Consider the following 72,089-nt stretch of genomic DNA (forward strand, 5'->3'; position numbering starts at 1 on the left):
TATGGTGATACCTTTGTACCCCAAGGTTGGAGGAAATGGGCCCTCACACCATGAAGGAAAAGGATGGACACCACAATGCATTTGAGGCTTGGCCCCCATCCTTGAAGGACGTGACTTCACTGGACCTTACTCGAATGAGGATTCCGATCTGTCAACCGAAGAAGATGTGGCCCCAAGAAGGAGACATTTAGGCAAGGAGACTGACTCAAGAGGATGAGTTCTTTTTTGAAAGACTCAAGGGATGATGCCCCAACGCATATAGTAGAGGATAAAGGCTCATGAAGCCGAGATCCAAATGCTGAAACATGACATAGAGAGACATCAGGCACCAAGGAACACACCAATAATAGGAAAATCAAAAAATATTCATCCAATCATAGACCTGGAAGGTCTAACACCAATTCGGAGGGTCACCACTATAAGGGCCAGTCCAACTGACTTGATGCCCCCAGGAGATTTTGATGATCCAACACCCCCATTCTCAAAAGAGATTATGAACGCTCATATCTCAAGGAAGTTTAAGTTGCCCACCATCAAATCATATATGGTACAGGAGACCCAGCGAATCATGTGTGTACATTCTCCAACGCTATAGTTGCTACATCCCGTTAATGACGGTATCCAGTGTAGGGTGTTTTCCCAAACTTTGAGGGCATGGCACAAAGGTGGTACATCTGTCTACCTCCAAATTCGATTGGATACTTCGCAGATATCAGTCAAGTTTTCATCAAGCAATTCGTTAGTGGAAGAGTACATGAAAGAATTTCAGCTTCTCTCATGAGTCTCGAATAAGGAGTAAATGAGTGTCTGAAAGACTATCTGAGTCGATTCACAAAGGAGGCCTTGAAGGTCCCATATTTTGATGACAAAATAGCCATGATAGTCCTGTAGTAAGAAACAAAGAATGGGCACTTAAAGATTTCATTGGCCACGCGTGCAACCGGGAGCATGTTATAACTCCAATAGAGAAATGGAAAATATATCAAGGTTGTACAAAGTATAAAAAAGTTTATAACAAGCACTGAAAACTCATGAAATAAGAAGTGAAAAGCGGTGCAAGAGTATGATGCCAACGACAAGTATTCATGAACTGGAGAAAAATTCGATTCTTCTCCAACGAAGAATTAAGGAAGAAGGTTCACAGAATAAGCAAGGTTGAACACTTTAAGGAGCCAAATCTTGTTAGAGATTAAGAAGGATAAGGAATTCAGATGGCCGAAGCCACTAAAGGAAGACCCCGATAAGAGAGACATGGGCTAATACTGTAGGTTCCATAAAAATATTGGTCAAGATACCGACGACTACATTAACTCAGGGATGAGATTGAGTATCTAATCCGGAGAGGAAAGTATGGACGATTCACCACGGTTGAAGATGGCGGATGTTAGAAGAGAGAAAATGATCAAATGGGAAACAATCGAGATCTTAACCCACAGCCCCGAGGGCAACTGATCAACATGATCTCCGGGGGACCAAAACCGTTGGAATAAGAAAGAACTCTCGAAAGGCTTATATTAAAGAGGTGATAAGTGTATTTGGAGACGCACCTAAGCGTACTAAGACTAAGATGTCACTTGAATTCAGTGATCATGTCATCGAAGGTCTGAAAATCACTCATGATGATTTTCTAGTAATCACCCCCAATAATTGGAAATTGTCCAGTCAGGAGAGTCCTTGTAGACAGTGGAGGTTCTATTCATATTCTGTTTCACTGAAATGTTTTTAAGGATGGGGTATAATGACTCCCAACTAATCCCTTCAGACGCACCCATCTATGAGTTCAATGGAGTAGTGTGCAAAGTCGAAGGAGAAATACAACTTCCCATGACTATTGGGGAAGATCCAAGAAAGGCCACTAAGATGTTAAAATTTCAGGTTCTTTAGGAAGCCTCCAGCTACAACGCAATCCTTAGAAGCACATGAATTCAAACGTGTAAGGTTGTGCCTTCGACCTATCATATGCAACTTAGGCCTTGTTTATTGTAGGAAATTTTTCTACTTTTCTATCTTTCAGTTCTTAGAAATTTTTAAACTTTTCTTTTTCTTAGAAAACAAATGAAAATTATTAAAATATATTTCAAAGGGTATCTAGTGTTCAAGTTTGGAAAAATGAAAAATATGTTTCAAATTAACTAGTTTTCTTTACTATAAAAATATATGTTACTATATTAGGGCTTAATAATAAATATAGTTATATAAAACTTGTTGAGATATTATATGATTAAAGAACAGAGACTATATTTACATATTTTTTTGACAAAACTAATTTTATTGTATGGAACTATTTCTTTCTTTTTTGTTTTATTTTAGTTAACACAAAATAATAAAATTCAAATCAATAGTACAAAAAGATCATTAATGGACTATGCATATTTTTAAATCATGACATTATGATTGTATTTAAAATCATGTTTCATAAAATGATGTAGATTATCAGTGTACTACTAAAAGATATAAATGATTAATGTACAGTTACGTTAAAAAAAGATAACCACATACTAACACTTAGCTGCCTAGTCCTATAAATCATCCGTGTTTTTAATTTTTCTAAACATGAAAAATTGATAGTAAATTTGTACTGAGAATTAATAAAACTACTAAAGATAGTTTTAATTTTTTTCCAAATTTTAGCTATATTTTAGAAAAGAGCGGAAAATCGTGTTTTCCATTTTTTTAGAATTTAGTATTTTGAACATGTTTTGTGACGATTGACAAAGTTCTTACAAGAAAATACTGATGTGTTTTCTTGGATAACTGTTGATATGTCGGGAATTAACCCCAACCTCATAACTCATGATTGAACATCGACTCAACTCGGAAGGAGGTCAAGTATAAGAAGAGGACTTACACCCCTGATAGAATAGAAGCCATAAGTAGGAGGTTGAGAAGCTCTTAGAAACACGATTCATTGAGGTTTACTGAATGGTTAGCCAACCCTATGATGGTCAAGAGGCCAACAAAAAGTGGATGATGTGCATCAACTTCAGTGACTTGAACGATGCATGTCCTAAAGACTGCTACCCTACCAAGGATTGACACATAGATTGATGCCACTATAGGGTATGGGATGTTGAGATTCATTGATGGCTTCAGCGGTTACCATCAGATTAAGATGAAAAAAAATGACAACTCGCAAGATATCATTCATAACTGAATTTAGTGCCTTTTGCTATCTTGTTATGCCTTTTGGACTAAAGAATAAACGAACCACATATCAAAGGTTGGTGAATAAGATAATCACCCACCTAATTGGTAAAACCATAAAGGTATATGTTGACGACATGTTATTCATAATCCTAGCCAAGGATGACCATATTAATCACCTTCGAGAGGCATTTAAGGTGCTGATGCACCACAAGATGATGTTGAATCTAGCCAAGTGTGCCTTCAGTGTAGGATCTGAGAATTTTTTTTGGCTACGTGGTCTCAAAGTGAGGGATTGAGGCGAAACCCCGAAAAGATCAAAGCAATCCTAGATATGGAACCTCCACACTCCATAAAGGATATTTGAAAGTTGAATGGAAAAATTGCAACATTAGGATGGTTAATCTCCAAGTCATGACACAAATGCCTACAATTTTTCAAGACCTTGAAGAAGGTAAAAAAACTTTAAATGGACAGCTGAGAGCCAAGAGGCCATGAAAAGATGAAGAAATACATGATTTAGCCTTGTTGTTGGCTAAAAAAAGTCCGAAGGACACCTAGTACCTCTATCTCGCAGTTTTTGAGCACTCAGTGAGCGCCTTCCTTGTAAAGGAAGAATTGAAGGTTCAAAAGCCTATCTACTATGTAAGTAAGGTAGCCCAAGGAGCAGAACTGAACTAATGGACTACTTAAAAGTTTGTGCTTTTCCTGATAACAGCCTCGAGGAAGTTCCGACCCTGTTTCGAGTCACATAAAATCAAAGTGTTGATGGCCAACCATTGAGAAACATCCTTCATATCTAAAATGCCAGTGGAAGGCTCATAAAGTTTGCATCAAAGCTGGGTGAATTTGAAATCAAGTATAAGCCTCGAAAAGCCATCAAGGCTTAGGCATTAGTAGACTTCATAGTTGAATGTACCATTAATAACCCAGAAGTCAGGGGGAAGAGACAGTAACTCCGGAATGAGAAAAATAAGAGGGAAAGAATAAAGATGAATACTTGACTCTAAAAGATTATTTGATTATCTATTTTGATGAAGCATCCAAAAAAAATCTAGTGGTGCAGGTCTAGTCTTGCAAAGTCCTGATGGGTTCATGATCGAGTACTCTTTGGAGTTGGACTTTCCAACGAAAAATAACGAAGCAGAATATGAAGTTTGGATAGATGGCTTGGGCTTGGGTAAAGCCCTGTGGGCTAAGAATATTAAAGTTTATGAAGACTCAAGGCTAGTGGTTTCCCAAGTTAATGGAAAGTTTGAGGCCAAAGATGATGCAATGGCCTAGGTACCTAAGAGTTGTTAAAGGAATACTAAACCAGTTTGATGAATGGTATGCAAAGCATGTTCCGAGAGAAGAGAACACTATAGAGGATGCTCTATCCAAGTTTTCCTCATCTGATATTGAGAACTATCAGAGAAATATCTACTTTCAAGTCCTGAGGACCTCTACCATACATGTCATAAACTTGATAGAACCAATTGGTGTGGCAAGTTGTTGGATTTATTTCATAAAGGCTCACCTTAAAACAAGATGGTGACGATGCTCAAGAGGCACACAAGTTATCCGAGAGAGAGTTGAGATATTATTTAAATGAAATCCTTCTCTACAAATGGTCTTTCGTCATCCCCTACTTGAAGTCCTAAATAACCTTAAAAGTTAAGGTGGCACTTAAAGAAGCTCAATTTTTTTAATGGAAAATGTTTGAAATCAGAGCCCTCGCTCACAAGATAACCCGATTTGGGTTCTATTTGCCGAAAATGTTTGTTATTGCAAAGGCCTATGTGAAGTAGTGTGATAGTTTGCAAAGGCATGCCTCTATAGTCAAATAGTCCCAGTGAGGCTAACGACGATCAATTCACTTATCCTCTATGCAAAGTGGGGAATGGATATACTTGGCCCTTTTCTCGTGGCATCGGGATAAAGGAAATCAATCATGGTAGCGATTGATTACTACACGAAGTGGATTGAGGTTATGAAATTTACCAAGATAACCACTAAATAGATTGCATAATTATTCTAAGAGAATGTGATATGCATATTTAGATTCATACACTTCCTTATCACAGATAATGGGCAACAGTTAAACAATAAAGAGTTCAAGAAGTATTTTAATAACAAAAATGTAGAACTTTGCTTCACCTTATTTCTCATCCACAGGAAAACGGGGAAAGCAGAGGTTGCTAACCGAATTATCCTTGATGGACTAAAGAAAATGGTTGAACCCTTAAGGAACACTTGGGTGGATGAGTTACTGCCTATAATATGGGCAAATCATACCCCCTACAAAAGTTACGACTGAAGCTACCCCTTTTATGTTAGGTTATGAAGACGAAATAGTGGTGCCCTTGGAAATCACCCATGCGTCACCAAGAATCGAAGCCTACGAAACAAAGACCAATGAAAAAGTCATAGGGCTCTCTCTCGACATAATTAAAGAGGTCAAGGGTGAAGCCAATGCCCATAAAGTAGGAGCATCAATGAAGGGACTCCCTCTACAATAATAGAAGGGTTAAAGAAAGATTCTTTCAGCAAAGAGACTTGGTCTTGAGGAAGATTGATACATCGGAGTAGGAGAGAATGAAACGTTAACCCTAACTGTGAAGGATCTTACAAGGTCAAGAAGATGCTAGGGTAAAGATCATACAAGCTGGAAACCTTGAACAGTGACGAAGTGCCTCACACTTGGTACACTACAAACCTGAAGGTTTACTATATCTAGGACATATAAGACGTGTTCTTAGTATTTATTATTAGATGTATGAATAAGCTCGATAAAACCATTTTTCAGTCTATGTAAGGGTTGAACCCATTTTCTAAGATATTATCCATTTATGAAAGTTTGCTTTGTTTACCTTCTCAGCAATGTTGTTTATGTATGAACATCTAATGAATGCAAGTCTCGAAGGACCAAACACGAAGAAAAAATGATAAATGAATAATCGAAGCAACAATGCATAAATAGATAATCCTGAAGGATCAAGAATTAAGTTCGGAAGGACCATAAGTTTACAAGATGCAAATGTCTAAATTCATGATGGATTGCAAATAAAATCCATATTGGAAAAAGCCACATATGGTAAATAAAGCTATGCAAGGCCATAATGTCACTCTTATGAAGAATCCCCTTACTCATCCTCCTGATCGTCCCTTCAGTTGGAATTCTCTTTTCCTGACTCCTCGTCCTCCTCACCCTCATCTAACCCCCCCCCCCAAAAAAGTTCAAGAGCTATCATCTTGGTTCTTCTTCTTCTTAAATACGGGTTGACGAACTTTCCCTTAAAGGGGTCCCTTGGAACTAGGACCCTCAGAAGCAGAAGCTTTCCCCTTATAACCTGAGCCCCTATGGCTTGAGCTTGAGCCGGAATGACGAGAGACAACCCTAAGGCCAGAGCTGGATGTTTGGTTAAAAGTGGAAACCTCATATGTAGCCCTAGGGCTAAGAAGGTCTGCTTGGTCGAGTACTTCGTTCATTAAGAGGTAGCCTGATCCTCAACCACTGTGGCATGGGCTTCCCAATATTTGGCATCATGTTCAAACTTGTTCCATAATTTCTTTAAGAAACATTATAAACCCATAAGTCTTGTATTTGAATGGTCGAGGTAGCAAAGTAAGTGTTAGCCTGAAAAAGTGGACACATAATAGAAAGTTACTAATATATAATATAGGTTGGCTAACTAGAAAAGTCTGACTGGGATCCCGGTAAGGCCTTCAAGCCATTATAAAATTCTAATTAGACTCCTAAGAATCCCTTCATCCGACTAGAACGGGCCGACTATGCTCCCTACGAGCCCTCTGGCCGAGTAAGAATGGCCGTGTAAGCTCTTGGGAGAGCCCTCGATCGAGTAGAAAAATCTGACTTATTTAAAAAAATGCCTTATTCTTAGAAGAGATGCTCACCTAGTACAAGCCATGGGATCCCATCATCTAAGACTCGAATAGTTTATTATTAGTGGTGACATGAATAAGGTCAGGTGGAGTTATGGAGAACTTGAACCAATCCAAGGCGAGCTGTGGACTGCCAAAAATTGAGTATTGGGTACAAAAACTCCACGCCAGCTCAAACGGAGTCTTTAAACTCTCATCAAAGCCCTTGGCCCACTTCTTTCCAGACACAGACTCCACCAAGAATGCAAGGATCTTTGGAGAAAGGTGGTTTAGAACTCCTTCGTTTTCTTGGTCATCCTTCTCGTAAGGTTGATCTGTTAGGTCCGAAAGGTACACGCACAAATTTCTGGGTAAATATTCTTTTATTCAAAAGATAAAAACGCGGAGGTTTTGCTTACAACTCCAAATACCAAACATTTGAAGAAACAAATATAAAAAGAACCGATATATTAAGCTATCAATCTAGAGTTCCTCTTATACCTCAAACAACCTAGGGATCTTATCAAATAACCTATCAAAACATAGATATAAAGATTGTGAATGTAGTTGTGTAAGTCTTTATGGTGTGAGGGAAATTTGGTAGCATTTCTCCTTGTAAAAACCTTAATAGAATCAAACTATCTCTCACAAAATGAATTATGTAGATTTTCGTTACTGTTTACTGGAGAAGATTACTTGTTCATTTATTGATCTAATGGATTTATAGTGATGTGACTTGATTGAGAATGTAGGAAGAGGTGGCTCATTGTAGTCCATTCATTTGAACTTGATTTTCTACAAATCGACCAAAGAAAGCTTAGAAGTCGACCATGAAGCTTCAGACTTGCTAAAAATCGACCAATCAATCTTTCAGGGATTACTAGTCGACAATATATTCTTTTACAAGCTACAAATTGACTTCATTATTTCACTTAAGCTACAAATTGACCAAATGGAGCCACTTTATGCTACTATTCAACCTTGTCTTCTTGTAGCAAGTAGAAATCGACAATTCATCCTCTTCAAGATCCTAGAAATCGACTATTCTTGCTAGGGAATCTAAAAATCGAAAATACAACAAGAAAGGAGCGCAGAAATCGATCAAAGGTAGAGATGGAAAGCTTGATAGTGATTAGAAATGTCCTAGAATATTACAAATTATCATTGTAATTCTTAGAAGCTACTAATCAACCAATGCAAGCACCAAGGCTACAAATCGACCACCCTTGCTTGTAGTTTGATTTTATAAATCAATAATAAAATTCTAGGATCTTGTACTTAGATTATTTTTAAGCCTTTAAGCCATTTTTATTTGCATTGATCTTTATTTCTTTATATCATCAAATCTTCTGTCTTTAAAATTTTCCAATCTTCAGGTCTTCATAATTAATTCATTTAACATTAACCTTGATTATGAATACCAGTTAGCAGTATTTCTGAGAATAAGACTTAGTTTCCCTTCATGGATCACTGACGCCTAGTGCAATTGGTATGGTTCACAGACGACTAGTTCCGCTCTCAGGACTTCGTATTATAACTATACAAACCACTGTTAAGTCTTTTATAATATCCATTTAGCTTCACTGAAATCCTTTCAGTCTTCACACTGACCCTAATAGCTACTTCGAATGACTTTGACTTTATTCCTTCGTTGCCTGAACATATTAATAAACTTCATACTGACTTCTGTTGATGTCTTCTTCACTGCAGCTACCAAGTTCATCATGTATATACCAAATCATCACTCTGAATTGAATATAGATTATTTTCTAGTTCTTATTATATGTTATGTTATCCAAACCAGTAATGTTGAGTTAAATATTTTGCTTCATAATTACTCAACATTCTCTCCCTATTTGACTGTTACACGGCGGTCAAATAACAATGGAGAAGTAACAGCTTGAAGGATAACTCAACTAACTCCAAAAATATATCTTCAATCAACTTTCAACATTCTGCTGTGGACTTGAAAATAATACTATCTTATACCTTCTTGATCTTTCATAAACCTTCAGCTTCAGCAGAGAACTTATATTTCTCTCCCTTAGGTAAAGTTACAGATAGATACACATTACAATATTCCAAATTCTGTCTCCAATCTTCAGATCTTCCCATAGAGCACATAAAAACAATTTGGAACTCAGAACCCATAATCTTTCCCCCTAAGATGAAGAACATGCCCCTTAGTATAACAAAGGTGAAAACTCCCCTTCTTAGTATAATAAAGACTATTTTTCTATATAATCTCCCCTAGTTGAGTAATCCTTCAAAATATATCAAAGCAGAGGGATATGACCACACAACCAAGTGAAGAGATTATACACTACGCCATAAGTGGGCTATTGTAATGCCTAAATGGTGTTACAATAGACCCAAAAAATGTTACATTAGGTCTATTATAACACCAGGGGGCGTTACGTATACGAGTATTACAATAGACACCCTAATGTAACACTTCACTGATCTATTATAACAGAGAAGAAAATGTTACAATAGACAACTACTGTAACACTAAAAGGCCCGAATGTAACGCAAAATAAGTGATATAATAGCTTGATCAAGATTGCATAAGTGGGATCCATCTGTGGGCCCATATAATATATTGTAACAATATATTTTATCTATTTCAACACCAATTTTTTATAATTAAGCAATACTTGCATTTGTAATGTAATACTATTTTTAAACATACAATACAGTAGGATAGACAAATGCAAGGATTAATTTTAAATATTTTGACATACATGTTATTTTTAAACGACATTCCTAGCAGCAACGTAACATCAAAAAGTAATACATAACAATCTCATCTCCAAACCAAGTGTAAATGATAAATCTACTATATTACTACAAGTACATTGACAACCATAACTTTGAGCGATGTACCAATATTAAACAATATCCAATATCTAAGAAGTTGGTCTCCTTGAGGGACACGAGTGTTATTGACGTCTTGGGGTGCGTTTTTTGAGGTACCTACAAGATGGGATAAATGATTAAAACAAATATGTAAATCTCGCATCATTTAGACAAATGAATGTACAATAAACAAGTTGGTAATATCACACAGGTGCTAAGGAGCATTTAGACAAGTTCAATTTTAGAGAGCATTTGTTATTTGGACCGCGATATCAAGTTAAAGACACTTTAAAGAATCAAAAGATTACGTACCATCAACAAGGTTTCCTCCTGGGGCCAATAAAATGCATGGTATCATAGCCTCCCTCACAATTGAACATAACATAAGATTGTTGAACATAACGTTTATATTCTTCTCAGCGATAACTATTCAGAAGAAAGAAAAAAACATATTACAAATTATGTATACCACCTTGATACCAATATAAGAACTCCTAAATTAATGGTCCCTAATATGACCAATAGCCCGAAAGAATAATGTTGAAGGAATAGTTTAAGTTGTCAGTTATCCATCCCACGTTTCCATCTCTAGTCCTATATATTGTAACTATAGTTACAAAAAATGAGCTCAAATAGGAAACCAAGAGATGTGGCACAGAGCAAAAGCCCAGTGCTAGCAATGAATGAGGCACCTGATCACCGCAGCCCTAATAATGGGCCAACGCGACAATCGTTTAAAATGCAAAATCTGTATTATTAGAATTAAAAAAATTATAAAATTAATGTGTATTCTACGTCAAAATTCAAATTTATAATATTACAAGCTATAGAAGACATTCATTTTTTCACGGAGTTCATTCGTTACTTGTATTTAGCCATTTAAACACATTTGATTAGGAAATGCAAGATGAACATCACAAGAAATTGGGTATAACCTATTCTAGATAAACAAAATCTTTAATTTAGATAATTAAAAAAACTACAGCCAGAAGTCTAAATAATTAAATATTAGGTGACCCAGTGTTGCAAGATAAGACTAGCTAGTAAAGAGTTCTGACTTTTAATCACATTCAAGGCTCTTAAAGTAATCTTTAAATGCAAAGTTCAAAGCCTATAAGAAAATAATAAAATTGTCAATATCTTTTAAAATAAAAAAGTAACCCGTGGATTAAGATGTAATGAATGAAAAAGAAAAAAAAGGAAATGATTTACTAACATAAACGACGACAAACCTGAGTGGGGAAGTAACGAATGACATTGGCATTGTTTCCTCTCCGTAGAGACCCAAAGCCTTCTTCCTTGATTGTTCTACTAAAACGTTCACCAATACCTTTGTATGGTTCCGAAAGATGGCCAGTATTGAGCATCTCATCTTGGTTCTGAATAAGCAATTTAACACGCTCAATTGAAGCAACAACAGTCTTGGACACAACAACTGAGACACCACCCATGAGAAAATCAATGGCAAATCTTGCAAGGCCTTTCTCAGCAGGAGCTTGGACAAAAATAAGTGAAGCATTTACTGCAACCATATCCCTGGATACACATGTCTGTGTATATTGGAATCTAGCATTGCTGTAATTTCCATATACAAACTGGCCACGCTGTACAGGGGCTCCATAGCGGCTCCGAACATCTTGAGATAGGATAGAGCTAATATGGAACTGTCCATCCAACTTATGAGCAACAGTTGGGAGATGCTTCTGATCGCCCATCACTTAAAGCAAATAAATTTCTGCATATAGAAAGCATATTAGTCATAATACAACAAATATATTCAAATTTACAGTTTATAGCTTAAGACTATAACACGAAATGCTAATAAGTGAATAATTGTATACTAAACACTAATTACATTACCTTCAAGAATTTCAAAATGCTTTTAATAACATACGTAAATAGTCAAATATAACAGGAAACAACATAGAGAATATGATCCATCAAACATAACTTGTTACTCGAACTTGGACTCAAACACAATTCTAAATATTTACATAAGTAAACATTCAAATATAACAACAAACAACATAGAAAATATGACCCATCAAATGTAACATGTACCTCGAAATGAGATTCAAAATACATTTCTAAATATTTACATAAGTAAACAGTTAAATATAACTGGAAACAACGTAGAAAATCAGATCCATCAATCATAACTTGTTCCTTGAATGAGACTCAACCACAATTCTAAATATCTAACAGCATCAAACTCCATACATTCAATACACTTGTATTTTCTATACCACAAAAATATACCAGCAGAAACACGATGACTAATTTTGCAAAAAATTTAGAGTACCTAATCACCAGTATCATACAAAACTTGATCCAATAATACACAACTTCATTGGCATTTAGCAGAAAAGCTCGAGCATACATATTTCAATCACTTCAGATATTAATAACAAATTTTACCGATCGAAAAATTAAAAAGTCTATAACAGATCTAATTCTGAAACTAAACACAGTACTTGAATGGTTTAGCATAACATATACACAACACAAATCTATACAACAAGTTAAATTTCATTTATTATACAAATCTAAATTTCGATATAATATGTCAAAATAAATCACAAAACATAATAATATATCTCTACAAAATTACAGTAAAAAACCACAAATCAAACAATAAAACAATAGCTAAAACATAAAACAATTCAGATCAATGATAGAAAACACATGATTAACAACAAACAAACACATATCTACACTATAAATATCATTTTAATTGTATATCTACAGACAGATAGAGATAAAATTCAACAAAAAAGTATAAAAACAAGTACCAGTAAATTGAGATGAAAATGAAATGAAAGTAGAGATATAAAAAGAGTGTAAGTATATATACATCAGTGTGAACAATAATTTCATTGGTCTTGGTAACAACAGTAGCAGCAACAACAATCTCATCAATCATAGCCATAACCTGAATTTAACAGCCCATGTCACTTCAATTTTAATTTTAATTTTAATTACCCAACTGAATACAAAACCCTTACTAATTACTAATCGAAGCTTGGTGGGAGGGAAGATGCTATGAAGTTCAAAGCCCTAAATATTACCTGCAAAATTAAACCAAAAATTAAAAATTAGAAAGTCTATCGGAGAGAAGAAGATGTTAAAAAGTTCAATTATCGGGGAAATGATGCCGGGAAATTTGTGTTCGTCAAGAGAGAGATGATAAGGAGGAGAGAGGATTAGGGTGAGTTAGAGAGATGAGGGTGAGTGAGAAAGAGGAGGGTAAGGAGGAGAGAGACTTGAGAAAAAGGGGTAAATGTTTGGGAATTTTTTTTGCAGGGGAATCATTTGTATTAAAGTAGGAGAAATGCCGCCCAACATTTCACATACTAAACCCTGTATATTTTTTTTTAACTTTTTTATTTTAATTAAAAAATTATTATTTATTATATAAATAACTGTAAAAAAGTCTTTTGTATTTTTATATACAGTATATTTTATAATTTATTTAATATTCTATATTGCATTCTTCATTCATTTATTAACCAAAATATAATTTTAATACTAATTACGATAATAATTTCATTTAAATACTTTTAAAAATTAGAAAAAGTACCTAATGTAACACCAGGTGCTTGTGTTACATGTTGTGCAACACCACCATTTCAATGCAACACTAGCTTTATAGCTATTGTAACACTAGTTGAGAGGTGTTACAATAGGACAAAAATTTCTTAGCTAATGTAATGCTGCTTGTAACACTTGCATTACAGTAGCCCACTTATGGCATCGTGATAGTTGGTAACCATTTTATCACAGTGCAAGGGTGTGATTTCTGTTTAGTGATCTCACAATATGTTTCACTCCACTCTACACTCAAGTATTCGTCACTCAGTCCCACAGTGTGTTACTTACTCAAAACTCCAAACATCCAAGTGTTCCTGCAAGAAAATCTTTTTCATAGAAAAGTTGCCTTCCAACTTCAAGGATGGAAACTCTCAGTCAAGAGATTCATAAATTTTCCTTCTGAGAGGGGAAATTAGGATTCCTTTAAGTGGAATAATTCTTGATATTCCTTAACTTTCATGAAAAAGTATACCTTAAAAACTCGTCAAATAAAATCTGAGTCCTCATTTATAAGTTACAATTTTGACTAAAGTCAAAATTATTTCCAGATTTGAAATCTAGGAAGATAATCAATGATATGCAATTTAGGATTAAAGATTTCTTCTGACGTTTGTGAAGACTTATCAGAGATAATGATCCCGGAGCATGAACCCAGATTCAAAATCAGAAATAATGAACAGAGGAATGATCTAAGAATCTTACCTTTACCATTGATCATGAACCTAAAAGTAAATTAGAGGTTCAGAATCTTAATCAAATCCAAAGATCAAAGTGTAAGGCCTTGAAGTCCAGAATCTCAGGATTAACATCCAACTAATATTAGTGATCTTAATTTGGTGTAACAACAATTGCGTAGTCAATACCTTCCTTGTGTGTGAATCTCACATGTCCATAGGAAATATGTAGATCAAGGGGTAGTGACTCTCATTCAGAAGCATTAGATGACAGGCGAATTTCAATAGATTACATTCTGTTGAGAGAATGCACCTAGTAACAGTTTATATCTCTTTTCAACTCTATATTCTTTTGAGAGAATATAGATGGGCTTACAGCTGTCTCGAGATTTAGATACTCCACTACTTTGTGAGAAACAAAATTGTAAGGTTGACCAATCCTTTCTTATATGGTGCTGCTTGACACTATCTCCCTCATTCTCAGCACAACTCCAATACCAAGTGGTAATTTGTTTGACACCAAATTGATATCTCAAGAAAAAATTAGGTGTATCAAAGCAAAATATGGTGAATTTATCAGAGAAAGGTAAAGAATGTTATTTCAAAAGTGTTTGGTTCTATGATCTTGGTCAGAACCTTTGGGATTTAATAGGCATATAGTCAGTTCCTAAAACAACTGGGGGTTGATGATCACAAACTTCCAAAGTGCAATATCAGAAACTTTAGTGATCAGTATCAGAGTGATTCAGGAGCTTGTAATTATAGGATCAAAGAATTTTACCTTTACTTAACACCACACGGATTCATAAAGGACGTTTCAGATAATTACGCCTTCTAATTCTTTTCACAATTCTATCCATTCAAATCTTATTAGTTTAAAATAGTTCATGTTACTCAAATACTGAAAGAGGGTAAGAACTATCCTAAAGTAACAAGATTGACATAAAGTAATCAGACTTTAACATTATAAAATCAAATATTCATGCCAATAGTGAATTTAATAAGACTGTACCACAGTTGATTAGTCACAAATAGATTGGATCAAATCTACTCTACTCCTGACATAAAAATATCACAACTATCTCTCATTATGATGCATATTTACTCTAGCACAAGTACTAATAATAAAAAAATAAAAGTAACCCATGAGTCCATTGTCAGAATGACTTAGGGTCTAATACGCAAATACCACACATAATCTTAAATCAGAGCATGCGTGACATGTGTGTGCTAAAACAAATATCAATATCATTAGTGTTTGCATCAGAGAAAAGCATAAAACATGAAAGAATTCAAACAACTTATATATTGCTTCAATAACTCTAACTTACTTAACAACTAGCATAAAGCATATAAAGCATGGTAATCAATTAGCATCAAAAGTTTACGAACATGGAAAAATATAATGATAATAGATATGTACACTTACATTCCCCTCACAACATCATTATAGGGATTGTAAAGTTTACCCGTACCAAACTGCATTTGTTGATTTCCACTTAATTGGACAAATTCAACATACCAAGTTCACTAACCAACTTTTTGAAGGTAGCTTCATCAAGTGGCTTTGTGAAAATAACTATAATTTAATTCGTTGTGGGAATATAATGAAGTTCCACAATATCATTCATTATATGCTCTCTTATAATATGATACCTTATATCAATATGTTTGGTCTTGGAGTGCTAAACATAATTGTTTGAAATTTCCATGGTACTTGTGTAGTCGCAGTAGATAGGAATATTGTTACAACCGGTATATTCTTAGTTGAATTATGTGAATATATGTTTATATATATATCAAGAGCGAGTCAATTATGTGCTTGTATGAGTCGTAAGGATCATATTTTATGAGTTGTAAATTAAATATTTATTTGGAAATTTTTCTGAGAAAATAAATGCCTTTATTTGAGTAATTTGTGATATATTATTGATATTAGTTTATAGAAATTCTTTATATAAAACTTTTTTCCTTTAAATTTTTTAAAGTGATCTCAAAAAGTTTCTAAAATCCTAAACTATTTTATGGTACGACTTTTATGATCTATAGATTTATATTTTTATTTAGAATTTTTTTTCTTTAAAATGATATTTGATTGATTAGATAAATAATTTTCCATTTACCATGATAACCTTGCATGCAAAAACCACTCAATTGAAGGTAGGGGTATTATCGTCAAATCCAACCCCACTAACTTAACTTTAGCTAGTCAATTCCTAAGTTGCCCTTGTAAGAAAACCTTGTTAGTTTTTGAAGAGGGATAAAAAGGTAAGTTCTTATTCCACTATCATCAAAACCACCACCATATCATCATCTTGTGTCATTTTCACCACTTACACACACCATCTCACCCTCCTCCCTCCTCTTTTCTCTCTCTCGGCCGAAGCCAAGCCCCCCTTGTTCATTTGCTTTCATCTTTTCTTCAAATATTCTTGCAAGAAATCATCCTCTAAGCTTAGATCACTTGTTTAGTAAATTAAGTATTAAGTGCACTACTTGGTTTAAGCTTGCATGTTGAGCTTTGAGTGAGCCTAATGTTGAAAACCTTGATTCTTATGAGTTTAGAGTTCAAAACAAATGCAAAGCATCAAGAGTGGAAATGATTAATGGTTGAGGGACTTCCTTGCCATTTTGTATGATCATTTCACTCCTTTCCATTCGGCAATGACTCTTTAAGAGCCGAATGGAGTAGAGTTTGTGTTCTTTATTTATGATTAAATGCTATGTGAAGAAGTCTTGATTGCATGTTGCTATAAAGCTAAACTTTTGTTGTATCATGATCTTTAAAACCCTTGCATGTCATGAAATACTTGGGATATTGTATGTTAAATGATTGCATGTTAAATTTAAACTCAAAATATTAGAGTACTAGGAGTGCATGTTGAAAACTAGACTATACACTTGATTTTGGCTTTAAATTCGATTATATGCCTTAGATATAACTTGATTTGCTAAAAACTGAGTATACTTTTCTTGATAAGTGCTTTATTATGACAAAGTATAGTTTTTACAGTGGGTTAATGGGTATATTCAATTAGTATTGTGTTTGCATGATGTCATAGATATTCTCTTTGTGCATGAGTACTCGAAAATGTGATTTAAGTGTTAGTCTTGCTACTTTGTTTGTATAATTTGGTCATGGTGAATTAGGGTATGAATGATATCCACCTCATTTTAGTGGATTATATGAGAGTATTAGGTTAGTAATTATGCTTGGTTAAATATTGGGTTCATGGTTTATAAGTGGGAGATAAGGTGGAAGGGTTAGTATAAGGTTTGTCTTTTTCCAGAATTTTGCACTACTTTGTAGGAGAGTTTTGAGTTGGCATTTATTGGGAATTTGGAGGCCCAAGCCACCAGAAGTTAGGAATTGACCTATAGTTGATCCTAGAAGCTTTAAATGTAATAAATCAAATCATTTAGTTAGGTGCACAAGTCGAATCGTGACTTCTGGTCCGAACAGAGACAGTTTGAGTGATGAGCACCTTTAAGCTTAGAAAGTGGTGTCATTGGTAGGCCCTCATTAGGACTTTCTTAGAATTGATACTAGGGAGTTTGTGGGAGGTTTTTCAAGCCATAGTTCGAAGGTTCAGAGTTAAAACCAAGAGTATAAAGTGAGTTCAAATCAGGACAGTTTGAGTGTCACTAGGACAGGGGAGAGCCATCTTTGGGAATAGGCCCAAGGAGGCCTAAGTTGAGCCTTGGTGTCATTCCAAGTGCCAAAGTAATATTTAGGACCTGAGATTTCATTGTAGTAATTTGAGTGTCAAATCTTGAGTGAGAAGGGGTTCATTGTCACTTAGTACCATTCAGTGTCACCTAATAGTTGCACTTAGGAACACATTGTCCTTGCACTTAGATTTTGCATTCTTAGAGGTGAGGCCTAAGTTGACCATTGAGTCTAATTGTTATTAAGAGATCAGAAGAAGGGTAGGCCATAGGTATGGCTAAGTGAAATGGAGTTTAGCTAGTAAAGACACTTCAAAACTTGGAGAGCTAGTTGGGTTGCACTAGACTAGGTAGCACTTCGGGTCAATCGTGTTTTTTTGAGTGAGATCACTCAATACTCAATAGAGCACCATTATATCAATGTTGTATATTATGTTATTAAATGTGTTATGTGATCCTAAATGATTATTTGAGCATAATAAGTGATTAGTAAAGAGTCGAATGTGTAGTTAGACCTAAGTGCCAATATATTTTGAAATCTTTAACTATGATGGAGTTTTTGTGAGAGTATATCTTGATGAGGTCTAATATTTTATGTAGGATTAGGAAAAGATAGTAAACTTTCTGTCAAAAGTTGAGTAGTGCTCCCGGTTGCTTCCATGATCAAGACGAGAGTTAGGCCAGCCTTTTTAAGGCATGTATTCCCAAACTTTCTTGATATATTGCAAGTGTTCCTGGACTTCCTTGATATATTGCAAGTGTTTCCCCCTTGTCAATTCTATTTTTGTACAAGTATTTTTCCCTCATCATTCTAGTGATGTTTTCATTAAGATATATATATTGCAAGTGTATCGACCCACTCTTTTGAATCATGATAGCATGCTCGTATAATGATAGTTAATATTGTTATCACCATGATATATTGTTGGAAATATTCTGATTTTAGACTGAGATATTGCAAATGTTGTGTATACACTTATAAAAATCATAGCCTTATAAACTACAAAACCTCATATGCTATGATAATGTAATATCTCTTGATTAACCGCTATTCTTTTTACTCTTACACCTCCAAGTTACCAACTCTTTACATAAATCCTTACAATCATACCCAATTTATGTCACTACATATATCCTATATATAAACCTCAAATTTGAGACCTCTATCTTGTGGAACAATATTATGGCTCTTTTTCAATACTTTCTTTCTTGGTTATCAAACCATTGCTGACTATCCTTGAAAACCCCGCTAGTGAGAAATCACATCATTCTGATAAGAGTTTCTTAACTCGAACTCCTTGATTGATGATTTAAACCCCTTTTGTTTTGATATTTGTAAAGTCATACTTGGCATCAGTTTTATAAAAGTTAACTGCTCTTTAAATAAAATATTATTTTCTTGAGATTGGTGAATTGGACTAAGCCGCAAGTCCCTTTCACACTTATTATGTTAGGCTTAAAAGATGCCTATGGATCCCACTAAATTGTTAAGAACCCTGCGAGGTTAGGGATTGCCTCACGGCTGATCACCGGCTGTAATTCGTAGCATCATAAAATAATTTTGAGCAATGTTTTGGTTATAAATGTTTTGACTAGAATAATGATGCCATACCCCTCAATTTCTAGATATAAATTTCCGTGATGTTAAATTTGTTTTATGATATACCTTGTAGAGCGCTTGGCTCACTTCTTGCTTTTCATTTATATCATTTCAGCTAGCAAGTACGGTTTGATTCAAGCAGACTGCTCGCAAGTTTACCGGTGGAGATGCTGAGGCTTATGTGAGAGATCAGGTAGTATAGTTGGCATTTCTGTGAGGACCGGTAGCTTTAAATATGAGTTGTAATAGTTGTAGGGTTGGATTGTTCAAACCCCAAACCTTTTCGATCATGGATTCTGTTGTTATAGCCGTTTGTAATAACTTTGTATTTATTCAGTTATATTTTGTTAGAGTTATTTTGGAGCTGTGACAGGTTTTGGTATCAGAGCTAAGGTTTAGAGTCCCTGAACAATCCATATAGGTTATAGGATATATATAGGAAATACGAGAGTTTAAGTAGATATTATTCGAGTAATTCTCTAATACTTTCCTTCGTATATTTTGTTTCTCAGCAAATGATGCATTCTTTTTCGTCCTCGGCGCAATCTGACACTATAGCATTCTCCGTGTACTCTGACTTGAGGCTCTAGTTTGATAGGCTCCAAGGGAAGTACGACCGACTTATGGAGCGATTGGATGTAGCTTTGCAGGATGATACTCGGCTTACGGAGGAACCTAAAGCATAGTTGACTGCGAGACTCGAGTCCTTGATGCAGTTCGTTAACACTAAGCTTGGGGAGATACCGGCACACCGTGACCGCAGTAGCCAGTACACCATCCAGATGGTAGCAGATCTACTTCAGGGCATTTTGAAGGTGCTTGAGGGAGAGCAGTGGGAAGAGATCCCGGTAGCTCGAGATGTTAACGAGGAGACCTAGGTAGATGACCGTTAGCCCGAATTAGGATCCAGACCTCCTATTCCCTTTCCAGTTGGCTACCCTCTATGTTGATTGTATTTCTCCAACTATGTAGTTTATGTATTTCCTTTTAGAACTATGATGTCATTGACTTTTAAAAATTTGAATCTTATTTGGTGGTGTTGTAAGATAACTTTGTTTTAATGCTTAATGCACTATCGTTTCATTTCATTATCGTTCAATTTAGCTTTGCTTGCATTTTTAGAATTGTATATCAACTCATTAGCTAATAATTGAAATCCGAATGCATGTGATTTCCTTAATTTTGTGGCACCTTGGCTTTCATTGCTATACCCCTAACTACCTTGTTAAACCTGTTATATCATAATCAAGCTTGCGATTATCGCAAATATTTCAAGCTTACTTATGCATTTCCGTTATCCCAATTTTTCCTATATTTTTGCTTTCATGCTAATAATCATGTATAACTTTGCTAAAATCTAGACATCATGTGATCAAATTAACCCTGTGATAACCTAGCTTTGAATTATATGTCATAATCACAACTGATTGTTACCAATTTTCTTTTCAGAAGTATGCCTCCTAAAAGGATAAAGCAAACCAGTACCACTTCTGCAACCGACCCCAATATCCTTCGAATATTGGAAACTCTGCAACAACAGACCAATGCAATTGCTCAACAATAACAAACTCTTCAGCAATAATTCCAACAACAACAATTTCATAACCAAGAGAATCATGATCAACACCAACATCAACCAGATCCACCAGAGCCCCCTCAACAAATTGTGACTTTCAAAACTTTTCAGAATGTGAACCCTCCAGCTTTTCTTGATACCATTGATCTCATAGTAGCCGACACTTGAATAAGAGAAATGGAGAGATATTTCAAATTGGTTCGACTAGGGGATGAACAGAAAACCATTTATGCCGCGTATTTCTTAAAAGGGGAAGCTATTTATTGGTGGGATTCAGTCAATGCTTTGGAAGAAGTTCAACCAGTTACTTGTACTAGGTTCAAAGAGTTGTTCTTGGAAAAATATTACCCCGATTTATGCAGAAACGAATGGAGATGAAATTCCTGGAATTGAAACAAGGAAGTATGACCGTTTTGGAATATGAGAAGAAGTTTACAGAATTGTCAAGATTTGTGACTAATTATGTGAATACTGATGAAGAGAAGGCTTAGAGGTTTCAACAAGGGCTCGAATATTGGATTCGAGATAGAGTGTCGATGTTTGAGATTGGTACCTACGCTGGGGTAGTTCAAAAGGCAGCATTGATTGAAAGTAATGGAGCACAATCCAGAAATGAAAGAGATATTAAGAAGAGGAAAGTGTTTTATCAGAAGGAGAGGTTAGAATCAGGGTACCAGCAAGATAGAAACGTGAAGAGAATTGGATTCCAGAAATGATGGAATGTACCGAAGAAAGGGGAAGTGAACAAGAAACAAGACAATAAAGGAAACCATCAGCATAATCAGGTTCAAGCGAATGATGACAAACAACCAAGGGTCGAATGTAGGCATTATGGGAAGAAGCATTCGGGAATTTGCAACAAGCTCAACATGACATGTTATCAACGTAATCAAAATGGACATTTGGCCAATGAATGTAAAGTGCATAAACCTGGAGTAACATGCTACAAGTGCGGAAAAGTTGGACATATCTCCAAGGAGTGCAGGTCAACCATATTAATCAAAAGCATGATGAATATAGCAAGAACTAGTACCGTAGCACCACTAGAAATGTTGGTGTTACCTCCACCACCTGCAGTGACTCCACAAGCATCGGCAAGGACTTTTAACCTGAAGATGAAAGATGCTGTTCAGAATTTCGAGGTGATAGCAGGTAAGATTTTGATAAACAATGTTGAAGCTAAAGTATTGATTGATTCAGGAGCTAAAAAGTCTTTTATATCAGAAACTTTTGCTAATAGATTAAACTGTGATAAAAAGGATATGAGTGAAGCGATGAACATAGTAATTGACAATCAAGAAAAGATACATGTGAGTCAATTTTTCCCTCAACGTGAGATTGACATCTCCAGGCATAAGTTTTCAGTCGACTTTATACTTTTCAAGTTAGGGGAGTTTGGTATAATATTAGGAATGGATTGGTTAGGAAAGAATAATGCTCAGATAGATTGTAGATCTAAGAAGGTCCATCTTCGAGCAAAGAATGGGAGTAAGGTGATATTTAAAGGCCAGAAGTAAGAGCAGCTATTTCTCACTGCTATTCAAGCCAGCAAGCTACTTAGGAAATGATGTGAAACATATTTAGCCTATGTAGTAGATTCAGAGAAGGAAGTTCCTAACATGCATTCCTCGATGTGTTTCCAGAAGAATTACCAGGACTACCACCAGATCGATAGATTGAGTTTGAGATTAATCTTACCCCAGGCACTGAACCCGTTTTGAAGGCACCTTATAGAATGGCACCAGCAGAGATGAAGGAGTTAGCGAGTCAGATACAAGAACTTTTGGATAAAGGAGTCGTAAGGCCAAGTACGTCACCATGGAGAGTGCCAGTTCTTTTCGTAAAGAAGAAAGATGGAAGCATGAGACTCTGTATCGATTACCGAAAGTTGAACAAAATGACCATTAAGAATCGGTATCCGTTGCCGAGAATAGAGGATTTATTCAAAGTGTTTCTCGAAAATTAATTTGAGGTCGGGATACCACCAATTAAAGATTAAACCAGAAGACATCCCAAAGACGGCATTTATGACGAGATATGGACATTATGAGTTTTTAGTAATGCATTTTGGATTAACAAATGCCGCTGCAGCTTTTATGGACTTAATGAATCGAGTTTTCAAGAAATACTTGGACCAGTTTGTTGTGGTGTTCATTGATGATATTTTAATATATTTGAAGATGGAAGAAGAGCACGAGCGACACTTGTGGATAGTTTTGGAGATTCTTAGACACGAGAAGTTGTATGCAAAGTTCTCAAAGTGTGAGTTTTGGTTAAAGGAAGTTCAATTTTTAGGACATATAATTGGAAGCGAAGGAATTAGGGTTGACCCCACAAAGATCGAAGCAATTATGAGTTGGGGGAGACCAAAGACTCCTACGGAAATAAGAAGCTTTCTAGGATTGGCTGGATACTACAGAAGGTTCGTAAAGGATTTCTCAAAGATCGCTATGCCGCTGACCAAGTTGATAAGGAAGAATCATAAGTTTGAATGGAATGCGGAATGTGAAAAAAGCTTTCAAGAGTTAAAGCAGAAATTGGTGACCACGTCGGTATTAGTACTACCCGACCACAAAGGAGATTTTGTGATATATAGAGATGCTTTGCATAAAGGACTAGGCTGTGTGCTAATGCAACATCATAAGGTGATTACATATGCATCACGACAGCTTAAACCTCATGAATTGAAATACCCAACCCATGATCTGGAATTGGCAGCTATAGTGTTCACACTCAAGATATGGAGACATTACCGGGGAGAAGTGTGAAATCTACACAGATCATAAAAGCCTGAAGTATATATTCACCCAGAAGGAACTCAACATGAGATAACGGAGATGGTTGGAGCTAATCAAGGATTACGATTGTTCGATACATTACCATCCAGGAAAGGCAAATGTAGTCACCGATGCTTTGAGTAGAAAGGAAAGGTTAAATGCGATAGCCATGCCTAGGGTAATTATCTGAGGATATTGAAAGATTTGAGTTGGAACTCTGTATTTACGGGACGTCGGAAGAGTTTTGTCACAGCATGACTTTTCAGCCAGAACTATTGCAGAAGATAAAGAAATGCCAAGAAGAAGTGATGAGTCGAGAAAATAATCAACTGAGGGGGGAAAAGATATGTAGGAAAAAGGATGAACAAGGAATATTAAGATTTACATCAAGGATTTGGATTCCTCAAGCGATTGAATTGAAGAATGAGATACTATAGGAAGCACATAACTCAAAATTTTCGGATTCACCCAGGGAGCACAAAGAGGTATCAATATTTGAAAAAGAAATTTTGGTGGCCAAACATGAAAAGAGAAATTGCAGAATGGGTCTCCAAGTGTTACACTTGTCAAAGAGTAAAAGCGGAACATCAAAGACCGAGCGGGTTGATTCAGCCATTGAAGATTCCTGAGTAAAAATGGGAAAATATCGCCATGGAATTCATAGTAGGTTTGCCTCGAACAAAATCTGGACAAGACACCATATGGATTATAGTTGATCTCCTTACGAAATAGGCACATTTCTTACCCATAAACAAGAAGACTTCATTGGATAGGTTGGTTCATATGTACGTGCGCGAAATTGTGTTCCGACACGGCGTACTAGTATCGATAGTTTCATATCAAGATCCGTGATTCAATTCGAGATTTTGGAGGCAGTTTCAGGAAAGTGTGGGCACAAAGTTAAATATGAGCACCGCATATCACCCTCAGACCGACGGTCAGAGTGAGCGAACTATATAAACAATTGAAGACATGTTGCGCAGCTGTGCAATCAATTTTGTTGAAACTTGGGATGATCACTTACCACTCGTAGAGTTCTCGTACAACAACAGTTACCACTCCAGCATCGGAATTCCTCCATATGAAGCCTTATACGGAAGAACGTGCAGATCTCGGACAAATTGGGATGAGGTAGGAGAAGGAAAAGTTCTCGGCCCTGAATTAGTTTAGCAAATGAAGGAAACAATCGCCTTAATTCAGAAGAGACTAATTGATGCTCAAGACAGACAAAGGAAGTACGTTGATCCTGCCCGAAAGGATGTGAGTTTCCAAGTGGGTGAAGCTGTATTGCTGAAAGTGTCACCATGGAAGGGTATGACTCGATTTAGGAAAAAGGGAAAATTGGCACCGCGTTATATTGGTCCTTTTGAAATTCTAAATCAAATAGAAAAAGTAGCCTATGAGTTGGCTCTAGCGCCTCAATATCAGCCTGTTCATAATGTATTCCACGTGTCTTTGCTCAAAAAGTATAATCCGAATATCAATCATGTGATAAAGTATGAGCCATTAGAAATTCAGAAAGATTTATCTTACGTGGAGCAACCTGTCAAGATACTCAACTGGCAAGAGAGGAGTCTTAGAAATAAGTCAGTAAAAATGTAAATGTGCTTTGGAGGAATCCCAAGATCGAAGAATCGACATGGGAGCTAGAGTCTGATATGCATAATCGGTATCCTCACTTATTTATCTATATTCTGAGGACAGAATCCTTTAAGGGGAGAGGATATTACAATCGGTATATTCTTAGTTGAATTATGTGAATATATGTTTATATATATATCAAGAGCGAGTCAATTATATGCTTGTATGAGTCGTAAGGGTCATGTATGAGTCGTAAGGGTCATATTTTATGAATTGTAAATTAATTATTTATTTGGAAATTTTTTGAGAAAAGAAATGTCTTTATTTGAGTAATTTGTGATATATTATTATTGATATTAGTTTATGGAAATTCTTTATATAAAAACTTGTTTCCTTTAAATTTTTGAAAGTGATCTCAAAAAGTTTCTAAAATCCTAAACTATTTTATGGTATGACTTTTGTGATTTATAGATTTATATTTTACTTATAAAAATTATTTCTCTAGAATGATATTTGATTAATTTGATTAATAATATGCCATTTACCATGATAACCTTGCATGCAAAAATCCACTCAATTGAAGGGAGGGGTATAGTTGTCAAATCCAACTTCACTAACTTAACTTTAGCTAGTCAATTCCTAAGTTGCCGTTGCATGCAAACCTTGTTAGTTTTAGAAGAGGGATAAAAAGGTAAGTTCTTATTCCACTATCATCAAAACCACCACCATATCATCACCTTGTGTCATTTTCACCACTTACACACACCACCTCACCCTCCTCCCTCCTCTTTTCTATCTCTCGGCCGAAGCCAATCCCCCCTTATTCATTTTCTTTCATCTTTTCTTCAAATATTCTTGCAAGAAATCATCCTCTAAGCTTAGATCACTTGTTTAGTAAGTTAAATACTAAGTGCACTACTTGGTTTAAGCTTGCATGTTGAGTTTTGAGTGAGCCTAATGTTTAAAACCTTGATTCTTATGAGTTTAAGGTTCAAAAAAAGGCAAAGCATCAAGAGTGGAAATGATTAATGGTTGAGGGACTTCCTTGCCATTTTGTATGATCATTTCACTCCTTTCCATTAGGAAATGACTCTTTAAGAGCCGAATGGAGTAGATTTTGTGTTCTTTATTTGTGATTAAATGCTATGTGAAGAAGTCTTGATTGCATGTTGCTATAAAGCTAAACTTTTGTTGGATCATGATCTTTAAAACCCTTGCATGTCATGAAGTACTTGGGATATTGTATGTTAAATGATTTTATGTTGTATTTACACTCAAAATATTAGAGTACTAGGAGTGCATATTGAAAACTAGACTATATACTTGATTTTGGCTTAAATTCGATTATATGCCTTAGATGTACCTTAAGTTGCTAAAAAATGAGTATACTTTTCTTGAAAAGTGATTTATTATGAAAAAGTATAGTTTGTAAAGTGGGTTAATGAGTATATTCAATTGGTATTGTGTCTGCATGATGTCATAGATATTCTCTTTGTGCATGAGTACTCGAAAATATGATTTAAGTGTTAGTCTTGCTACTTTATTTGTATAATTTGGTCATGGTGCATTAGGGTATGAATGGTCTCCACCATATGTTAGTGGGTTAGATGATAGTATTAGGTTAGTAATTATTCTTGGTTAAATATTGGGTTCATGGTTTATAAGTGGGAGATAAGGTGGAAGGGTTACTATAAGGTTTGTCTTTTTCCAGAATTTTGCACTAGTTTATAGGAGAGTTTTGAGTGGGCATTCGTTGGGCATTTGGAGGCCCAAGACACCAGAAGTTAGGAATTGACCTATAGTTGATCCCAGAAGCTTTAAATGTAAGAAATAAACTCATTTAGTTAGGTGCACAATTTGAATCGTGACTTCTGGTTAGAACATACACAGTTTGAGTGGGGAGCAGTTTAAGCTTAGAAAGTGGTGTCATTGGTAGGCCCTCATTAGGCCTTTCTTATCATTGATAATAGGGAGTTTTTATAAGGTTTTTCAAGCCATAGTTCGAAGGATTTAGAGTTAAAACTAAGAGTATAAAGTTAGTTCAACTCAGGGCAGTTTGAGTGTCACTAGGACAGGGGAGAGCCATCTTTGGGAATAGGCCCAATGAGGCCTAGGTTGAGCCTTGGTGTCATTCCAAGTGCACAAGTAAGATTTAGGACCTGAGATTCCATTTCAGTAATTTGAGTGTCAAACCGTGAGTGAGAAGGGGTTCGTTGTCCCTTAGTACCATTCAGTGTCACCTAATAGTTGCACTTAGGAACACATTGTCCTTGCACTTAGATTTTGCATTCTTAGAGGTGAGGCCTGAGTTGACCATTGAGTCTAATTCTTAGTAAGAGGTCAGAAGAAGGTTAGGCCATAGGTTTGGCTAACTGAAATGGAGTTTGGCTAGTAAAGGCACTTCAAAACTTGGAGAGCTAGTTGGGTTGCACTAGACTAGGTAGCAGTTCGAGTCAATCGTGTTATTTGAGTGAGATCATTCAATACTCAATAGCACACCATTATATCAATATTGTATATTATGTGTTTAAATGTATTATGTGATCCTAAATGATTATTTGAGCATAATATGTGATTAGTAAAGAGTCGAATATGTAGTTAGGCCTAAGTGCCAATATGTTCTAAAATCTTTAATTAGGATGGAGTTTTTGTGAGAGTATAACTTGATGAGGTCTAATATTTTATGTAGGCTCAGGAGAAGATAGTAAACTTGTCGTCAAAGTCGAGTAGTGCTCCCGGTTGCTTCCACGATCAAGACGAGAGTTAGGCCTGCCTTCTTAAGGAAAGTATCTCGAACTTTCTTGATATATTGCAAGTGTTCCCGGACTTCCTTGATATATTGCAAGTGTTTCCCCCTTGTCAATTCTATTTTTGTACAAGTTTTTTGCCCTCATCGTTCTAGTGATGTTTTCATTAAGATATATATATATATATATTGTAAGTGTACCGAACCACTCTTTTGAATCATGATAGCATGCTCGTATAATGATAGTTAATATTGTTGTCACCATGATATATTGTTGCGAATATTCTGATTTTAGACTGAGATATTGCAAATGCTGTGTATACGCTTATAAAAATCACACCCTTGTAAACTATAAAACCTCATATGCTATGATAATGTAATCTCTCTTGATTAACCGCTATTCTCTTTACTCTTACACCTTCGAGTTACCAACTCTTTACATAAATCCTTACAATCATACCCAATTTCTGTCACTAGATATATCACATATATAACCCTCAAATTTGAGACCTCTATCTTGTGGAACAACGTTATGACTCTTTTTCAATATCTTCTTCCTTGGTTATCAAACCATTGCTGGCTATCCTTGAAAACCCCGCTAGTGAGAAATCAAATCATTCTGATAAGAGTTTCTTAACTCGAAATCCTTGATTAATGATTTAAACCCCATTTGTTTAGATCTTTGTAAAGTCATCCTTGGCATCAGTTTTATAAAAGTCAATTGCTCTTTAAATAAAAGATTATTTTCTTGAGATTGCTGAATTGGACTAAGACACAAGTCCCTTTCAAACTTATTATATTAGGCTTAAAGATGCCTAGGGATCCCACTAAATTGTTACGAACCCTGCGAGGTTCGGGATTGCTTCGCGGCTAATCACTGGCTGTAATCCAGCGTCATAAAATGATTTTGAACAATTTTTGGTTACAAATATTTTGACTAGAATAATGATGCCATACCCTTCAATTTACAAATATAAATTTTTGTGATGTTAAATTCTACTTTATAATATACCTTGTTGAGTGCTTGGCTCACTTCTTGCTTTTCATTTATGTCATTACAGCTAGCAAGTATGGTTAGATTCAAGCAGACTGCTCGTAAGTTTACCGGTGTAGATGCTGAGGCTTATGTGAGAGCTCAGGTAGTATAGTTGGCGTTTGTGTGAGGGCTGGTAGCTTTAAATATAAGTTGTAATAGTTGTAGTGTTGGACTGTTCAAACCTTGAACCTTTGCGATCTTGGATTCTGTTGTTAACAGCCATTTGTAATAACTTTGTATTTATTCAGTTATATTTTGTTAGTGTTATTTTTGGGCTGTGATAAATATTCTTCAAATCACATCCATAGTCTCGGAGTTAGTTTCTCATCCAGATAAGTTGAGAACAGCAGCTTCCAGCATCAATATATTCAGCTTCATCAGTAGATGTGGAAACTGAATGCTGCTTCTTGTTAAACCTGGAAACCAATCTTCTTCCAAAAAACTGACAGCTTTCTAAAGTACTCTTCTGATCAACCTTACAACCAACATAATCAGAATTTGTTAGCTGCTGAGATCAAAGCTCGTATCTTTAGGATACCAGATACCTAGATTAGGTATACCCTTCAGATATATAAAAATTCTTTTGACGGCTATCAGATGTGATTCCTTTGGATCAGCTTCAAACCGTGCACATAAACATGTTGCAAAAATAATATATGGATGATTCACAGTCAGGTAGAGCAGTGATCCAATTATGCCTCAATAGTTAGTGATATCCGCTTTCTTACCAGAGTTCTCTTGATCAAGTTTTGAGGCAGTTTCCATCGAAATCTTTGCAGGTGATGAATCTTTCAACTTATATTTCTCTAGAAGATATCTGATGTACTTCGTTTGATAAATGAAGATACCATCTGGCTTCTGGCTCACTTGTAGTCCAAGGAATAAATTTAACTCACCTATCATACTCATCTCATACCTACTCGCATAAGCTTGGAAAACCTTGCACAAAGTACATCATTCATAGACCCAAATATAATGTCATCATATAGACTTGCACAAGTATGATATCATTTTTATGTGATTTATTAAACAAAGCCTTTCTTAAGACCGTAAAGAGCCTTGAAGAATAATTAGACAAAATCTTCAAACTCAGGATCTATGAAGCCAGGGGGTTGCTCTACATAGACCTCTTCTTCAAGCTCACCATTCAAGAAAGAACTTTTCACATCCATATAATATACCTTGATGTTTAAATATTTGCAAATACTGAAAACATCTCGATGGCTTCAAGTCTAGCAATTGGTATGAAGGTTTCATCGTAGTCAATCCCTTTTTCTTGAGAGTATCACATGGCAACCAGTCTCGCCTTGTTCCTTGTAAAAAATCCATCTTCATCGAACTTATATCTGAAAACCCACTTTGTGCCAATCACATATTTATATTTAGGTATGGCTACAAGATTCCACACTTTCTTTCTTTCGAACTGATTGAGCTCCTCTTACATAATAATCACCCAATCTGGATCTTCAAGAGTTTCATTTTCTTTGGTCTTATTTGAGAAAGAAACCCAGAATACAAACATTCATTTACAGTAGCTCTTCTAGTCTGAGATCTTGCCTCTTCATTACCAATGATTTGATAAACATGATGGGATTTACTCCATTTTATGGATTTAGGCAAATTAACTCTAGATGACTCAGCATTATGATGAGTTTGACTAGAGAATCCTTGTTCTACTCCCCCTGAGTTGTTTTCAGCTTGATCTTTAGAATCTAAAACTTATGGACTTGTCTCAAAATTCGTGTGACTCTTCTATCCTCAATTTCCATTATCACCACTATCATCTGGACCATCAGAATCTGAATTAGAAATATGATCATTCTCAAGATCATTGCTATTATAACTGTTATTTTGAACAACCTCATGTTCAACTTCATCGTTAGAAAATCTTCAACATCAAGATTATCATACTCTCTTCCTGCCGAATACTTGTGATCTTGACGCCATCAAAATTTATATTAAAGCTCTCCACAACCTTTTGACCACTAATCACATATACCCTATATGCCTTTGACTCTAGAGAATAGCCCTGGAAAGATACATCCTTCAGCTTTAGCATCAAACTTACCAAGATGCTCATTATCCTTAAGCATGGGCACTTTCCTCCAAACACGTGAAAGTATTTCACTGATGGTTTCTTGTTGGCCATTAACTCATAAGGGGTCTTCTCATGCATCTTGTTGATCAGGGTTCTGTTTTGAGTAAAGTATGCTGTGTTAACTACTTCAGCCCAGAAGTACGTAGGAAGATTGGCTTTATTAAGAATAGTCCTTGCAGCTTTAACCAAAGTTTGATTCATCCTCTCAACCACTCCATTTTATTGTGACATCCTTGGTGATGAAAAATGACTTGAGATTCCCTTCTTGGTACATAAATCATTCAACTTTACATATTTGAATTTTGTTCCATTATCTGATCTGATAGTACGGACATGAACTCCATCTTCTAACTCATTTTTCTTGATGTGATAAATAATCATATTAGTTGCTTCATCCTTGAATGTATGAATAACACCCACGTGTATCTGGAATAGTTATCAACAAATTTCTAAGCCATATTTCTTTCTTGACATTGACATGATATTGAATGGAGAAAACACGTCCATGTGAAGGAGTTGTAGTGGTTCCGTGATGTTTGTCATTGTCTTTTTCTTGTCTGATGCTCTATTTGACTTTCCTTGCTCACATATGTTACATATAATTGATGATATCGATATTTAGAACTATCAGAGTTTTCCATCAGTATTTGTGATATCATAATTTGACAAAGGATGGTGCCATCAGCATTTGTCAATAGTATTTGCTGATCAGTACTTGCCATCATCATTTTTTATTATCAATATTTGTCAAGCTGGAAATTCAGGAGATATCACAGGAGGGTATATTTGCAGAGATGTATCGGTTTACAGCTTTACTTATTTGTAGCAATCAATAGTTGGTTATGTATTAGGATTCCTTCTTCATGTATATCATATCAACTAGATTGATTGTGTAATTGTGCAGTATATAAGCACAAATTAAGTTAACACTATAGGTGTCGATTATTATTCTATCATTCTGTGTAACCTAGCAGCTCTCAAGGATATATGTCCATCCTTTGAACGATTTTTGCAATCAATTTTTATTCATAAATACAAAAATTATTACTACAACTTGAGTTTAATTTGAATTGATTGTTAATACTGTATTCACCCCTGCTACAATATACTTAAATGCCTAAAAATTGGTATCAGAGCTTGCTGTTGATACATGCAACAATATATCGCAAGATTTGCTAATAACAATCATGCATTTATCTCAAGATAATGCATATATATATAACATAACAACAACAATATACAGGTTGAAAACTTGCGTGAGAGATCTGGGTTGAAAATAGGTCTGGCGTGATTCCGTTAACCAATAATCAACATAAAAGATGGAATTAATCCACGATCGCTTAAGAAACTAGACTTTATCCATTTATACCTTAACGTTGGCTTTTACATTAGTCGTTCGCGTACCCTCGGCTCCACCATTTTTATAAAATTAACCATTTCATGTTTTAAGGCGACTCTTTCACGAGTACTCTATCAACTGCCTAACCAACCTTATATAACTTTTTTATATTCCAATTAGTATTTTAAGGGCCTTAAACAAGGTCTCAAAGTTATACGAGGGGTAAGGATTAGTTCGTGAAATGTCGTTACTTAAAACGGTCATTTCCCCTAAACTGTAAATCAGATTTAAGCAAACCACATATCAAAACAAAGCTTACAACATGATATAGCTAAACATGGCAAAGGAGTAGTTTGTTCAGTGAGTTTTCTATTCTGAATGTTAATCACAAATAGTTTAAAAGAAAATGGGCATTATGACGGCTCGTTTACGTGATTTCCTAATTTTAGCAACTTGGACAAAAAAGAAGTGACTTGGACAAAAAGAAACGAAATGACTTAGCCAATCCAATCAATCCATCCCAACTACGATTCATCCACAACTTCAATATATTAATTAACCAATATTACCTAAGTCAAAACTTTCAAGATAAACCCATTTCAAGCCTTATCATAGATCCATCAACAATAACCATTACAAATCAATCGAAACTAACTAATCATACATGGATCCTGCTTCTTCTTACTAACTTAACCATAAAACTCATCAAAACTCAAAGTCAAAGCAAGGTTTTTACAAATTATACCTTCCTTGGAGTGTAAGAGTGGATATTTAACTTAAACCATCCAAGAAAAGAAGATCATACAAATTAGTTCTTGGAAAACACTATTCATCATCACTTTTGATGATTTCTTAGAAACTATTAGCATGGAATCAAGGGATCAAACTTATAGGAAGTGTCTAACTAATCATGAGTATGCTTAGATAATAACCTTTCAAATTATCAAGAAGTGGAGCTTGCCTTTGAATTTTTCTTCCTTTGTTTCCTTTAAAAAGCCGAAAGGAAATGATGAAAATGGGGGGGGGGGAATAATGCTTCTTGTTTGTGTTTTATTGAATATGTTGTGTTTAAATTCTTGGTTAACATTAACCTTGGCTTAATCATGGTCAAAGTACTTGGCCACAATTCAACCAAGCTAAATATCTACTAATCATTTTTACCTCATCATTCATATGTCACTACTTTTCCATTTCTCACATTCTTATGGATTGATGACATCACAATCCACTAACCTTGTTGGTTATACTTAATTTCTTGACTAATCTCCTTGTTATTTGCACAATCTTGATTCCCAGTCGCTTTTTTATTTAACAATTCGCTTATCTCTCGTTCTTGTTGGTCGTTTGAGGAATCATATCCGGAAACTTATTACTTGGGCTTTCATAACCTTTCATAATTTTTTATATTTATTTGATGATGCTCTCTTATAATCCTTGAATTGAAATCCTTTTAACCATGTTACCTTATACTTAATTCTTTCGGTATCCGGTGGATTTTCGGGAAAAAATCTAAGCGCTCGAATTCGAATTCTGACGATCTTCACATACACTTATTTACATTATGGAGTAATAATATGATCTCAGAATATCCATAAAAGAACTCCTATATAGTGTGGCACGAAAATTTCTATCAATAAGTAATTTCCACAAAAGTTACTATTCATAAGGATTACAAAATTTTCACAAATTTGGGGTTATTACATTCTACCCTCCTTAAAAGGATTCCGTCCCAGAATCAGATAGAAAACAAATGGGGGTACTTCTCTAGCATTGTGCTCTCTAGTTCCCAAGTTTATTCTTCCACATTATGATTCTGCCACAATACTCTGACTAGCTTGATCACCTTGTTCCGAAGCACCTGCTCCGTTTGATCCATGATCCTCACTGGTTGTGCCACATAATCAGGTCTGCTTACATGTCCACGTGCTCGTATTCCACTATGTTCCTGGAATCCCGATGGTATTTCCTTAACATTGATACGCGAAACACGTTATGAACTTGCTGCAGGTTCGGGGTTAGGGCTAGCTCGTAAGCTAACTTCCCAATACATCTTAGTACCTCAAAAGGTCCAATGTATCTAGGGCTTAGCTTTACTTTCTTTCTGAACCTCACAAATCCCTTCCAAGGGGATACCTTTAACAGTACTAGGTCCCCTACTTCGTACTCCTTGTCATGTCGGGCTAAGTCAACATACTTTTTCTGTTGGTATTGGGCTTCTACCAGCCTTCCTCTGATTAAATCCACTATATCCATGGTTCTTTGGACCACTTCGGGCCCGAGCTTCTTGCGCTCTTTAACTTCATCCCAATATAAGGGAGATCGGAATCTTCTTCCATACAGGGTCTCGTAAGGCAGCATTCTGATGCTGGCATGAAAGCTATTGTTATAAGAAAACTCGATCAAGGGCAAGTTATCATCCCAACTCCCTTTGAAGTCTATTGCAGAGACTCTCAATATATCTTCTAGTGTCTAGATGGTCATTTCACTTTACCTGTCCGTCTGGGGATAGTAAACGGTACTCATGTTCAGTTTGGTTCCCGCACATTTCTTAAAGCTCCTCCAAAATCTGGAGTGGAATCTTAGGGTCTCGGTCTGAGATAATGGACGCTGAAACTCCATGTCGCGTCACTATTTCCTTAAGGTAAATGTCCACCAGTCTATCGACTGTGTATCTCTCATTGATTCGAATAAAGTGAGCCGACTTTGTTAGTCAGTCTATAATTACCCATATGGCATCATGATTGGCTTTGGTCCTTGGCAATCGTACAACAAAATCCATGGGTATTTGTTCCCATTTCTATTTGGGAATCTCCAGGGGTCGCAAAAGTCCACCAGGTTTCTGGTGTTCTGCCTTCACTTTCTGGAAAGTCAAACATTTGCTTACCCATTCTGCTACGTCCCTTTTCATGTTGGGCCACTAGTAATATTACTTCAAATCCCTATACATCTTGGTGCTCCCCGAGTGAATGTAATACCTAGAACTATGACTTTCATTTAAAATCTCATCCTTAAGCTCTTGAACATTTGGAACCCAGATTCCATAAGAATACCTCATTACTCCCTTATCATCTTTCTCGATATTGATCTCTTCTCCAGTCACCGACTCTCTGCCTTCATTCATCAATTTTTTCTTTGCACAACCTGATCTTTCCAATAACTCGGGCTGCATTGCAATCTCAAAAATCTTTTCGGTATCGGCTCCGGTTACCTTCACTTCTACTTCTATTCAAAATCTCTTATCAACTCTTCCGAAGTCATTATCATCTTGAGCCTCTCCTTCCTATTAAGGGCATCGTCCACCACATTGGCTTCCCCTGGATGATAGAGGATCTCACAACCATAATCCTTGATTAGCTCTAACCAACTTCTCTAGCGCATGTTATGCTCTTTCTGCATGAAAATGTACGTGAGGCTCTTATGGTCTGTGAAGATCTCACACTTCTCTCCATACAAGTAGTGCCTCCAAATCTTTAATGCAAAAACTATTGTCGCGAGCTCAAGATCATGGGTAGGATATCGAATTTTGTATTCCTTCAGCCGTCTCGACGCATACACTATTACCTTGCCATGCTGCATAAGCATGCACCCTAATCCCTTGTGTGAAGCATCACTAGAAATCATAAAATCTTCATTTCCATCCGGTAACGCCAAAACAGGGGCCATCACCAATATTTTCTTTAATTCTTGGAAGCTATTCTCGCATTTCTCAATCCATTCGAACTTCTCAGTATTACGAGTGAGTCGGTTTAAAGGGGATGCAGTCTTCGCTAAATCTTGAACAATCCTAATATAGTAGCCAAACAATCCTATGAAATTTCTTACCTCTATGAGTGTGGTTGGCCTTTCCCAATTTGAGACCGCCTCTATCTTGGAGGGGTCGACTAATACTCATTCCTTATTGATCACGTGTCTTAAAACTGTACTTTATTCCGCCAGAATTCACACTTTGAGAATTTGGCATACAACTGTTCCTCCCCGAGTATTCCTAGAGCTATCCTCAAATGCTCTGCATGTTCTTCCTCGGTCCTCGAATAGATCAGAATATCATCAATAAAAACTATCACACACTTGTCCAAATACTTCTTGTTCACACTATTCATTAAGTCCATGAAAGCCGCTGGGCGTTGGTTAGTCCAAAGGACATCACCAAGAACTCATAATGCCCATATATAGTACGGAATACAGTCTTTGGAATATCTTCGGGTTTAATATTTAATTGATGATATCATGTTCTCATGTCAATCTTGGAAAAGTAGACAGTATAATGACTCGTGTATTTTTGAATTATTTAAATATGTGATTATTATAAAAATTATTAAATAAAACATGTGTCATGGTTTTGGCAACAATATGTTAATCTATACTATTTGTCTGTGATTTATTGGTGTAAAGGATTGGAGTGTGTAGTTAAAAATTGAGTTATATTGCTCTGTTTTATTTTTAAAGGTGATTTTATTACAGTTTTAAAACCCGTAAATATTTGGATTGTCTCTAAAATTAGTTTTATGATTTTATAAATTCAATAATTATTTTTGGGATTTTACAAAATTTAGAAATCAATATTTCATCAATTATCTAACCTTGTATGATTTTTTGATTATATTTAATTATAAAATCTGTATTTAATTCCAAAATTCTTCAAAAATTATGAAACTAATATTTATTTAAGTTTGGAATATTCCGAGAATTTTAAAAATATTTTGGTACTTTTAGGGATTTATTTCACCCGCGCGTCGATTCGTTTAATTGATAAAAGCGGGTATAAATTGCATCTCAAAAATTATTCTAAAATTACGAAATTTATGTTTTTATTTACTTCGGGATATTTATGATATTTTAGGACTATTTTCGTAGATTTCGGATGTTATTTTATGTGCATCTCGATCCAATAATTTCGAACGTCGGAACAAATCGGGACTTAAAACTCTCGTAGTTATCTTAAAAGCCACGTGTCAAAATTATGCAAAATTGATATACACGTGTAGTTCAGTTGGGAGAATAGCAGAGAAAAAAAAAGAATGAATGAACCAAATCAAAATCAAAGGGGATTTATACCCCTGTTCCTTTGACTACCTCAATCTCTACCTCTCTCAACACTCTCCTCGTCTCTCTCTCCTCTCCCCGTTCCCCGTCTCTTTTCTGTTATTTTATTCTTGCCTCAGCCCCTGGTTTCTTTTCTGGTGGCCGCAGTTCTAATTCCGGTGAGCTAGTTATGCCGCTGTCTGCTTCCTGATTAATTGTCAAGTATATATACATATGTACACGCAGGTGTGTGTGTTTATGGTGCTTGATTTCGGTGTTGCAGTGCCTGGCCGTTTCATGTTTTCCGGTTAATCAAATTCTATTTCTCTGTGATGCATATACACGTATGTGTATACATTTAAGTGTGTGTGGTAATTTGTTTGAGTATGTAGTGACTGTTGGGTCTTTGTTGTGGTTTCCGATTGGTGGTGTTCCTGGTGGCGCGTGAATTATACGCGTGTGTGATTGTGCTCATAGGGTGAATTGCAAATTAGTTTATAATTTTATTAATTCCTTTGTTTTTATGCAGGAATTATTTGAATGATTATGCATGATATTAATGCTTTCGCACGGGAATTTTTAATTAATCGGTGAAGTTCGTATGGAGACCCGAAATATTCGGGCACCGACGAATTTTGCCGCCGTCAGCGAGCCGAATGGTGGACGATGATGAATTAATTCTGAGTCCTAATATAAAAAAATAATCAATCTAAAAATTTTATTTATGAGTTCAAGGTGAGATAGTAGTTATATTATTATTCGAGATAGGAATTGTGATTGTAATGGTTGATTGATTGTTGGGTTGAACTGGTGGTTGGGATATGAAATTGGTCTGGATTGGGGATTATGGGTGGCATTGTTGTGCTTGTTGTGGTTGACGTCGATGATGTGTCGATGGGTAGGCCGATAAACAAAGGGAACGATGTCCGATTTCCGAGAAATCGAACTCCGTAAATACGGGAACGTATCCGATGAATATCGGGACGTCGAGAAACTATATATATATACATGTATGTGTGTTTTATACGAAACTTGGTTGTACGATGTGATGAAATATTTTACCAAATCGATAACCCTAATTCCGTAAAATAAAAAGTATATGTATTTTCTGAAAATAAACACCGAACCGATCTTTGAGATTGTGAACCCTAATTGTTGCGTGTGTTATTATGATATTCATAATTACGAGTCGGGTTTGAATATCGTTGGGTAAGAACTAATATCCAGGATATGTCAAGCATACCTATACGTCTAATGTAGGGTATTTCGACCCTGTAGGTTTTAATCGGGAACCTGAAAGTGGACGATGGACTAGAGATAACCTAGTAGTCAGTCAACGAACTCAGTAGAATTTCAACAGAAAAACCTGAGTGTCGAAGTCAAATCTAAGGTGATCTAGTGATTGGACGTTAAAGCTTGAGCGATAGAGTCGGCTCAGAATGGATCAGTAATAGCATAAAGCCCTGTAAGGCAAGTCCTTTTGAACCTTTCTTCGAGATATATTGTAAATATTTATGAACTTTTTCATAACATGTTGTTATTACTCAAAATAAATCTTGTTTTATACTGCAAGTGTTTTAAACTATTTAACCTTGAACCCTGATTTTCTTGATCTTGAGCCATAAGCCTTATTCTTTGTAAACCATCATTTATTAATTCTCAGATACCAAGCCACCCAAATATGACACTGCTCCCCAAATGTATAACTACCAGACACCAAACACTGAAGCAAAATTGTTTGAAAACACGGAAACTTTTATACTCCAACCATTCTTTATAACATCAAAGAACTATACCTTGAAAAACCATTATTTTTCTAATACCTGATCCTTTTACAGGCTGAAAACCGTTTCTCGTACATACCTTGATATACCTTTATGATACTCGTGAATCGCATTACGCCTTTGTACAAATGCTTTATTAATGTTGATTATGATCTTGCTTACTGAATTACATTGTTTATTACACTGAATTGTTTTAGAATTGGATAGTTTTCTTATGTGGACCATATACGTGGTTAGACCAAATTCGTGGTCGAATTAGGCCAATGTGTGCCTTGGATCCAGTTCGTAAGAGCAGAGCTGTGTACTTCGCTCGGGGTTAGTGCGTGACTGATCAGCAGCCTAACCTTGGTTTTTAAAACTTAAAATGAATATCCAATTCTAATAATTAGTTAAAAAGAAACTTGATTCATCTGAATTATCTCACTTGATCATTGTTTAACCTCAGTTATCGTTATTATGACTTGCTGAGCTAGTTAGCTCACTCTTGCGAATCTTTTTATGTATTCTACGGTTAAGAAGGATACGGTTGATAGCGAGGTTTCCCAGTTCAATGTACGAGCTAGGATTCCATATTGAGTTGGATCGAGCTAGCATGAGCTTATTGCGGTAATGTGATAGTAAGATTGTAAGAATAATTTTATTATCAGTTGTAAGTTAAATTAGTTGGGATTTGGTACGTTGTAATAAAAGTTAAGGTTATGGCTTGTTTTCATACTTTAACCTATTGCGATCCATGGTTATATAGAGCAGGGTCATTGCAATTAATATTACATATACAGGTTGATGTATTGTGTTTGTGTTGTGGACCCCAAACTTTTGACCCAGGTTTGGAGGGCGCCACAAGTTGGTATCAGAGCTACAGGTTATAAGTCACTGAAACAAGCCTAGATTGTCGGGATTAGGTAGAGGATTAGGATTAGGATTAGGAAATAGAAATATAAGATGTCGTGAGGATGAGTGCGATTATATAGTAGATCCCCGGCACGGTTCATGTTACAATTCAAGATTCTTCGCTTGTGACATGATTTTCAGACAACGACAATGGCAGATTCTGATTTTCCTGTATCATCCGATCGTTGGGAGCTTTCCGTTCAAGGATCTTCATCTTCTCTCGGATTTGATTTGCACCCTGTTCCTCCATCCGTATTAACGGTATTACCTTCTGTTATGACAGTTGCACCTCTTCAAGCTATTCTACGCTATTCCACCCCCTCTTGATACGAGACTATCTATTTAAGAACTTCCATCTGCTTATTTTTCTTTTACCGGACATTCAATTGCGAGTGTATCTCTTCAGTTTACCCTACACCCTGTTCTATACCCAAGTTTAAAACTTGTCCAATGAAGCAATTGTACCTACGAGGATGGATTCGGGAGTTACAGTAAATGGTGAGTATTTGAGATATAAGTAAAAGTGAGAAGGGGTTTAGAAAGAAGATTCACGTGTCTCGGAGGGTAACTGTTACCAGACTAAATGGAGCTACTAGTAAATAGGCCACCCGTGATTGGTTGTGGGATGGATTAGATGAATTATGAAAAAGTTAGAAAGAAAAATATAAATCTGGAATATTTATAGAATTAAATAATGGTGCTATGATAAATGTGATAGGTAATGTAGTGATGTGATGTGATATGAGCAAATTTTGGTTCTATGAAATAGACTTGTTGACTATTGGATAGTCTGTTCCACTTAATGATTGCAAAGTTGATGATGGAAGTATTACCAGAATGGGAGCTTTGACGTGAAGCTATGAATAAGGCAACGTGCAACGACAACTGAAGTTTTCGTCGATTAAGGAAGGCAAATGGATCCAATAAAGGAGAAAAGGTAGATTAAGGTGAATGGACCTTTATGTGATTGTTTCTTTAATTTGGTACCTTGTTATAGGTCGGAAGGACAACAACCAACTCATATAGTAAGGACAACCATAATTGTGATTTTCAAAAAAATAAAAAATTAACAAGTTTTCGAAAAAGATTTTTCCTTACAAAATTTCTAATAAGTTTTTTTTTTGAATAAAATAAGTATTAAACCTTGGTTGTCAAGTTACTACTTGAGTTTCTTGTTTGTTAAAAGACCCGGATTACCTGGAGAGATACTTACTTCATATTTAGTATTGTTAATTCAAAGAACCAAGTAACCCGTAATTATGAAGAAGCTGATTATTCCTAACGGTAAGGTGTAAATGTTGTTTGACAAGGTTAATAACAGAATCTGCGTACGGAGTGATTATTTATCAAGTTGCAGAGACCATTAAAGTTTACAGAATTCATCGATTTAAGAAGAGCCTGGGTGTGATCGAAGGAGATTGGGAAGATTTCTAGACCTTTCCAAAAGAAGAAGATTATTAACAAAAGGATCGCTTTGTTGAATAATTCATGGTTATCCCAAATTAAAGAGGAGGACACTTGAAGTTATCTGGTAAAAACGTCATTATGATCGAATTGCTAAAGTATTATACATGTAGGTGCGATGTTAAAAATGCAAGACATGACAAGCAGGAATCTACCATAATGCTTAATTGCGCAGGCATTTCAGTATACCTTCTAAAGTTGTTATATGACGCAATTGGGATATGATCGATCAAGCTCGAAAAATGAATACAAGTGAAATCTAGGATGGTGACCAATGGTATCGTTCTTGTCTTCAATATTACAACGTATATTCCTTTTTGATTCCTAAATAAGTATGAACTTCTTTTCTTAAAAAAACTCTTTGCTATGATATCAAAAAGGAGGATATTGCATTCCTTTCAAATTTAATTTTTTCCCTCAAGTTTTTCTTTCTGATTGGGACAAACAGTGTTATGGTGAGACACTTTGTCAGAATGACGAAGAGTCGGGTGGGACGTCACCTAATCATGTGTTGTATGCCATATGGTATGAAAGAATGGCCATCTTAAGTACCAATGTTGTTGTCTCATTCATATTCAAATCCTTGTTTCTTCTTTCTTTTCAACTCTAATTTTTGTTAAATTGTGAATCCTTCTAGTTGCTTTGTTGTACTGTCGTTCTTTGTAAGAGTTTTCCAAACAAGAAATCAACGTATTATGGACCAAGCGGGCAAAGTTCCATCTACCTCTCATACATGGAAAGCAAACAAGGGCATATGGCGAGAATTGCAAATCACTAACCCAGTCAGGGATGCACTAAGAATCAAGGGAATCTACTCCAATAAGGAATACGTCTTCGAGAACGAGAATATGCGATTTTCCTGTGAAATATATTGTTCAGATTACGGACGTGACAACATGGATAATTATGGTAAATACCTTATGCGTTAAAGTATTAAAAGATGTGAGAGAAACTTAATTGTTTATCTCTCAAGGTTTTGTTGATAAGATGAATTACTCTGTTGAAATTGATAAGATTATGATTAAAGGACTAGCAAGTTAGGAACGTGTAATTGTTACATAAGTGAATACCAATGATGGAATTGAGATCTCTGGCAATAAGTTGTGAAGAATTGATATCATTTGAGACAAGACGACTTGACATTATTCTAAAGAATGGATTAACTGTGGAAGCATGATGCCCAGACAAACCGTCGTGATGAAGAGATAGTCCTGAAGACGTTAAATGAGAATATGATGAGGTATAAAAGAAAAAGGAGGGTTAATAATTTGTTAACGATGATTATGGTGATCAAGATGTGAGCATTATGGTGATTATGAGATAAATAAAAGTCAGAAGCAAACAAAATTTGAAGATTTTATAGTAATTAAGGAGTTATCAATATTTCCTCCCGATAGAGAAATAAAGCTCGCGGTTGACGTAGCACCTGAGACGAATGCCAGTGACCAAGGCCTTACACAAAATCGCACTAGTTAAAATGAGGTTGTTAGCAAAGCAGATGCAAGAGATGCTAGAAGAAGAAGCGATTAGACCCAGTGAACCCTTGGGGTGCACCGGTACTAATTGTTAATAAGAAAATGGAAGTATGAGATTATGCGTCGACTAGAGAAAACTCAACAAGTTTACTATCAAGAGCAAGTATCTGTTACCTTGATTCAATGATTTGTTTGATCAAACGAAAGAAGCAAAGTACTTTTATAAGATTGATTTAAGACTTGGTATTTTACCAATTGAAGATTAAACCTATGGATATATCAAAGATAATTTTCAAAACTAAGTATTGTTCTCGTATTGCCATTTGAATTAACCAATATACCAGTAATATTTGAACTTGATGGACAGAATCTTTAAGGAATATCTGGAGAAGCTGTAGTTGTGATACTTAAAGTCAACGGAGGACCATGCAAAACATTTAATGATGACTGGAAAGTTGGAGAAGAAAGAAGTTGTATGAAGTATAGTTTTTAGCATAAATAGTCAATGTGGAGAAGATCAAAAGAGATTCAGTAGAAATTAAAGTTACTATGAATAAAAAGAGACCAGAAACACCAACAAAAGTAAGAAGTTTTATCATGGGCCGGTTACTATCGAAAATTGGTGCAAGATTTCTTGGAAGTTGCAATATCTTAGACGAAGCTAAACAGGAGAAGCAAGAAGTTTATATGAAGTAGAGAAGTGTAAAGAAATTTTACGGAGTTAAGTGAAAGAATGGTTACAACACCTGCCTTATCATTTTGAAAGTATCAAGGAGATTTGGTAGTTATAATGATGCTTCTCATAATGGAGTAGGATGTGTATTGACGCAGCACAATAAAGTTATTATATATGCACCCAGGCAACCGAAACCTTATGAGCAGAAGTATCATACTTATAATTAGGACTAACAGTAATAATATTTGTTTTGAAAGATTGGAAAAACATAATATTTATGGAGAAATGTGTAAGATCTAAACGGACCATAAGAGTTTGAAGTATTCACGGGGAAAAGCGAATGTAGTGGCAAACGATAAGAAAAAGGAGAGAACGAACATAGAGACTGCACCAGAAGAATAAAATATAGAATTCTGGAGGTTGGAATGGGAAGCTAAAGTTTATAATCCAAAAGGAACAAGGATGGATAGTATGACCTTTCAGTTGAAGTTGTGAAGGGAAAGATAAGATGTCAAGAGAAGATAATGGATCACGGTGTTAACAGTTAGTAAGAGAAAATTTATGCGCCCTGAAGAACGATCACGATATTCCCCGGTTTTCTTCCAGCACTTGAATGCTACAAGCAGAAGAATTAAGAAATGAGATCCCATAGGGAATTCACAATATCAAGTATTTAATCTATTGAAGAGATTTCAAGATATATAAAAATTTAAAGAAAAATAGTGATAACCAGGTATAAGAAGGGAATTTCAAAATAGATTGGGAAGTGTTGGACATGTCAATGAATTAAGGTGAAGTATCGGAGGCCTAGTGAACAAGGCAGACCAAGGAGTGGTTTTACAAGAAGCGAATCGTAAAATGTATCAGTGATGTTGTTAGAAAAAAGGAATGAAATTATGAGATTACGTACTGATTGTCGGGAGTTGGACAAAATAACAAATAAGAGTAAGTGACCCCTACAGAGAATTTATTTACCTACGAGACCTAACTCAAGTAATATATTATATCTCGAGGATTAACTTAAGATCCGACCTGAGAACATATCCGAGATTATGATTAAAGTAAGTTAAGGGCATTACAAGCTCGGATGATAGTATATAAAATAATAAGTGTATCAGGTGATTATAAGGAATTAAGGATCATGGTGCATAAGGAGTACTTAGATAAGTAAACCGTATTTATTGATAACATCCTCAGCTATTCAAGGAATAAGAAAGTCTGCGTGGAATACCCAAGGATTTTTATCCAAAGATCAGAAGGAAAACAACTATACGTTGAGTTTTCAAGAATGAAATTTTGACTAAGGTTAACAAAGGATTCTGAATTAATCTATTAACAACTACCTAAGCAAATCCGTATAGTAACAGATGCCTTATGCCGACAGAAAGGATTGAATATAATTAAGACCACCGAGGAGATAGTAGACGACTTGGAAAGAGTGGAATATGAAGTTCAAATACTTAAAGGTGATAATACGTGAATATAAGATTACTTTTCCACCCTAACTGATGAAAAAGAGTAAGAAATGTTTAAATATTTGGGAACCAAGTTGAAAACGAGCACTGCCTATCACCCTTAAACCGAGGGTCAAAGTACGAAAGTGATTCAGGAAATGTAAGATATGTTGAGAGGTTGAGTTTTAAGGAAACACTAGAATAATCATTTATCATCGATATCAATTTTGGAATGCCACTTTACCAAGCTTCATATGAACGTAAGTGTAGGTCCTCATTTTTATTGAGATAAAGTGAGAGAAAGAAAGTTGTCAATTCTAAATTAATTCAGCACACCAAAAGCGAAGTAATATTGATTGAAGCAGCTCGGAGTAGACAAAGAGAGAAGGCGAAATTATATCGAGAGAGAATATGAATATAGAAATAGAACCATTAGTGTTAGTACAAGTTTCATCCTGAAAGAGACTGGATAAGTTTAAGTAGAAGGGACAGGTTAAGTCGTAAAATTAATGAACCATTCGAGGTATTGATAAATATAGATAAATTTATCCATGAGTTGATTTTACCATCACAACAGTGTGTACATGTAATATATTTGGCCTGTTATGGTTAAAACGATAAGTATCTGATTTGAATTAAGTGATTGATTATGAGCCATTCTAAAAATCCAAGTTATTTTATGGTATAAATTTTATAATTTTTGAACTTGTATTTTATTTAATAAAAATAAATCTTTATAAATGTTAATTGTTATAATTAGCAAATTACATAGTTGTCCTTGCATGCAAATCCTTTCTATTCAATCCAAAAGGGCTAAAGAGACAATTACCACCCCACTAACTCTTATTTTCTAGCCAAATTCCTCCTTTACCCTTGCATGCAAAATGATCCAAGTTTAAGTGGAAGGGTGGTCATGTCAATTCCTAATTCCACTCACATTTGTCAAAACAAAAACCATAAAACAAGTAAAGACATGATCATTTCACACATCACTCACCACCACACTCCTTCTTCCTTCCCTCCTCTCTCTCACTCTCAGTTTTCTCCCCCCTCACTCTCGGGTTTTGCCGAGATCAACCCCCTCCCCATTTTCTTTCTTTCTCAATCAAGTTCCACCTTCTACAACAAGTAAATGTTACTTCCCATGCCATGATCACTTATATTTTAAAGAGTTTTGAGTAGGAAGTTTAAGTTTTAAGGTTGCATGTTAAGGTTTTAGTTGAAACTCAAAGTACAACCTTGATTCTTGTGAGTTTAAGGTTGTTTTTGAGAGGACTACAAGGAATGGTGAAGTGCCAAGTCTTGAGAAGAAAACTCTTGATGTTAAATGGCTATTCCCTTCCATTTCATTCGGCTATGACCATAGGGGAGCCGAATGAATGGTTCTTGAGACCATTCTTGTTGCTTTGTTCAATTTTTGCATGTTTATGTGATAATGGCTTGAATTTTGTGGTAAAAATTTGATGAAACTCCTTGCATGCTAAGTGATCATCTAGATATAGCTCATGCAAGGATTGCATGTAAATTTCTTGGTAAAACATATTTAGAAAACATGTTGTTTGGCTTGCAAAACTCGAAGACATGCATGCATGTGGATTTCACTTAGAATGTTATAAGATTTTGATCATTTGGAAAGATTTTATTAGTAAGCTTTAATTTCAGTAGGAATAATGTGTTAATTTGATTAATGCTTCTTGATGCATGGTAATAAGTCGGGTATATCTTTTATAAAATGCATAACTTGTTGTTTCAAAAACTTGATGATTTGTGAGTTGTGAAATGTGGTTTCTTCTGTTTTGCCATGATTGCACCTTAGGTAAGGATGATCTCCACCAAGATTATTTTGAGTATAAGGGAATTAGTTTAGTAGATCACCATGTTTAAGTCTTGGTCTGGGTATTGGGTTGTTGATGGTTGAGTTGTCAAGTCAAAACCTTGGAGAAAGGAGAGTTATAATTTCTGGAGAAAGGAGAGTTATAATTTCTGCAGAAAATCAGTTTAGTACCCTGAGGTTTAGAGTGAGTTCTGACCATGTCATTGATGTGCACTTAGAGGCCCAAGCCACCAGAAGTTAGAATTGGGAGTATATAAAAGGTTTTAGGTGTTGGTTGGAAGTTTACATGTCATTTGGTTAGGTGCACAAGTAGAATAACAAAATCTGTCCAGCAAGGGACAGTTTTGTTGCAACTTAGAAATAAGGAGATTTGACCATGTCATGGGTAGGCCCTCATTAGGCCCTGTTGGGCCTTAGTTAGAGGGAGTGTCAGAGAAGTTTTTCCAACCATAGTTCATAGGATATGAGTTAGAACCATGTGTCACAAGTTAATTCAAGTTAGGGTGTTTTCTGCCCAGGAAAACATGGGAACCATGGACTTTGAGCTTAGGCCCAAGAAGGCCCAAGCCAGGCCCTTGAGCCACATCAAGTTTAGGAGATGCCCTTAGGTCAGGAGAGTCTTGTGTAAGAGTTTTAAAGGAAAACCTATAGTTTAAGGGTGTCAAATGCACTCAAGAAACCATAGTTGTCATTCTGAAATTTGCACCAGTGAACACTTTCACTTAGCACATAGTTTTAGAACATTTAGGAGTGAGATTTAGGCTGACCACCATAGTTGTAAGATAGTATAAGGTCAATAGAATAAAAGGCACAAGTGAGGGTCAATAGGTCTTGGATAGTTTAGTAAAGGCACATCGAGTTAGGAAGCCAAAATTAGAAGACTTTGTCTAGTTTAGCGACCAAGTGACTTAAGTTGGGGGATCGAGATCATCCAAGCCTAGTGTTGCATGATGGTGTATATGGTGTTATTTGGTATTAATATATGATATGTGATTATGTGGCTATGTGTGTGCAACTATAAATTAAAGGTGAATACAAATTAAGTGCATATAGGCCTAAGTACCATCCGTGTTTAAATTCGGGTTGTAAATAAGTTAAGTTGGTGAGAGTATATTATAATGAGGATTATTATTATTTATGTCGGATCTCGAGACGAGGGAAAACTTTCCATAAAGGTCGAGTGAAGCTCCAGTTGTTGCTCCTACCAGTCAGACCAGACCAGCCTTTCTCAAGGCAAGTGATTCAACTTGTCCTTCATATTTACTGCTAATAGTTCCTACATTGCTGCAACTATCCTGTGTCATTTGTTATATTAAATCAAGCGTATCTTATGTTTATCTTTGAATTATATAAAAATGCCATGAACCCTCGAGTACATATTGCAAAGTGGTCTTATCATGATAGTATATTAAAGTAATTCGAATGCCAGGATAAAAGAAAGGGTAGTTATAACTCTTGGTTCCTAAGTATTGATATCTCATCCTGATACTTGAACCCCTATAGAACATTACCTTGAATCCTAAAAGCCAGATACTTATCAAAGTGATTCCTCATTGATTGATACCCCTCTTTCTTATCCTGAAGCTTGACAATTCTGATATATCCTGTGTTAAAGATCATTTCTGCATACCTTAACACCCTTAGTATTCATGAAGCTTATCTTCTTGATGATCCAGCACTTGAACCTTGATGAGAAACCATTGCTTTAAGCCCAATTTGGCATTACCCTTTATAATATCCAATAGCCTCACTAAATCCCCTTGTCCAATCTTTGATATATGAAAACCATTCAGTTACTTTAATAGAGTATAGTTTTATGAATCATGGCCCTGAGATTTAGGTATGTTTATTTATTTGTTGTGATAGTTATATTTAATTTGCTGTTTAAGTTGGGATGTGACAGAAACCTATGACAGTCTCATTGAGAAACTCTCAAGATTACAAGGAGTTTACTTTGGAGAGACTGTATGGCATCCTGAAAACTTATGAGCTTGAAATAGAGCAAGATGAGAGGATGGAGAGAGGAAAGAAGAAAGGAGGATCCATTGCACTAATTGTTGAGTTAGAGAAAGAGAAGGAGATGAAGATGGAAGCTGTTGAATCAACTTCAAAGGTCTTTGAAAATAAGGGCAAGGGGACTGATAGCAGAAAATGAAGATTCTTTGAGCCAAGATGACATGGAAGATATTGATGAACATCTAGCATTTCTTTCCAGAAGATTTTCCAAGCTCAAGTTCAAGAAGAACTTTGGAGCAGTTAAGCCAAATAGAAACATGGTGGATAAATCAAAATTCAAGTGTTTCAAATGTGGCTTGGCAGGGACACTTTGCCAGTGAGTGTAAAAAGCCAGATTCCAGCAAGAAAAAGTTTGAGCCTGTGGATTATAAACAGAAATACTTTGAGTTGCTAAAACAAAAGGAAAGGGCTTTTATTACACAAGAAAATGACTTGGCAGCAGATGGTCTGGATGAAGATGAAGATGTCAGCTATGTCAATCTAGCCCTATTGGCCATGTCTGATGAAACAGAGACAAGTTCTTCAAGTAATAAGGTAATCACAACTAACCTTGCATATTTATCTAAAGCTGACTGTAATGATGCAATAAATGACATGTCTACAGAATTATATCATTTGCGTGTTACCCTTAAGTCTCTTACTAAGGAAAATGCTAAAATCAAATAAACCAATTTGTTTTTAAGTGAGAGGAATAATGTTCTAGAGTCTCAGTTCATTGAATTTGAAAAATTAAGAATTGAGTGTAAAATTGCTAAGGATGAATTAACTGAGTCCTTGAAGAAAGAAAAGATCTTGACGAAGCAGCTTCAACGAGAACAAGAGGTGATTAAGGGATGGAAAACATCTAGAGATGTTCATGCTCAAATCATCAAAGTTCAAGGTATTGAGTCCTTTTGTGATGCAGCCTGGAAGAAGAACAAGGAGAAGCTGGAATCCAATTTGTTGGAAGGATTGCTAACAGATGTAGACTCGACGGATGATGAGGGTCATCCGTCGGATAACAAAAAGGGTTATCCGTCGAGTGATATAAATCCTCATCCGTTCGACTGTGAGCAAGCCTGTTAGTAAAGCCAAACTTGTCAAGTTAAATGAGAAATATGGATCAGTTTCCAAGAACTTTGTTCCAGGAGAATCCAGTCAAGTGAAGAAGGAGAAAAAGGCTAATGTTGGACATATGACTGTCAAGTAATTGTGTGACAGACTGGAAAAGATTGAGGTTAAAACAGAGGCTAAAACGAAAAATAATAGAAATGGTAAAGTAAGAATTAACAAGCATAACAACTACACACCTGATAAATATGCTCCAAGAAAAATCTATGTTAAGTGTGGTAGCGTAAATCATTTGTCTGTTAATTACAAAATTGCCATGCCTACTTCCATATCTGTTCCACCTCATTTTCCCAACATGAATGTCATGCCTTCTATGCCTATGAATGTTATGTCTACACAGAATATGAATGCACAGTTTGCTAATATGCCATTTGCACCTAATCCTTATTATGTTGCATTTAGTATGCCACAAATGCCATTTAGCATGCTTTACTAGAATAACATGTTTACTAATAGCATGCCATTCCCTGTTAATCAAAATATGCATGATAATTCTGCTGTAATGAATGGTTTCAAAGGTCCAAATCCAATGACTAAGGATGAATCTGATATCCCTAAGTCAAATGAGATCAAACCTTATAAACAGCAAAAGAAAGCTAACAAGGCAGGACCCAAGGAAACTTGGGTACCAAAATCAACTTGATTTGATTTTGATGTGTATAGGGAAACAGAAAGAATCTATGGTACTTGGATAGTGGTTGTTCAAGACACATGACTGGTGATTCTACCCTGCTCACAGAGTTCAAGGAGAGAGATGGCCCAAGTATTACTTTTGGAGATGATAGCAAGGATTATACTGTGGGATATGGCTTGATTTCAATAGACAATGTCATCATTGAGGAGGTTGCCTTAATGGATGGTCTCAAGCACAATATGTTGAATATCAGCCAACTTTGTGATAAAGGCAACTCAGTAACCTTCAATTCAGAAGTCTGTGTTGTGACTAACAAGAGGAGCAACAAAGTGGTTCTCACTGGTGTGAGAAAAGGAAATGTGTACCTAGCTGACTTCAACTCATCAAATGCAGAATCTGTTACTTATCTTCTCAACAAAGCAAGTCAAGATGAAGGTTGGCTATGGCACAAGAAGCTATCCCATCTAAACTTCAAGACCATAATGAACTAGTAAAGAAAGAATTCGTTAGAGGCATTCCTCAAGTGGAGTTTTCAAAGGATGGACTGTGTGATGCTTGCTAGAAGGGAAAGCAAATTAAAGCATCATTCAGAAAGAAGCTTGATTCATCAATTGAAGAACCTTTGCTACTGCTACACATGGATTTTTTTGGACCAGTCAATGTGTTGTCCATCTCAAGGAAAAGATTTTGCCTAGTAATTGTAGACGATTTTTCAAAGTTCTCTTGGACATATTTCCTAAATTCTAAAGATGAGGCTAGTGAAATCATCATCAATCACATAAGGCAAGTCAATAATCATCCTGATTTTAAAGTTAGAAGAATCAGGAGTGACAATGGAACTGAGTTCAAGAATTCTATCATGAGAGCATTTTGTAAAGAAAATGAGATTTTGCATGAGTTTTCAGCAGCAAGCACTCCACAACAAAATGGAGTAGTAGAAAGGAAGAACATATCACTTATTGAAGCTGCAAGGACAATGATTGAAGAATCTAAATTACCAACATATTTATGGGCTGAAGCTGTAAATACTACATGCTACACTCAGAATATTTCTCTGGTTAATCAAGCAAAATGCAGGAATCCCTATCAATTGTTCAAAAACAAGAAGCCAACTCTAAATTTTCTTCATGTCTTTGGCTGCAAATATTATATCTTAAGAAATCAAACTGATCAGAATGAGAAGTTTGATGCTAAAGCAGATGAGGGAATTTTTGTTGGATATGTTGTTGGTAAAGCATATAGAGTCTACAATCTAAGAACCAACATTGTTGTGGAATCAATACATGTTGTGTTTGATGATAAAAAGATTGACGGACTGCAAGATGGAGATTACCATGAGAGTCTCAAATTTGACAGTGTGGAGATGGTCAGTGATGACAGTGATGATGAAAGTGATCAAGACACAGTATCAAAGGATAATGCAGAAAAATCTACTACCAATGAAGCACAAAATTCAACATCTGTCGAGTTGCATAATGCTTCATCCGTCGGGAGACAATCTGCCTTATTCGTCGGGAGACAACCAGCCTTATCCGTCGGTACTCAAAATTCACCATCCGTCGGGTCATCAAAAGAAGCTGGGAGTCAGAATAGATCACTTATAGAAAGCTGCCCTTTCTCAAATCAAAGATCCATTAACTTAGGGGGAGTTTCTAATAATCAAAACTCAATCACACATCAAGACAACAATGAGGCCTCTTCATCTAGAGCTAATCTACCTCAACAAAGGAAATGGACAAAGGATCACCCCTTTGAGCTCATCATTGGTGATGTATCTTCTAGAGTTCAAACAAGGAGAGCAACTCAAGGAGAATGTCTATACAACAACTTTCTTTCTAAGGAAGAACCAAAGAAGGTAGAAGAAGATTTGTTGGATCCTGATTGGATTTTAGATATGCAGGAGGAGCTAAACCAATTTGAGAGGAATAAAGTATGGAAGATGGTGCCCAAGCCTAAAGGAAAGAATCTAATTGACACCAAATGGGTATTCAGAAACAAGATGGACGAAAATGACATAGTAGTCAGGAACAAAGCTAGATTAGTTGCTAAGGGCTATTGTCAACAAGAAGGAATAGATTTTGATGAAACATTTGCTCATGTTGTAAGACTTGAAGCCATCAAAATCTTCTTAGCCTATGCAGCCCATGCCAATTTCAAAGTCCATCAAATGGATGTCAAAAGTGCCTTTCTGAATGAAGATTTGGAGGAAGAAGTCTATGTCAGTCAGCCTTCTGGTTTTGAAGATCCAAACTTTCCAGAATATGTTTACTATCTTTTGAAAACACTTTATGGACTGAAGCAAGCACCTAGAGCCTGGTATGACACTTTGTCAAAGTTTCTTTTAGAGAATCACTTCACTAGAGGTACTGTAGACAAAACTTTTTTCTTTAGAAATGTTAATGGCTCTAGTATACTTGTTCAAATTTATGTAGATGACATTATTTTTGGCTCTACAGATGAAAAACTTTGCAAAAAGTTTGCCAAATTGATGCAAAGTAAGTATAAAATGAGTATGATGAGAGAACTAACTTACTTTCTTGGTTTGCAAGTTAAGCAAGTTAGTGATGGAATATTCATTAGTCAAATACATTTATGATCTTTTAAAGAAGTTTCATCTAATGGATTGCACATCTGCAAAAACTCCCGTGGCCACTGCAACTTAGCTTGAGTTAAAAACTACTGAAAAGTCTGTGGATATTTCAAGTTATAGGGGCATGGTTGGCTCATCTCTGTACTTAACAGCTAGTAGTCAGATATAATGTTTGCTACATATTTTTGTGGTAGATTTCAGGCTGATCCTAGAGAATCTCACTTAATAGCTATTAAGAGAATTTTCAGATATCTCAAGGGAACACCAAAACTTGGCATTTGGTACCCTAAAGATTCTGGTTTTGATCTAACTGGTTATTCAGATGCAGATTATGCAGGTTATAGAATTGATAGAAAAAGTACAATATGAACCTGTCAATTTCTAGGAAACAAGCTTGTGTCCTAGTTCAGTAAAAAGCAAAATTCAGTTTATACTTTTACAGCTGAAGCTGAATATATTATCGCTGTGCACATATTTTGTGGATGAAAAACCAATTGCTAGAATATGGTCTGCAAGTGGAAAGAATTCCCATTTTCTGTGAGCTCTTGTCCAAGTTTATTTTGCATATAGTGAGCAATCCAAACTCTGGATCGTTAAAGGTGAGTCCTTGGAAATGACTGTATACCTATAGTAAGTACGCCTGAAATCCTCGAGTAAAATAGTCTACTTGGAAACTAGAGTCAGATATGCTTGATAAATATCCTCACTTGTGTAAATAGACCAGACTCTGAGGACAGAATCTTTTTAAGGGGGGAAGGATATAACTACTCGTGTATGGTAATTTGTTTGAGTATGTAGTGACTGTTGGGTCTTTGTTGTGGTTTCTGATTGGTGGTGTTCCTGGTGGCGCGTGAGTTATACGCGTGTGTGATTGTGCTCAGCGGGTGAATTGCAAATTAGTTTATAATTTTATTAATTCCTTTTTTTTAGCAGGAATTATTGGAATGATTATGCATGATATGAATGCTTTCGCACGGGAATTTTTAATTAATCGGTGAAGTTCGTATGGAGACCCAAAATATTCGGGCACCGACGAATTTTGCCACCGTCGGCGATGAGCCTCGGCGAGCCGATGGTGGACGATGATGATTTAATTCTGAGTCCTAATATTAATAAATAATCAATCTACAAATTTTATTTATGAGTTCGAGGTGAGATAGTAGTTATATTATTATTCGAGATAGGAATTGTGATTGTAATGGTTGATTGATTGTTGGGTTGAACTGGTGGTTGGGATATGAAATTGGTCTGGATTGGGGATTATGGGTGGGATTGTTGTGCTTGTTGTGATTGACGTCGATGATGTGTCGACGGGTAGTCCGATAAACAAAGGGAACGCTGTCCAATTTCTGGGAAATCGAACTCCGTAAATACGGAAACGTATCCGATGAATATCGGGACGTCGAGAAACTATATATATATATATATATGTGTGTGTTTTATACGAAACATGGTTGTACGATATGATGAAATATTTTACCAAATCGATAACCCTGATTCCGTAAAATAAAAAGTATATGTATTTTCTGAAAACGAACACCGAACCGATCTTCGAGATTGTGAACCCTAATTGTTGCGTATGTTATTATGATATTCATAATTACGAGTCGGGTTTGAATATCGTTGGGTAAGAACTAGTATCGAGGATATGTCAAGCATACCTATACGTCTAATGTAGGGTATTTCAACCCTGTAGGTTTTAATCAGGAACCTGAAAGTGGACGATGGACTAGAGATAACCTAGTAGTCAGTCGACGAACTCAGTAGAGTTTCAATAGAAAAACCTGAGTGTCGAAGTCAAATCTATGGTGATCTAGTGATTGGACGTTAAAGCTTGAGCGATAGAGTCGGCTCAGAATGAATCAGTAATAGTATAAAGCCCTGTAAAGCAAGTCCTTCTGAACCTTTCTTTGAGATATATTGCAAATATTTATGAACTTTTTTATAACATGTTGTTATTACTCAAAATAAATCATGTTTTATATTGCAAGTGTTTTAAACTATTTAACCTTGAACCCCGATTTTCTTGATCTTGAGCCATAAGCCTTATTCTTTGTAAACCATCATTTATTGATTCTCAGATACCAAGCCACCCAAATATGACACTACTCCCCAAATGTATAACTACTAGACACCAAACACTGAAGCAAAATTGTTTGAAAACACAAAAACTTTTATACTTCAACCATTCTTTATAACATCAAAGAACTATACCTTGAAAAACCATTATTTGTATAATACCTGATCCTTTTACAGGCTGAAAACCGTTTCTCGTACATACCTTGATATACCTTTATGATACTCGTGAATCGCATTGCGCTTTTGTACAAATGCTTTATTAATGCTGATTATGATCTTGCTTACTGAATTACATTTGTTTATTACACTGAATTGTTTTAGAATTGGATAGTTTTCTTATGTGGACCAGATATGTGGTCAGACCAGATTCGTGGTCGAATTAGGCCAATGTGTGCCTTGGATCCAGTTCGTAAGAGCAGAGCTGTATGCTTCGCTCGGGGTTAGTGCGTGACTGATCAACAGCCTAACCTTGGTTTTTAAAACTTAAAATGAATATCCAATTCTAATAATTAGTTAAAAAGAAACTTGATTCATCTGAATTATCTCACTTGATCATTGTTTAACCTCAGTTATCGTTATTATGACTTGATGAGCTAGTTAGTTCACTCTTGCGAATCTTTTTATTTATTCTACAGTTAAGAAGGATACGGTTGATAGCGAGGTTTCCCAGTTTAATGTACGAGCTAGGATTCCAGATTGAGTTGGATCGAACTAGCAGGAGCTTATTGCGGTAGTGAGATAGTAAGATTGTAAGAATAATTTTATTATCAGTTGTAAGTTAAATTAGTTGGGATTTGGTAAGTTGTAATAAAAGTTAAGGTTGTGGCCTTATTTTCATACTTTAACCTGTTGCGATCCGTGGTTATATAGAGCAGGGTCATTGCAATTAATATTTCATATACAGGTTGATATATTGTGTTTGTGTTGTGGACCCCAAACTTTTGACCCGGGTTTGGAGGGCGCCACAGATAGCATCCTTTAGCTGGTCAAACAAATCGTCTATTCTGGGTAACGGGTACCTATTCTTCATGGTTAACTTGTTCAACTCTCGGCAGTCGATGCACAGTCTCATGCTCATATCCTTCCTCTTAACGAACAATACTGGTGTTGCCCAAGGGGATACATTGGGTCGTATGTTAGTCCCTTAACAATATAGAAAGAATTACAGAAGGGGGGTTGAATGGAATTCTTGAACCTTTTTCTTGAAATAAAAATGTTCAACTCGATTATGGATATATTTGTTTTGATTAGCACAATGCGGAATGTAAACTTGAATGAATCAAACCATAAGTAATTAAAAACAAGAGGCTTTAAAAACTTTCTGGTAGATTTAAACAATTCCATCAGAGATATATTTAATATATCGAGAGGACTCTGTGTGCAGAAATGCTCACAGCTGCTTACAAAATAGAACTTCTAAAAACACAAGAAATGCTGAAGATAGTGCTTACAAAGATTTCTCTATTGTTGTTTCTTAGCTATCTCAGTTATTTTTCTATTTGCTACTCTCTTGGTTTATATATTACCAAGATTACAAAGTCAAAAGAACTGAACAAATATAAAATCTAACAGTCTTGATCTTTGCTGCTTTTTGTCCTCTATTACCCAGTTAATGAGCTTCCACAGTGTACTTGTATCCAACTCAACGGCTGTGTGTCAGCTTTCATTGTTCAACTGATGTTTGAATCTTGATATGATCATCAGTCGACTTTCAGATCATCCGTCGATGACTTAATTGATCATCCGTCGACTGCTCTGTTAAACATCCGTTGATAGTCATTTGATCATCCGTCGAAGCTTTGTTAAGCATCCGTTGGTAGCTATTTTGGCACTTGACTTCATTTCACTTATACAGAATTACAAGAAATTGCTTATGTACAGTTAATCAACCTATTCTGCATATCTAGTTAAAGTCAACATGACTTATATGCTACTTCAGATTCTATACAAAGGTGCATACAACACTGTGCTACAAACTTATTATTACATAAGCTACTCACTCGATGGATAATAAGTTAATCATCCGTCGGGACTATAATGAGTTATCCGTCGGGACTATAATTCTTATCCGTCGAGTGCTACATTATTTCACTAAGTAAAATCTACTTAGATATTTTGTTTAGGTAATCATCAAGTACACAACATATTCACAACATCGTATCATACCTTTTTCTAATAGTTCTTTTAATTGGGTAGCTAATTCCTTCATTTCTAACGGGGCTAACCGGTATGGTTCCTTCAAAACTGGCACCATCCCTAGGGCCAACTCAATAGCAAATTCAATCACTCTATCATGTGGTAGTACTGGAAGATCTTGTGGGAATACTTATTCAAACTAGTTAACTATTGGAATATCTTGCAAGTTGGGCACCTCTCTCTGGGTGTCCACTACATAGACTAAGTAAGCCTCATTTCCTTTTTGTAGCATTTTCTTGGCCTAAGCCATGGTAAAAAAATTTTGTGTCTGTCTTTTTCCTCTGAATATAACTTCTTTCTTCCCTGGGATATTCAACTTAACTTTCTTCCTTTTACATTCTATCTGAGCATCATTGCTAGATAGCCATTCCATTCCCAAAATTACATCAAATTCCCCTAATTTAAAAGGAATCAGATCAACACTAAAAGATTTTTCACCTATGCCTAACTGGCAGGCGGGGTGAATCTGGTTAACCAGGATAACCTCATGGTTGGCTATTTCTACTTGTAAAGGTTCTATTAAAGGTTTAGATTTAAGTCTTAATTTATTTGCAAAATCCCTCAATATAAAAGATTTAGTCTCTCCGAATCAAATAAAACATTTTGAACTAACTGAATTTAGAGAAATGGTACCTGCTATCACATCTGAGTCTTTCGTATCATCCTGAACTGTCATGTTAAAAGTCCTTGCAGTAGGTGGCTTATTGTAGGCAGCCTTGCTCGCTCCTGAAGCCGCCGGTTTGTTCATTGTGGAATCTTTCCTTATATAACCAAAATGTCCACACCCAAAACAAGTGATGGCCTAATTGACAGCAGGGGTTGGCGAAGTGCACTTGTGCGAATAATGACCCACCTGACCATACTTAAAACAAGTTATTAACTTCATTCCACACACCCCAGAATACTTCCTTCCACAAGTATTACATGTAGGTAACGTGTGTCGAGATTGGTTGGAATAGGATACTCCTGATTTCTTCCCTGGTAGGGACACAACTCCTTGGTTAGACCTACTTGGGAAGTTCCCTCCTGCGGAACCTCCACCCATACTCATGCTCTTTCTTTTTATTCCTTTCTTCTCTCTTTCCTTGTGCATCTGTTCACTTCCGGCTTCTACAATTGTTGCCTTTTGCACCTGAGTGGCATAATCTGTAAGCTAAAGTATTACCACCCTATTATGTATCCACTGCTTCAACCCCTATTGAAAACTCCTAGATTTCTTCTCCTCGGTGTTTACAAATTCTAGCACAAACTTTGAAAACTCGGTAAATTTGAACTTGTACTCTGTTACAGATAAGTTATTCTACTTTAGCTCTAAGAACTTGAGCTCCATCTGGTTCTCCATAAACCTCAGGAAATACTTCCCCATAAATAATCGACTGAACCTCTCCCAGGTTATGATATAATATGTTTCCATGTTTTTCTTGGCCTCCCACCAGTAGTTGGCCTCTTGTTGGTGAGACTGCATAGCTGTATGAAAAGTTACGTGAAAACTCAATACAAATACAAAGAATCAAGATTAGAAGAAAGCTTGAAGTCTGTTTATAGGTCCTTGAAAAAAGTTCAATAATATGATCATGCCTCAGGTGAATAATAAAGGTTAAAGACTTTCACGGTTTTAGAAATGATGAAGATTCAGTGTATAAGTGCTACCAAAAGATTTCAGTGACTTAACATTGATTGAAGATAGACAGTGTTTGAAGTATAGGAATCTGAAGAATTGAAGACATGGTATAGGAAGAGGTTAAAGAAGACAACTGCAGTCTTGAAGTTATACTCACTGACAGGATTTCATTTATATAGTTCAAGCGTCTATAAATAATAGTGAATGAAGTATTCAAGGTTGTGGTAGCAATGAAGATGTTGTCTAAAGTACCAGAAAGGATTTCAGTGAAAGTACATTTATTTATTGACGGTCAGTGTCCGAAGCGATAAATTTATTGCAAGCTTAACAATGTAATCAAGGCTATCATACGAAGACCTGAATCGAAGTTATTTGTCTGTGAACCAGAAAAGTTGCACTAGGCGTCAACAGCTCGTGAAAGGAATCTGGGTATTATTTATAGAAGAATTATTAAGTTGAGGAACATACTTGGATTGAACATTTATCTGTTAAAGTGCGAGAAGAGGGTCGCAGGGTATACAGTTAACCCGCTCGAGGGATTGGCCAAGTTCAAAATTTAATTGTTAACTTAAATAAATTTATTTAATGGACTTTAATATAATTTATTTAATAAACTTAAAATGATTTATTTTATAAACTTTAAATAAGTTTATTCTATAAATCTAAATTACTTTATTTATATAAATTATATTTAAGTTTATTTTATAAATTAATTTAGTTGCAATTTAAAATAAAATAAAAACAAAAAAAAGAAAAACAAAAAAGAAAAACAAAACAAAACAAAAAAAAGAAAATGAAAAACGAAAAAAGAAGAAACAAAAGGAAACAATGGCATGTACTTATTTTGATTAGTTAAGTACATGTATTGTAATAATATAGGCGCAAGTAACATAAAGTTCAAAATAAACTAAGTATAAATGAAATTGTACAAGTGTATACAGGGGGTCGCAGGTAACTTGAAGACTGAAAAAGCTAAGGCAAAACAACCTCACCCTTTGGTCTCAAGTAAGTGCTTGTGGGAATAAAAACTAAGTATAATTGCTCCCTCTGTGTGCGCAAGTAAGTGATAGAAGCCCTGGACGCAACTAACTCCTCAGACATAAATTTATTGATTCTATCAATTATTTGTGTGGTTCATTTTTAGCCACACATTTGAATATAAAATTCTACACTCAGCCGTATATAAGATTCAACAATTCAGTTGTACTATTTTGAGTTTTTATCTTCTTCTCCAAAATAACGAGAGCTGATAAAACCAAGCAGCAATGATTTACAGAGAAGCTCAAGAACCTTGAATATCCATTTAACATCTCACCGGAGTAACGTTATAATGCCCGGTTTAACTCTTTTATATTCATAGGGGCATTATAATCGTTACTCGGTAATTAAATCCTTGGACAAACTCAAAGCTATATCATTGTATAAGATTTGATTTGTAAATGATTGTAAAAGCTAGGAACTTTATTGTTATTAGATTGTAGCCGATTAATTTATTTACCAGAGTGTAGAAACACCTCTGACCGATTTATATATGAATATATATTTCCCCGAAAATCTTGTGTTCCTCGTTTTACTGTTCCAAACACTATTCACCTCAAGAACACGGAACCACTAACTGAACACTAAATTATATATCCGCAAAAGATTCGAAAGAATTTATTAATTTAGTGAGTATCGTATTCAACCCCCCTTCTACGATACTTCGGGACCTAACAATTGGTATCAGAGCTGACTAATTGATACACAAATCAGGAACCTTAAATGAATTTATTTTATTAATTTGCATTTACATAAATTTATTTTGTAAATTTAATTTAGCAATTTTTTTTATAAATGTTTTTTAAATAAATTTATTGCATGAACTTACTTTAAATATTTTTTTTTAAAAAAATTTGATTAAATTAATTTATCATTTTAATTTCAGTAAGTAAAATTTAAAATTTAAAATTTCATTTCTCGATTAATTATTGGCTGCCAGTTTTCTTGTAACTCACGAAGTATTGCTTCCATTCCATGAATTCATTTCCAAATTATACTAACAAAGTAAGTTAAATGAATCTATTTTAGCTCCTATTTGGTAGCTAACAGAAGGGAAAGCAGCTCTTGGTTGTCTGCCTCAGTAAAACGCGCAGCTTCTGGTTGCAAGACATGCGCACGCCAGCAACAATTTAATTTCATTTTTGAAATGGTAAAGTTGGTGCAAAGCCACGCGCGGAAAAGAAATTGGGACAACTTCTTCGTCACGCGCCAAGAAATCAAAATATCTCAACAACAGTACACGTGCCTAGTTGAAGGTTATTTAACGCGCTACTAACAGAAAATATAACAGAGGGTCGCAAGTATGTGTTATTTTGGTTTTTTTTTCAAGTAGTTACTTGCGAAGTGTTTTACCAATCTGTTACTCTAGTCGCAAGTAAACTTAACCCCTTCAGCAAATCAGTTTCTTGCGACTACTGTCCTAGAGATTAATTAATCCTCAGGTTGCAAGTAAGGAGTTGGATAAATATTCCAAGGCAAAGCATGTTCAAACCCTTCTAGTCGCCGGTAATACTTAGTAGCTCCAAATTTTTATTTTTAATTTATTTATTTTTTCCAGAAAATTTAAAATTCTTAAATTTAAATTTTTCTTAAATATTAGTTTACATTTTATTTCAATTTTTAAGAAAATTCAAAATTCTTGAAAATTATTTTTTTGTAAATATTTATTTTTGATTAATTTATTTTCTAAAAAAATTAAAAATTTTGGAAATTTAATTTTTTCTTAAATATTAAATTAAGGGTTCTCAAAATATTGGTAGACTCAAGATTCCTACGGACTTTAAAGATGATTTTAATCTTTCGAAGAAAATAAAGACCATGTGATATTCAGATTGAAAATTCTCGAACACGGTTTTTGAAGATAATGGTTTTCTAATTCCAATGAAACTGATTTTAAGACATACAGAAGAAAATTGTGGAATTTCCTCAAAGGTTTACTCCATAAGATACCACTGGATTTTCAGATGCACGAATAGAATGAAATTTCTACGGGTACAATTTTTCTCGAAGATTTTAAAGACAACCCTTATGCTTCCAGATTATACAGTCACACAGTGGTTTGTACCAATGCTATATTTATCCTAAAACCATGGAGATCAGAAAGGCAGGATTTATGGATGTTATAGAGAATATTGGGGATATACAGACATCACAGTTACATGCAATAAAGTTAAAACCTCAGGACAGAATGTAAGAGTTACTAATAGTTGAATCAAAGGAAGCTCAGGTAGAAGTACTTGAGGGACTGGAAGTCATGGCATTGTTTCACAAGTCAGGAAAGTTTAGTCACATCAGATTCACATGGAATACATAAGCTATATCCAAGGATCAAGAAAAAACTCTATTCCGAAGCAGATACTATTAAAGATTTAGTTCAAGAGATTGAGAGACAAATAAGATTTGATAGCTACGGGTATGACAAGAAATATATATCAAGTAACTATCAGAGATTTTTCCACAATAGGACAAGAAGCATGACAAACGAGGATGAGTATGTACTCAGTTGAAGAGCTGAGACAAAGGTGGAATGTTTTCTTAGGGAATCATCTATTCAAAACTTATAGTGCATCGGGAAAGAGTTGGGATGGATCAGATGACGAGATGGAAGATCATGAATATCTTGCTTTCATAGAAATCTCTGAAGATGATCCAACTAACATATCTCAGGTTTCAATTTCTTGAACCACGGCAATATAATGCTCTTAATATTCAGTTCATGTTAAGATCTTAGTGTTTAAATGTTTAACACTCGCACAAGCATGATAGCATTACACATAGATAATGTTGAACTAGTTCACTAGATTATTTTTCTGGTAACTAAGATTGATGTTTAACTTGTGCATGTTATATTAGATGATCTTAAAATATGTGTTTGAATATTTGTTGAATATGATTTATTTCTTTAGTGAGATATACGTTTTCCAGTACTTAAGACCTTTGTTTATGCTTATCTCCTGTATCATATCACAATGTGATTTATTCATTTGATCTGAATTGCTTGTTGAGATGTATTAATTTATAATTGGATTGAGATAGCTAGATGAAATACATCAACGGGATTGGACTAGATATAATTAGTGATTTATTTGTTAATTCTGTTTGTTCCATATCATGCCTGTCTTGTTTATTTCTTATGTATAATGTTTCTGAATGAATTCCATGTATTCTTAATGCAATGCTTGCTTATTTTTATGCCATGAATGCATCTCTTAGTACTTGCATTAATTGTAGAAAAAGCATGTTTAGGATTATAATATGGCAAAAACTGCTAGTCCTCCTTATGTAAGATTGGAACCATTTTACCCCTAGCCTAGAGAAAAATTTGTCAAGGGTATTAAAATGGAGAAAATGATCAGTCAAAGATAAGAATTAGCATGATAAGGTTGCAGTTGTTGTTATCTCTGTTTATAGTAAAAAATTTAATCCATCTGGACCCAAACTGATAAGTTGGGTACCAAGAACTGTTAATCCATTTGTGAGTACAGGACATAACTGGTTAATTGATTCATATATATTCTTGGTAATTCATATTGAAGGCATATGATCAAAGAAAGAGCCTCACAATCAAATGTGATTAACAAAAGCTATTCCTTTAATAATCTTTGGAGATGACAACAAAGGTTTTCATCACGGGACAAGCTATGAAGAAAAAGGAATGTCATCTTGGATTCAACAATTGATATCACTGATAACAACTAATCATTGATGTCACTAATAACAATTAAAACATCTTTCTTGCTGGAAAATCAAGGCATAAATCCTCTTATCAGACGGTTCTGCATCAAAAGACAAAATATCAATTCAATATAGGATTATTGTTTCATTTCAAGCAGGAAGGTTGAGAAGCTTGCTCTTCTTAGAGTAAGAAAAGGATATGCTTATGGCTATACTAGGAATCTCAGGAAAGGTGAAGTCAATGGTTTCTACTATAAAGCTTCATCTCACAAAAGTTTAGTTATGGAAATAGAAGCTCTCACCCTTGAACATCAACTTAAGAAACTATTTTGTGAAAATGGATTAGTTAGTGGACTGCCTCATCTGGAATTCAGAAGGATGATTGTAACACCCCCAGATCCGGGGTCGGGGATCCGGGTTGTCACGAGTTCCATTTCCCTTAGTAACACCCAACCTTAATCATTAATCAACTACTCTGTACTGTGACCCCACAATAAACACACACACCACAAGTTATAGTCTCAGAGATGAATATCCAAAAATAATCACAAGTCATTTTATTCCACAATTATATGTCAATACATCTTAAAAAGGTTTCTGAATAGATTTACATTTCTTTGCCATTATTACAATTGATAAAGATACATAAGTCTGGTACATTATTAGTTAAAAACTTAGCCTATTGGTAATTTCTACCTCAGCTACAGCGGCCTCAACGCTTCCAGAAAGCTGCGGAACATTTCCTATCCGCTTGCAAATTGGGAGCTTGGTCCTGTTCATCTTATCTATCTGATGTTGTGTGATGAAAGAAGAAAGCAAGGGTGAGCAGCAAGCCCACCAAAATAATATGTATAATGATTAACAATATATGAGCCTACTCATAATACTCATGAAAGTCTTGGTCAAAAGAAATGAACCAAATTTGATATCTTAATGCGATGAAGTCGCAAAATAGTCAGTATATATATATACATATATACTTTTCAAAATCTTGGAAGTCCTCTTCCATGCATAATATACACAAAGTTCCAGTTTATAACTGTATAAAAAGTATCGTTGCAAGGTGATCTAATATATCTAACCTTGTCTCAACGTTTTTCTGAAAATCTTTGTCATTCATAAGACAATTATTAACTAGATATAAGTTTAAAAGATGAAGTTACAAGATACTCCAATATACTTATATCTTTTCCAAATACTACTTGAACTACCACCGTTCAAGTTATAATTAATTTCAAAAGTTCATCCCACTGATGAGACCACAAGATAAGACTTGAATAGATTCAATCTTTGAAATATTATTAAAGGAAATGAAGTTAGGATATACTTCATTAAGTTCTAATATATATATATATATATCCACATATACATCTTCTTTATACATTTCCTGAAAACATCTGTCATGTAAAGTATGAACAGAGTTGCAATATCCAATAAATTTGGAAAGGAAAAGAATTTTGGCATAAACCAGATATCTTGCTGATCAGGCAAAGATACCCATAAGTAACATTTTCTACTAGTAGATGGACGAATTCCCCACTGGTCATCACCCTGGTCGTAATAGGACCTTATGCTGGACTGCCACTCAGCCACTTATGTATTTGATGGACTCCCACTGAGCCACTTACACTATCATGGACGCCCACTGAGCCCATGTTGCTTATGCCGACTCAATAGATGGACTTACTTCCCGAACGTTGGGTAAGTAATCAATTCATTTACCAAAACTGCAACCGTGTTGCGAATATAAAATACAACACAGAGCTGGATCCCTCAGGTTTTGAGCGAGTATTTAAATCCCCTTAAAAAGGAAGATCTTAAATATAAAAATGAGTTTTGGGATCCGCTCTAACTTTTAAAATCATTTTGAAGACTCGAAAACACTTATAGAGTGTTTGGAGTAAAGCTGATTTAATGAAGTAAATCAGTCCCCAGAATATTTAGAAAATGACTGAATATTATTATTTAAATAATATTCCCATAAAGAATAATCTTTATAAAAATAATTGATGTAGAAGTATTAAAACTTATACTTGAAACGAGTATTAAATAACCAAAGATATACTTATATGAAAGTACTATCTTTATTTGAATAATCGAAAATAAGTTTGATTATTGACACCTTATTCTTTAATAAAATAAAGAATATATCTCAGCAAATAATCGGAGTCATAGATCCTCAAATGAATATTCAAATAATATTCATTAAATAATATAAACTGAGTCATAAGTCCTCGAATGAATATTCAAATGATATTCAATAAATAATATAAAAGAGTCATAAGCCCTCGAATGAATATTCAAATAATATTCAGATAATAAAATAAAAGGAGTCATAAGTCCTCGAATGAATATTCAAAATAATATTCATTTAATATAAAGGAGTCATACGCCTTCGAATAATATTCGAAATAATATTCAATAATAAAATAAAGCTAAAGTTATCGAATAAACCTTATTCGATTAATAGTTTTGAAAACTATAACAATATATATATATATATATATACATATATACAAAATCTGCTCGGGATCCTCGACTCCCGATTTTTGAAAATGTTTTCACCTTTTGGGTCCTTATAATAAGGGTATATGCAAAATACTGCTATCCTCTAGCATATGTATTATCAACTGAACCAACAGATATATATGGCAAGAATACGAAATAGGCATGCATATGTACCATAGCAGCATGCTTCAATATATAGCAACATTTGCTAATTAACCAACATGCATCTATCGCAAGATAATGCAAATACATATATATACATCACAACAACAGTAATAACGGTTAGAAAACTTGCCTGAGCGACTGGGGGTTACGAATGGCTCGTGACGAGTCTGGTAACCTATAAACAACAAGTAAGTTGGAATTAAACCAAAGTCACTTGTACATCTATACTTTAACTAACTTAGACTCTAACGCTTGTTTTGCGCTTACTGATTTTCTTAAGTCACTCGAGTACCCTCGGTTCCACCATTTTTAGTAATTTAACCTTTATGAGTTTTAAGGCGATTCCTTCGCGAGTGTCTTACCAACTACCTAACACACTTACCATAAATGTTTCATACATTAATTAACCCTTTTTGGTCTTTAACCTATGTTTCAAAGTAAGGCGAGGGGAAAAGTTTCGTTCGTGAAACGCCGTTACTTGAAACGGTCGTTTCTCCTAAACCGTGCATCGGAATCGAACGAACTACATATCAAAACGAAGCTCGTAACATGAGCTATCTAAACATAGCAATGGTCAAAATCTAGCAGGGGGTTCTCGGGTCCTAATGTTATGCACAAAAACAGTCTAAAGAAAATCAGACGATACGACGGCTATGTTTACGCGATTTCCCAATTTTAAACCATTCAAAACCAACCACAATTCAACCTCAAATCAAACACACAACCAACATCCATCCAAACCACATCATAACAGCCCCAACAAATCCACATTAACCATTTATACTTATTCCCCACATGAACTAAAAGCTTTACTTAGGTTCTTTAACTAATTATCAAGATTTACAACTCCAACAATACCACAAAACCAACTAATCTCTACAAACTCAACCAAACTTCAAACAATCAAGCATCATGCTTCACATATACTATATCAAACATATTCATTCCTAATTACTCAAAACTAAAGCTAGGGTTTGTAGTTTATACCTTCCTTGGAGAGTGGAGAATCAAGAGAATGGCTTGGAATCACCCTTAAAGTCCTTATCCAAGCTTAATCTAAACAAAACTTCAAGAACACAAATTTTAGTTCTTGAAAAACACTATTCACCATCTTCTTCCATGATTTATAGAAAAATATTGGCTTGGAATTAGAAGCTTAAACTTATAGGAAGTATGTAACTATCCATGGGGAAGCTTAGATAATTACCTTGCTAAATAGTAAGTGGTGGAGCTTGGATCTTCAATTTTTAAGAAATGGGCCGAGAGCATGAAGAAGAAAATGGGGGGTTTGTGTTTTGTTTGGTGAAAAAATGAAATGTTTGCTTGGTTGGTTGATTTTTGTGTTGTTTTTGGTTAATGACTTAATTAACCTTGATTTTGTGTGGTTATAATTCAACCACACTTCCTTCCCTTCTATGTCATGCTTGTGTCATGCTATGATGTCATCTTTCCCCCCCTTGTCCTCTTCTCATTGGTTGGGTGACATCATCCTCTCTAATCCCTTTGATTAACTTCCTAATTGTTTGCCTAATGACCGCTGATCTGTTATACGGTTCACTTAACTTTCGTTTTCGTTTATCGTTTGAAGGATCATACCCGGGATCTTATTACTTAGGTTCCCTTAACCTTTCTCAATACATTATATTCCTTTTTATGATCCTCTATTATAATCCTTTAATTTAAATCCTTTTATCCTGTTACCTTATACTCAATTCTTTCCGTATCTATTGGATTTCCGGGAAAAATCAAAGTGTTCGGATTTGGATTCTGACGATCTTTACATACACTTATATCCCATATAAAGTACTAATAAAATCTCAGAATATCCATATCAGAACCCCTACATAGTGTGGCATGAAAAGTTTTCTCATTCAGCAAAAACACTATTCATAAGGGTTTCAAAATTTCCCAAAAATTGGGGTTATTACAGTCTCCCCTCCTTAAAAGGATTCCGTCCCGGAATCAGATAGAAATGAATAGGGGTACCTTCTTAGTATTGCACTTTCTAACTCTCAAGTCAATTTTCCCACATTGTGGTTCTACCATCAAACTCTTACTAGTTTGATAACCCTTCTCCTAAGCACTCGTTCCTTCTTAATCTATACCCTTCCTGGTTGCTCCATATAGGTTACGTCTGGTTGCATGTCTATGCGCTCATATGCCCCTATTTGTCTAGCATCCGAATTACACTTTCTTATCATTGATACGTGAAACACGTTATGACTTGCTACATGTTCTGGGGTAAGGCTAGCTCATATGCTAACTTCCCAATACTTCTTAATATATCCAAGGGTCCAACAATTGGTGGACTTAGCTTTCCTTTCTTTCTGAATCTCATTAATTCTTTTCAAGGGAATACTTTTAACAATACAAGGTTGCCTCCTTCCTATTCATTGTCCTTTCGTGTCAATTCGACATACTTCTTATGTCCTTCCTGGCTACTACCAGTCGTCCTCTGATTAGATCTATTATATCCCTGGTCCTTTGGACTACTGCGGGTCCGAGCATCTTGCGCTCTACAACTTCATCCTAACATAAGGGAGATCGACATTGTCTTCCCTCAAGGATCTCATAAGGCGATACCTCAATACTGACATATGATCTATTGTCGTAAGATAACTTAATCCGCGTTAAGTGATCATTCCAAATTCTTTCAAGTCTATTACACAGACTCTCATCATAGCTTCTAATCATTATAGCTTTTGCTTCTCAATACCCATTCTTTTCCAGTTCGTAATCGCTATCACCTTCCGTTGCTAATCTTATACTGGTTATACTTTTGCTCGTTAGCGTTCTATAACCTTTTAATAACCACGTCAACCTTAGTATCACGAATGCGTTCCCATCCCGAATACTATCACTATTTTATTATCCTTTTTCAGCTGTTTCTATATCCCAAAGTTTGATCAATCAGATAGAAGTAAAGGAATTTATTGAGAGATCACTATGATCATGAACACTTGTTATATCGCATAGTTAGTACAGAAGGTGGCCAGCCTTTAGTACTTAACAAGTAATTAAACAATAGATGGTATCCTACTAGGCTTCTATCATACAGATAGATAGTCATTCGGCAATACCTCCCCTTCTGGAAGGGTTGTTCTTCTCAGCTTACATGAAATGAAAAGAAGAGAAAAGAACGAACAGAAGAGAATTGTATATACGAAAAAAAATTTATTGCCATAAAATATCTGGCTTGGAATCTACCTCTGAACTATAGAGGTTTGTCATAGGAGAACAAATCATACACGTATATAAATCAACATTAAGCATTATAGCATCGTATTTCCCATGTCTAAATATTTTCGCTATCCCGTCCATCATTCTATGGACCCACACTCTTCCTCGAGCTTATTCACAATCACCTTTGAAACTCCCTCGTCATCGAAAATCGAATCTGGGATCTCATTCTATACATCACCGTTACTAAAATTCTATGCTTGCACTGCAACCTTCCTCGTATAGTAATACGACTCTCTATTGATAAGAAGGAATAAGTATTCAATAGGTAGATAATCGACTTAATTAGTCTATCAATATAACTTATACACTACCACGACCCGATTAGTGGTACTCAATCTCAACACCCATTCCAATACAACTCTCACTGGTTGTATTCAGCTCAATACTCGCAGAATCATTGCTGCCTTACTATGGCCCACCACTGACCTACTGTAGTCATTCATTTTCCATGAAGTCTTAATATCTAACTATACGGAGTCCATACATGTCGTATCAAATCCTTCTAAGGAGGTAACATAATCACCATTCATGATTCATGGAGCACACTCCTGATTCTGACATACATACATGACATGAAGCAGATAAAATTGTAGAAGAGTTTCGCTCAAAGGAACGATAGCAGGTTAATACCATTCTTAATCATATGCCTTCAATAGAAGACTTAACTCAAAGGTTTGTTTAGTCCTTTTTGAAATATGGTCCTGGCTTATCTCAAGATAGGACCTTCTAAGATAGATAGCCCGTTCATGGCGATTACACGAATTAAACCTTTACCAACTACTATTACGGTTGGGTATTGCACAGTCATCAGAAGGAATGTCAATCTTCCAAACCATAATACAACCTTCACAGTTTTAACCATCATCATTGTATTCTTTTGGCACACGCGCCTATAATTATCCACTTACCTTTAAAGTGTCGGCCACCTCTTTGGCCTTTCCTGATAGTAAAATTTCCTTACAGTCAATGTCATTTTAACCACCTCCAAATAAATTTTCTACCTTATTTCAATCACAGCTTATGTGAACATGCTTTTCTTTAATATTTGATGAGTAAAAAAAATATCACCATTTTTCCATAAGTTATTGCCTCAGTCTTTAGAGGCTAATCACTGTCAAGACTGACTCTCAATCATACTTAGAACATCTTTTATCTTAAGTCCTAATTGCCCTGAACAATTTCGACCATTACTGGTTTGATCCATACTTTCTCGTGGTTTAACACGTGCCCCACTTGGCAACATTATAATTACGTCATATTTCCTTTATCAACATTTCTATTCTTGAGAACTTTGAATATTACCTTTCTCCTTGTAAAACCTCTAAGGTTATCCTTCAATCGTTCCTCCTGTATTCCCTAGATACAGGACATATCAAGATACCATTTATTAATACCAGAATCATTGTTTATATACTTCTGAAAAACTTTTCTCTACTGATTCTTAAAGGTTGTTATTACCTTAATCCTTTCCAATTCATACTGTCAAAACTCACATTATCCCTATTAAGGGTGAAACTCCAACTTTTATGCATTCCCCGAGGATTCATTTTAAGTTACCGATGTTCTATCCTTAATTCCACCTTTAAAAGGTACCTGCCTTCTTCCATGGATAAATCAAGTCATATATCCCTGATAAGGGTGTCTTATTCAATCATTCCCACCTCGATAGTCTATACCTAACTTCATAATAGCATCCTTATTCAAATTGAGGTCAATCCATATGGCCTCCAAAAGATAACAATGGTTATCCGCTTTTCTTTCCTGATTTGGTAATGATAACATGGATGTTCTGGAAGATATTGGTCATGTTCAACATGAACTTCTTCTTAATAATTCCTTATGTACTTTTGTTGTTTATCTCAACAGTCACCTCAATGTTGGGATATCTTTCATACCTGGCGTCTCCCTTTCTGGGTATCATGCCACCGGTCTTACACTTCCCATTCTTGAAGGTCACTTCCTTCATCCAATTTTCTTAATTTCTTACTTCCTTGTCTCCTTAGTCTATCCGCGTCTCATTATTTACCCTTCGAATTATCTCAAGGTTTCATTGAATTCTC

At 35.4% G+C, this 72,089-nt stretch overlaps 2 protein-coding genes across 2 annotated transcripts; one reads left to right on the plus strand and one right to left on the minus strand.

Moving 5' to 3' along the window:
- Nucleotides 1-9,780: 9,780 nt before the first annotated feature.
- Nucleotides 9,781-13,152, minus strand: LOC141711027 (ADP,ATP carrier protein, mitochondrial-like). Its single transcript, XM_074513488.1, has 4 exons — nucleotides 12,722-13,152; nucleotides 11,100-11,602; nucleotides 10,180-10,293; nucleotides 9,781-9,984 (listed from the first exon to the last, which is right to left on the minus strand). The coding sequence occupies exons 2-3, from the start codon at nucleotides 11,580-11,582 to the stop codon at nucleotides 10,273-10,275; spliced, it is 504 nt and encodes a 167-aa protein (XP_074369589.1). The 5' UTR covers nucleotides 11,583-11,602; nucleotides 12,722-13,152; the 3' UTR covers nucleotides 9,781-9,984; nucleotides 10,180-10,272.
- An 11,775-nt stretch (nucleotides 13,153-24,927) lies between these two features.
- LOC141714935 (uncharacterized) lies at nucleotides 24,928-25,356 on the plus strand. Its single transcript, XM_074518428.1, has one exon. It carries the CDS (start codon nucleotides 24,928-24,930, stop codon nucleotides 25,354-25,356), a length of 429 nt encoding a protein of 142 aa, XP_074374529.1.
- Nucleotides 25,357-72,089: the final 46,733 nt, after the last annotated feature.

The sequence above is a fragment of the Apium graveolens genome, chromosome 3 (genome assembly GCF_009905375.1).
Source record: "Apium graveolens cultivar Ventura chromosome 3, ASM990537v1, whole genome shotgun sequence".
Taxonomy (NCBI): domain Eukaryota; kingdom Viridiplantae; phylum Streptophyta; class Magnoliopsida; order Apiales; family Apiaceae; genus Apium; species Apium graveolens.

Excerpts from the sequence above, each read along its gene's own strand:
- LOC141711027 (XM_074513488.1), bottom strand. The coding sequence starts at position 11,582 with ATGGGCGATCAGAAGCATCTCCCAACTGTTGCTCATAAGTTGGATGGA. Across the intron at positions 10,294-11,099 it reads TTCGTTACTTCCCCACTCAG|TTATCGCTGAGAAGAATATA; the intron begins GTTTGTCGTCGT and ends TCTTCTGAATAG.
- LOC141714935 (XM_074518428.1), top strand. The coding sequence starts at position 24,928 with ATGAAGGAAACAATCGCCTTAATTCAGAAGAGACTAATTGATGCTCAA.